Source organism: Pogonomyrmex barbatus, unplaced genomic scaffold (assembly GCF_055798465.1).
Source record: "Pogonomyrmex barbatus isolate J1 unplaced genomic scaffold, ASM5579846v1 scaffold15, whole genome shotgun sequence".
Lineage (NCBI taxonomy): Eukaryota > Metazoa > Arthropoda > Insecta > Hymenoptera > Formicidae > Pogonomyrmex > Pogonomyrmex barbatus.
The window spans coordinates 431,357-503,445 of NW_028297111.1; the positions used below are offsets into that span (position 1 = coordinate 431,357).

Consider the following 72,089-nt stretch of genomic DNA (forward strand, 5'->3'; position numbering starts at 1 on the left):
TTTGATCGTCATTAGCATAACATTTTTTTCATAGACTATACCACTAGCTCTCGAGGGAAGAGATATAGTAGCAATGGCTAGGACAGGTAGCGGAAAGACTGCTTGCTTTTTAATCCCTCTGTTTGAAAAACTCAAAGCAAGGCAAGCAAAGACGGGTGCGCGTGCCTTGATATTATCACCTACGCGCGAGCTAACATTGCAGACGTTAAAGTTTATAAAGGAGTTGGGAAGATTTACAGGATTAAAAGCAGCAGTAATACTGGGTGGCGACAATATGGAGAATCAATTTAGTGCAATACATGGAAACCCTGACATCATCATGGCTACCCCGGGCAGATTTCTGCATATATGTGTAGAAATGGATCTGCAATTGAAAAATGTCGAATACGTTGTCTTCGATGAAGCTGATAGGTAATGGTTTCTTTTTTTCTTTTAGCATATTTTTAGTAATTTACATGAAGTGATAAAAGTGATAAAATTGTATTGCAGATTATTTGAAATGGGTTTTGGGGAACAGATACAAGAAATTGTAAATAGATTACCGGAATCACGTCAAACGTTATTGTTTTCTGCCACTTTGCCCAAGATCCTAGTAGACTTTGCAAAAGCTGGTCTGAATGATCCAATTTTACTTCGTTTAGACGTTGATAGTAAACTACCTGAAGGATTGACATTATCTTTTATTACGTGCCGTTCCGAAGAAAAATTGGCCGTACTTTTGTGTTTATTAAAAAGAATTATCAAGCCCGAATCGCAAACAATTATATTCGCAGAAACTATGCATCATGTAGAATATATTCATCAGGTAATCATACATAATTACTTTTTAAATACATCTTGTAAAATTATTTATTATCAAAGAATCAAAGAGTAACAAAAAGCCTATAAGAGCTATTTTATTAATTTTATGACTAAATTGACTGCATAAATGAGAGAGTATGAGATATGAATAAATTTACAATTACAATTCTATGTAAAATATGTGTACTGAAGAAGAATTAAATCTGGGATTAAAATATTTGCATCATTTATGTAAAATGTAATTGTTTAATGTAGATAATAATTTTGCATCAATAACTGCTTATAGTCTTTTTTTTTATCGTCTTGACTTGTCATTTCAGAGTCTTTATTTATTATTTAATTCGAATAATCAGATATTAAAACTAGAATAAAATTGTATTTTTTTAGATATTGGATAAAGCAGGTATATCCAACACCTTTATTTATTCGAATCTGGATCCTTCGGCGCGTAAAATAAACGCGGCTAAATTTCAAATCGGTAAAGTAAAAGTTCTCATAGTGACGGATGTTGCTGCTAGAGGAATAGATATACCACATCTCGACTACGTGATCAATTTTAATTTTCCCGCAAAATCTAAACTCTTTGTACACAGAGTAGGTATGTTCTTCCGTTTTTAATTGTTGCTTTTAATTATTTCTAATTGTTTTGGTCGAAGATCACGCTTACTCCAATTTTAATCATCTGTTTTCCAGGACGATGTGCTCGAGCTGGACGTGTTGGAATGGCATATAACATCGTGAGCGCAGACGAATATCCTTATCTCTTAGATTTGCACCTCTTTCTCGGTCGACCTTTAACGATAGTGCCAACTGCGGGAACCACTGAAAATATGGAATCCGCTGTGGGAAAAATGCCACAAACTATGATAGAGGAGGAACTGGCCGTGTTAATAAATTGGCACAATACTTCTACAGATCTTGTAAGCATATCGAACTGATGTTCACTTTGTTTGTTTACATATTGGTGTAGCTAAGATTTTTATTTCTTTATAATGTTAAACAAATATTTGTTCTTGCAGACAAATATGCAAAGAGTGTGCAACAATGCCTATCAACAATATGTAAGATCGCGGCCGGGCGCTTCGACGGAAAGTGTTAAAAGAGTTAAGGAACTTCGTATAAACGAAGCTGGAGTTTTACCCCAATATTCTGACGTTTCTCAGACAACTGCTGATATAATATCCAAGATGAAAAATTACAGACCGCAGGGAGTTAGTATGATATTTTATTTATATATATATATATACGTTAGAACATTGTGTGTGTGTGTGTGTGTGTGTGTGTGTGTGTGTGTGTGTGTTTCAATTTTGACATTAAAATATTTTACACTACAGACGATATTTGAGATTGGTACAAAGACAAACTCAACTGACTATCAGGTGATGAAAACAAAACGAGTGTTTCACAAAGAGAACATTCTTAATTTCCATAAAAAAGTGGAGGAACGTAAAATCAATGAAATAAATACTGCATCAGGTGAATATTGTGATAATAAAATGTATTATATATTTATATGAATAATATTCATGATTTGATTTTTTTTCAATTTTTATAGAATTGTCTCAGAAAGTCAATTTGCCATCTAGTAACGCAGAAGAGATTAATGCCGCGTTTAACACGGTGGTAGTTCCAAAAAAAAGAAGTAGTGATGATCTATATAAAATTTCAAAGAAAAAGAAACGTGTAATGAAACGAGATGAAGAATATTACATACCTTATTTCGCACCAGATAAGCATACCGAGGATGGGTAAGAATTACTATTGCATCATATTTCAATTTTTATATCTCTCACATCAAAATTATGAAAATATAAGTAAATATTAACATTATTGTTTTTATATTAAATTTTAAATTAAATTAGTCATTTAATAATTTATGTTTTCAATTTTCGATTATTATTTGTATTCAAATGATAATTTGATGTTATGCCTTTTAGTTTAGCGGTTAACACATTTGCCACCGAAGCTGATAAAGCACAGATGGATTTAACCGCAGACAACGAGGAGAGTCGACATCTCCAAACACAATTAAAGAAGTGGGATAGGAAGAAGAAAAAAATGGTTACCATCGAAAAGGTATATACACTAATTTCATATATAACGCCTTTGTTATGAAGAGTGAATTTATTTTCTATATTGTTTATTTTCCATGCAATAGGATCCGAAAGCGAAAAAAATACGCACGGAATCAGGTGTATGGATACCTGCTACGTATAAAACAAATCGTTACAACATGTGGAAAGAAAAGAGCAAGATCGAAGATAATATCGAAGATGACAGCGAAGAAGAATCTTCGCAGATGAAGAATTGTAAGTTGACTTTATTGATATAGTCGCTTTATTGATGTATTGATATAGTCGCATTCCACAATTTTGAAAAATTTAAATAGTCAATCTAAATGTTTTTAATCTGATTACAACATTTATAAATCTCTCTTTTTTTACAAATCCGTTTAAGTATTCATAAAAATAGTTGGCATGCTTTATTTTGCATTTTAGTGCGCACCACAGCAAATACACATTGGGCACGACACAACCAGAAACTTAAAGATAAAGTTAAAGTAAAGAGCGAACTGAAGAGACCCGAACAAATCTTGAAGGCACGCAAGCTGCTTGATAGAAAACGCCAAAAAAACGGCAGAAGAAATAAGAAAGGTCGAAAGAATAATAAAAGGAAGCATTAAGATATTTTCAATGTCTAGAATGCATTATTATTATAATATACAGTTATATTTTTCCGCATCGATTTCTTTTTGATTCTCTTCACTAATTGTCACTTCTCTTCGCGTATTTTTCCCATTATTCACATTCGCCACATAATCAACGTGGCCGCGTTAAAATGAGAAGGAAACGAGTGAAAGAACGGAAAAGATACTACTAGAAAGTAAAAACAGCTAGTATAATTAAAACTATATTTTATACTTTCCATCAGAGTCGTGATTTGGAATGTCTCCAATATAACAATCTATCTTTTTACAATGAAGCTACGATTACAACAATTTCAAAAAGGTAACGGTTCTTGGAACATGTATGATATAAACTTTAATATATATATATATAGAATAAGAAAATGTGACGTAATAATACACATATTATGCACGACACAAATACGATACGTAGGTTAAAAATAACTCGAACGGATCAATAATAGTCTGTTTAGAGCGCAATGACCTTAAGCAGCTGTTGCGCGATTTAGGACATTTGGCCTTGCATTGTCATCGTCATCACCGTCATAACAACATAGTGACTACATTGCACAACTGTGAGGCCCCTTGTGTGTAAGGCGAGGTATTACGAAGACTCGCTAAGCCTGTCTTTGCACGAAGCCTTAAGAAATTTCCGTGTCATCGCAACTTCTCGATGCTCGATAAAAGCTGCAAAGAAGAAAAGAAAAATTGGATCGTGCGATTGTAAATTTTGTCGAGAATTAACTGTCGGCGAAAATTTAATATCGCGAAAATTACGGGACGGTCACATGATGAGGCGGAAGATCTGTGTGCATATGCAGCTTCTGCGAGAGTTTGGCTGCTTTCCACCCGAGAATATCTTGGGAAAATTTTCAGCGTGACATAGTCCCACGGCACATCATTTCGCAGAGATATTCGTGTTATGAGATGCAAAAATCCGTTACACAGAATAACGATGTAGCAATGTTTATATTGTTATACAGTAAGTGGTACATATATATATTCTCTAAATTCTCTAAATAACGAAACAGGTTGATGCGGTTGATTAGCCTCTGATTATCTGGAATTATCGCGCCAACTTTCTGTCACGTTTCTGCCGCGCCGAGTGTTGTTTTTTTCGGTAACTAAAGATACCAACAAACAACACGAGGTGCCTTTGCTGTCATAAAGAGGTTGCGTTATCTTTCCGAAGATTATATATATATATATATATATATATATATATATAGAGAAAAAAAAAGGAAAAAGAATGCAAGATATAGAATGCAAGTAATTGAGATATCGATCTCTGATATCAGGCGAGTCGCATCGATTATTAACAGCCAATTAACGCCAGGTATGGCTGATTGACTTTCCTATCTGTGTCAAGCCCCTTTTTTTTTCAAACGCCCCGTATGCCCCGTATGCCCCGTCTGTGATCTAGAAAACAACACAGTGTAGTAATTACGCTGCGTAGACACGCAGCGTAATTAGTAAAGCGAGGCCGCAAGCCGGAGCTGCAACCACATCCAGAAGCTAGGAGTCTCGAGTTGCTTCGATTCTAATCTCTCTCAAGATTATTTGACAGGATTTCTTACTCTTTCTCTCTCTCTCTCTCTCTCTCTCTCTCTCTTTCTCCCGACAGTAGATAGCTCGTACATATTTTTTCGCCTCCTAAATACCGTTAGGCTGTCATTCTAGACGTTATCAGAGAGAACGGCTCGGATGTGTTCGCATTGCTTTTTCTATGTGATCACCAGCAATATTCTCTCTCTCTCTCTCTCTCTCTCTCTCTCTCTCTCTCTCCTCTCCATCCATTGATGCAATTTTATTAGGCTTTTAGACGCGTCTAGCTCATCTATTTGCCCATTCGTCTCCTCCGAACGTGACGTTCGGAGCTCGACCTTCCCCTACTCGGCGGCTTTTAGCTCGGCGAACGAGGAGAACATCTGCTGCAACAACCGCCGACGGTTCGCAGCCGACCCTCCGGGCCCGAAATAGAGATTGTTATGATAGAGAGCATCTGCAACGCGCGCGCGCGCGCGCGCGCGCGCATGGATACAGTGACGGGGGAGATGCGGACGCTCCCTTGGCCGAAGTGTGGCCCGGGAGGAAGAGAAGAAAAAGAAGAGGAGGAGTATCCACGTTCGTTTACGCGGGATTGGGCTTCGAGGAGAGCTGTGTATTTTTGTCGCGCCACGCACTTTGTCCGCGTCTCTCTCAATTCTCTCTCGCCACGCGCCCGCAGCGCGGAACGCGGTCGTCATCCATCACGATTATACGCTTCGTCCGAAAACGCGTGGAAATTGGTACAAGGTCTCCTTTGCTCCTTTGCTTTCTCCCTTTCTTTTTTTTTTTTTTTCCCCTTCTACGATATTGGATCTTGGGTAGAGGCCGAGAGGAATTCACCGCGATCCATCTGTCTCTGTCTCAATTATCTTCTCGGCGCATCATTTGCGAATTACATAGGCATCAACCGAGCGGATTACAGTGGGATTTACTCGGGATTTATGTAACAAAGATTTTTCGCACATTCTACGAGTGCGTCTCGAGAAAGAAGAAGAAGAAGAAGAAAAAACTGAAAATGTAGTCTACGTGCAATATTTTTATTTTTTTTTTTTTTTTTTTTTTTTTTTTTTTTTTTTTTTAGTAGATATTTATATACAGGGTAGACACTGAAATAGGTGGCACTTCATTTTGATAGCGTATTCTGATGAGTCCATTATATAAAGAAAAAATATGTAATTGTTTCTCAAAAAGGATACGACGTCACATATCGCAAATCTCCATTTTTTTTTAACAGCAACTATGTTTTTTTTACACTAATGATGAACTATGTGTTTTTTTTTACACTAATGATTTACCTCATTATACATGCATTATGCATGAAGGTATTAAGATATAGTTGTCAAAAAATGAAGTTTACAAGATATTTTATTTTATATCGAATTGTACGTCAAATTCAAGCCTCGTAACTTAGAAACTACTTAATAAAAAAATACTTTGTTAGTATTTTATAGTATTTTGAAAAGAGATCAGTTACAAGATTTTCTATGTAATCAAAATGGGAGTATTCCATTTAAGAAAAATGAAGTTGATCTTTATATGACTTTGACATCCAAGATTAAACTGGTATCACCTTATATTCTCCCTTGAAGTCATAAAAATTTTGTAAGAAACATTTTTTTTTTTCCTCTAAACAGTAGTAGTAAGTAGAGTAGCAAATAATAATAAGAATCGAAAAATGTTTAATGTTCCTCCGAGCCTCCGATTTTGCTTCTCATTTCTTTACAACATTCTTTGGAGATTCGATGCTATATGAGATATTTACACAATCAACAGTCGAGTCTAATGTAAGATTTTATTGAAGCAGTCAACGTCGTGATAATATCACAAGGAATAAGCGCGAGCTGCGATAACAAGAGTCATTTGTCGACTGTATCCTCCCGCGTTCGACCGAACGGAGGCGGCGGCCTCCGAAGAAACAAACACACATATATGTATTGCCTCAACGATGATCACGTTACCACGTGTTAATACATTACGTGCGTGGTGCGTGGGGATAATATCACGTGTCACGTCGGCCACCCGTTATCCGCTCTCTCTCTCTCTCTCCCGACATCGGTATGCGCGACATTAATTCATGCCCAGGCCAATGCATACACGCACGGTGTGCATCTCATTCTTACATCGACGTTCTCCGGCCAGCGGCGACGACTCTCCGTCGACGAAAACAATACTCGTGAGAGTAGAGGGAAGGCGCAACGATAGGAAAGTGGGTGTAGGAGTCCAGGGTCTTTCCCCGCGGGGTCCAGGGACTTCGCAATGCGAGGACTGCAGATTCCAGGATTATGCGTCATTTTAGGTTCGATCGTTGAACTTAGCACTCCTGCAGAGGGCACCCCTAACCCTCTAGGATTTGCTGCGGCTATTTTGAATAACATCAGAAGCGAGGAAATTTTTGCAGAATAAATAAAAAAATAAAATTCTTCGATAAAATAATGTTTTCACTCACGATAGAACCAAACTTGTAAAATATACATACGAAAAAATCTTTCTTTCGCTTAATTAATAAGTATATCTAGAATTAAAATTGCGACTCTCTTCTTGATTGGGCACAGCTTGTTTTTTGCGAGTGTGTGCGAATTGGATGCGTAATTTTATTGAATATCGGAGCAAAAGAAGGAGAGTTTTCTATATATATTTTACAAGTCTATTTTATCGAATGCAAATGTTATTTTATCGAAAAAACATTTTAATGTATTTTGCAAGAATTTCTTCATCACGTGTTTTTTTTCGCTTTTGATATCATAATTCAAGATGCTGCACTGAATCAGCAGAAATCTTAAATACGACGAGAATAAAAGAAATAAAATTATATCTTTCCAATATTTTCATACATCTAATAAAACTTTTTTATGAATCTTTTTTTTTTTTAAAAAAAGAAAAATAGCGTACAATAAAATCGAAATAAAGGCTATTTGCTAAATTGCAAAAAAGATTGATATTTCTAAAAATGTTGAAATTTTCGTCTCTATATGTAGTTTCAAGATCAAGTTCGTCAGATCACTTTTTTGAATCCCTACATAAACGTATATACTTGAAATAATTAAATAATTAATAACCTGATATGAATCCAACCCCAAGGAATTTGAATTCCTTCTTCTTTAAAATTTTCTTTCATCTTTCCTTTTTTTCAGCTTTTCTTTCTCGTTTTCTTTTTCCTTTGCCGTTTTCTTTCTCTTTATCACGTGAACGCCCGCTGTTATTTCGCTCAAGGTTCCGTGATTTATTATTACGTCTCTGGGAGGTAATGTCCTCCGCAATTCACGAGTCGGCTTCGACATTAACGAGCGCAGATTTCAATGAATTCAATCTAATTCTTGAGAGTGGGAGAAGGAAAGACGGAGGGAGAAACGTTGGTAACTGATTTCGTTCTATTTTAATACGTGTTACGCTTTTTGTAGCCTTCCGCTTGAGTCAGAGTAATGACGTATCGCGATAGGAATAAACCCTTTGTACTCTGGAACGTGCTAAAAGTCCCTGAATCCGCGAATTGAGGAACCTTATTAACGATACGTAATATTTCGCTATGCTTTCTGCGAACTTTTAAAAACGCATACAAGAAATTGAATTAAAAATTTTTAAAACATTTTTACATTTTGACATTACTTTTAAATACATTGAAGTATAAAGAATAAATCGCAAGAGATAAAGTGGAAAATTGGGAAAGAAGGATGTAAAAAAAGCGCCGTTGTGTTCGACAAACGGGACGGATATCCGCGAATGGAGGGAAGTTCATTACGTTCATTTCGTTTACGTGCCGTGTCGGTCGATGACGTATCGCTACGTTTACCGAGATATTTAAGCGTGCCGCGCTCGTCGTAGGTAGAAAGCGTGGAGCGCATTCCGGGAAATCGCACCGGCACTCGGCCGGTTCTCGCATCTCTCAGGATTCACGGCCGTTATGCCATCAGATGAAAAACAGCCTTAACGTGTTTCTTTCGCCGTGGTATTGTTCCGAAAACTCGCCGATGACATCATAACTGGTTGGTGTCATTAGAATTCGGGGAAGGACGGCCTAAATGATATCACATTATAATAATAATTTATTGTAAGAGACATTTATTTTTTTGAGGATTTTTTTTGATAGTAAAGATAAAAAAAATAGAATGGTTATTTCTAACTATTCCTATTTTTTTAATTAATACCTTTTTGCATATATTAAAAGTACAATGTTTAAATTTTCTAATGTTTCATCAATTCCCTTTATTTTAATGAAATATAAAAAAAAAAATTAGTCTGATATTAGAAAAAAACAATAAAAAAAAAGATAATTATTCTCTTTAGTTTAATGAAATATTTAAAAAAATTTATAATCTTTGATATAAAAAAAAATATTAATTTAAAAAGTTAGATAAAAAATGACAACTCAAAAAATACATTACAAGGATATTTTATAGGATAAGATGTGGTATTTTTAGAATATTCTTACATTTTTATTGTGTAGAAATTATTTTCTTTATTTTGATAAAATTTTTTAAAAAATTTACAATTTTTAATACCAGAATAACATTAATTTAAAAAGATAAAAATGATAAAAAATGATAATTATTATCTTTATTTTGATGAAATATTAAAAGAAATTAATAGTTTTTATGATATTAAAAAAAATATTAATTTAAAAAGATAGAAATCATTAAAATACGCAATTATAAATAATTCATTAAGCTTCGTTGTATAATCGCATGATTATAATAAACACAAACGCACAATTCTTCTCTACCATTCCCTTTTTCATTCCGAAGATCTTAATATCGAATAATTAACGAATAAGTGATACAATAAATTGTTTGTTACGGAAGATATACTCCAGGTTTTTGAGTTTAATTTAATGTGTGATTTATATGAGGGAAGATAAGTAACAGTGAATAGATAGCAAAAAGCAAGTAACAATCATGAATATATAATTACGTGACATGCACTTGTGGTAGAAAGTAGTTAAGTAGGTAATAGAATAGTTGAAGTAATTGAGAGCAATGGATAGATGCAACGATGTTACAAACGAGAGAAAATAACGAGGAATTAATAATGAAATTAACACTCTTTTATTCTTTTTTTTTTTTTCCTTTCAATTTACTCACAACCAAGAATAAATAGCTGCTGAATAAGACAAAGGACGATTCTTCCACCAATCTACAGACACACAAATGGATACATACGAGCAAAACAACGCGAAACATTTATTTACATTAAATTCAAACGAAAAGTAGGATAAAATTAATTTCGCACGCATTAGACGATCTATTACTACATTACATGAAGGAATACCATAGATTACATTCTTAGAATCAAGACATCTAATACGATATAAAAAATGTAGACAAAATTTATTCATATGTGTGTGTGTGCGTGTGGTGCGTGTGTGTGTGTGTGTGTGTGTGTGTGTGTGTGCGCGCGCGTGTGTGCGTGTGTGCGCACACATATATGTATAAGTATATACATAAATGTATGTATGTAAATTTAGACGTGCATATATATGTATGTAGATGCCTTTGTCGGAATTTGCTCGTTTTCCTCCAGCATCCCCGTCATCATTTCACTTAAATTAAATCTAAACAAACGTATTGCGTTGCTCATACACGTTCACTCGATTGTCATAGATTAGCAAAACAACAATACGTATGTATCCTATTTAAGAATAGTACTACTGGCGAACGACTTATCGCTCTTGACACATGCGAGCGAAGCCGCATGTGTTATGTATCGATTTTAGCGTAATCACGGACAAATGAGTCAGCGTCGAGTCGCGTCGTGAATCCTAACGATCGAAAACTCATTAATTCCGCATGTACACAGTGTACGATGTCCAGTTAGTTGTGCCAGCGATATCGCGCGTGATAGTGTTTACGTCGTCGCGTAGGCATGCGTGACTGTTCCAAACAGTACGCGTCATAATCCGGCGGTGACGTGCGCGTCATACCTCGAGTCGAATTGCATGCCGGCGATTTAAAGTCCATTTCTGCAGTCCATACGGTATGCGATCCAACGAACGGCATTCGGGAAAAGGGAAACGCGAATATGTTCTCTGCAAACGTTCCTCCCAAATTTCATATATATAAATATAAGTAAAAAATAGAATATATATATATATATAATAATTAATAATTTATATATATATATATATATATATATATATATATATAAATGAGTATGTATGTACGCATAAGTAGATTTTTATACATGTGTGTGTGTGTGTGTGTGTGTGTGTGTGTGTGTGTGTGTGTATGTTTGCTGAACCGAGTTATTTTTATTGATGCGTTAATAAGTATAGCTCTGCTATGAGACGATTTGCTTGAAATGCGAAGTCTACAAACAGAATGAATCAATTTACTCTAATTTATGTACGCGTGCGCACGTCTGTGTGCCTGTATGAAAAATAAGTAAAATCGAAGAAGCTAGCATTAGTGTATTTACATTAGTTTATATATGCGTTTGACTGCACAAATGGAGCTTAAACTCTTTTGTAAAAAAAAAAAAAAAAAAAAAAAAAAAACAGCCTGATTAATTTCGGAAGGAAGTTGGCCAATTTTGTCGGGATACTATGAACGCGTTTAATTATCCGTGAAATATGCGTCATATTTTTATTTGAGGAGAAACCAATTCCCCGTCAGCTTGAAAATCTGTTCGAACAATAATTCACACGCATTTGTATATATTTATACACATGTATATCGATATTTTTAATTTGTTATCTTTTATACGCGTTGCAAATTCTTTTGCTAGTTCTCGATAATTCAAAAGTTTCTCGGCATCCGAGATTCGATTGGGTACAAAAGTTTCGTTTGTGTTGTAAAACATCGTATTGAAGCACGAATCAAGTAACGCCGTCGCCCCGAGCCGGCGAAAAGGGTAGCTAAAGGAGAAGAGGAGAGAGAGGGATTGAGAGAAGAAAGCAAAAGGCCGTTGTTGTCTGAAAGGAAAGTAGTATGCGGATCTGTGCAACACACGTAGTTGCATTTGGAGCCGTTGGTAACCCTAATGCCTCCAACTGCTTGGCCTCCGGCCATCCCGCTACGTTCGTACGGCTGTGCGTCGCCGGGTGCAGCTGCACTTACGGCCGTACGACCTTTCCCCCTCCCCCCCACTTCCGTCCGTCCGATGACGCTGCCAACTTAAGCGTGAGGTATTAATGTTTGTTTTTGCACGGGGCCCATGTACCACTTAGGCCCGGCATTGCGAATTGTTACCCTCGATAAAGAAAGAAAGCCAAAAGGCCCGTAGTTCTTTGTAATTGCACTATGCTGTACTTTCTGTACTTATTATTAAAATGAAATGGACCTATAATTGAATGTTGCAAGAGAAAAGGAGGAAAAAAAATGAAAAGCACAACTACAACACAACAGCTAGACCTCAAACTTATATAAATTTTACGAAACAAAAATTAAATGTTCGAAATTTTACCTGAAGATGAAATACAAATTCTTTGGATGTATAAAATGAGAGAAATTTCTTAAAACAAAAAGTAAAACTGAAGAATAAGAAGAAGAAGAAGCATTTTCCAAGTTTAAGTCTGAATAAATTGTACGGGATATTTTATGGAAAAGTTATTCTTCTATAATAAAAATTCTTTCACTAAATAAAACATCAAAAAACTTTCTTTCAAACTTCCATAAACTGAAATAAAATATGAAACAGAGATAAAATACTTCTTAAATCTCTTAAAATTTACACATTTATCCAATATTGGAATGCAATAATAATAATTTAAAAAATTCATTATTTTAATCTGGTCCATATCGTATCAATATCGCTCATCGTATCGTATTTATCTCCGAGTGCGATAAATTTAAGCAATTAAATTCAATGTTTATAAGTATCAGTTTAGACGGTATCATATCTAAGATTATACGAGATGATATCATCATTAATATTATTATTATTCAAACAATAGGATTACAAATGACATTGCTCGCCAGACAAGATTTTAGGTGTCTTACAAATTTTAATTGAATTCATATATATATATATATATATATATATATATATATATATATATATAAATTATTATTATTGTTACATATCAACATTTCCGTCTTTCGCTTTCCGCGATGTTCGTTGTGTTTTTTCATCACAAAGGCAATCGCCAATTAAGCCGTGTCTTTTTAAAAATGCACACGATTGTACTGTATAACTCGACGGCTTTCTTATCTCCGATGCTGTCATCCCGTTCGGTTGATAGTGTCGGCTTACATTTCAGCACTGTCAACATCGAGCTTTTACGCCGAACAATACCAGAGTAAAGTGACAATGGGATGAAACGCTGTCAATATGCCAATGAGTATTGCCAGCGCCATGATATAATGGCCGTCGTCGTGGAATTATGTACGCCTCTCGAGAAGGCGATAAAAGCACTCGTTATTGCGTAAGAGAAGATTTCAATAGAATCGTTATTATGTCTTTCTCCTTCCCTCTCTTTCTCCCTCCAAGTATGATCAGTTAAATTTATGGTTCGATTGGCTTCCGGGTGAAGTTGAACGTTTATACGCGAGCGATATAATTATTAAATTATGAAACTTTGACGCCACATCGCTTCGCGATTTACTAGCGAGGATTTCGACGCGAAAAAAACTTGTGTTTATCGAATGACATGTGAATGTTAACATTCGAGTCGAGTCAAGCGTTTTACACCGAACAAACGAGAATCTATGTTATCAGCGAATTTTGTTTTTAAGGCAAAAGCCGATGACTCATTCGGACTTTATCCGGATAAATTGAATTTAAATATAAGTTCATTCTAAAGTCTTCTTCTTGTGCACATCTATCTGTTTTAAAAAAATTTATCTTAAAAAAAGCGCATTGTCGGGAATAATCGGTACGATATTTATGTTTAGCCCGAAAGCAATCCGGTAATAAGTCAATAAGAGCGACTTATCTGTTTTTATCAGCAAATAATTTTTTAAAATGCCTTATCGTCTTTTCTTTATCTCATCACAAGGTGCACAGCTTAGCTATTGTTTTGTAATACGCCAGACGTAATTCATATCCGCGCATTAACAGAAACGTAGTTTAAACGCGGGGCGTTTCTCGCGATTTCACGAGACAATCGGAAAAATCGCAGAGAACTAAAAACATGGACAAAACTAATTAAATTGCAGTATATTACTACCTAGTTAATATTTAATAATAAAATATATTAAAGTACGTCTGCAAAAAATATATGAATTATCTAACATGTAATTCGTTATAAATTCTATAAATTAGTATTGTGTAATATAAATTCCAATGAAAATAAATGTCATTAATAACAAACATGTATGAAATATTGTTTGTATAGTGTTGCAAGTAAAACTTGAAAAATCTATTAATACATTTCATGCCGATGACCCACATTAGATTTTCAGGCTGTTTAATATTTCAATTGTGAAAAGAAATAGAATCATATAAAATATTTCCTGATATCACTTCTCAATATATAATTATAATTATATAATCATATATAATTATAATTATATAATTATATATAATTATAATTATATAATTATATAATTATATAATTATAATTATGATGAATATTTATTGCAAAATTCATATTCTTAGGTCTTTTTTTATGATAATAATTTTCATAATTTTCTCAGTATGGAAAACAAATTTATATGTGACAAGTTTATGAATATACCATATAGATCACCAATGACTCAGACGGCATAAACAACAAATCACATAAAATCGATGCGGCATGAAAAGTGTTAAAGCAGATAATAGACTATTGTTTAAAGAAAAGAATCAAGTTAGAATTCAAAGACACTTATAATTTTAAGACTTAATGAATAACATTATTATTATTAAAATATATATTATTTCCTAATTAATATTTGTGAAACACAAATGTGTTTTACACATGTGTTGCACAATTTAGGAAAAAGAGAGGATGATGATCTTAAAATTGTCTTTTCATTTTCGTGATGATGTAAAAATAATGATCAATTTTTTTCTGATTAGCTAAGACTATCATTTGCGAGAACTGAAAAGTTTATAAATAAATTAGAATTTTGTATAATTTAAATTTTCTGAGACTGCATCAATTTGATTAGAGACAGAACAAAAATAATTGTTGACAGATCGGTGAAAGTAAAATTTCAATAGATTATCTATTATTATTAAAACTTGTAATAACGTTATCTGTTATATTACTAGCTATTACGTTTAATCCTTATTTGGAATTTTCATTTCTAAAATTTAATATTTATTCCTATTTCTAATATTCCCTTCGTCGTACACAAGGCTTAATAATATATTGCAATATTATTTTTTTTTTGCCAAGTTTTTTTCTTTTTTCCACGCGGTCGTATCTCATGCGGAGACTTCGGATGCTTTTCATTTAGTAATACAAGTCGACACAAACGTCATTCTATCTTTTATACAATGAATAACAAGAGCAAAACGATACTTGTGCCGATATTTGTGCCACTAATCCCCATTTCCATCAACATAGATTAATTTTAATTTTCGGTTTAATTTATTCCCTTTTATTCTCTTCCAATTCATCGAATTATATAAAGATGGAAAGTGAATTTAACCAAGATTAAAATTAATCTATATTGAAGTGGAAATGGAGGTAAATGGGGAAACGTTCTTTAACACGTTCCTGACCGGCGGGCGCAGCGCCGTGATTCAGACCGGCCAGGGTTCACGTCCGCCGCGTTGGCAGCAGTGGCGCCGTCGAGTCAGTGCTCAATGCGTCGTGCGACGGATAACAACGTCGGGGTTTGGTGGACAGCAGCGGTTCGTCGTCTCGCAACCGTCGTTTCGCAGTGTCGATTCGGTACGATCTATATAATCGCTCTGCCCTTCCGCCGGGAGGTAAAGGCGGCGACGGTGTCGCTACGAACGCGTTTTTCCGCCGCGTCTTTCCGCGATCGCTCGTCGTCCCCCGCGACGGATGCATCGCGCGCATCGCGACCCGCGACGGAACCGCGATCGACGCGCGCGTTGTTGGGCGTAGCCGGCGGCAGCGAGAAACGGTAGAAGAACGTGCGTGCGTGAGTGAACGAGTGCGTGCGTCACGCACGTACGTATATATGCATACATATTATATATATATATATATATATACACACACACACACACACACGCGTGCTTGCGTGCGTGTATGACAGCCTGGGACTGCCCTCGGTCGTCATCGCTGCCATTACGAGGTGCGAGCGAGGGGAAGACGAGCGTCGAGCTCCCATCGTGTATACGCGCGTGTATGCGTGCGTGCGTGCGTACGTGCGTGCGTGCGTGCGTGTGTGTATGCTAAACGCCTTGTACCCGGTGCACACGTACTCGTGCTCACGCCGTACTCGTAGAGCAGAAGGAGAGAGAGAGAGAGAGAGAGAGAGAGAGAGAAAGAAAGAAAGAAAGATAGAAAGATAGATAGATAGATACATACGTAAACGACGAAACGACGCGACACGACACTTCCCCCACGCTTTGTGTCCGTCTCTCTCTCTCTCTCTCTCTCGTTTCCATTGCGAACGCATCCCGGCGCGTCGTCGCCGCGAAACTCGGTCCGCCTAGGCGACTGAGATCGAAACGGCGACGGACCGAAGTATGTCCGTCGATAGAGCATCGTAACTCGTAGCGGAAGCTCAGATTCGAGCGCGAGGTGAGTGTCGACGGGCTGATGGCCGACGTTGACGTTTGCGTCGCGTCGCGTCGCGTCGCGTCGCGTCGTGTCGCGTCAGGTCACGTCACGTCACGGCGTGGTGCGGTGCAGCGAGGATAATTGATCCCGCGGCGAAGGACGGCGCGCTACGGCGACCGGCGACGGGGCTTTGAATTTTCCAGCGTCTTCTGTCAATACGCACCGAATTGACAGGAAGCTCGCTCTCGCGCACACGGCACACCCATCTCGCCGCACGAGCGAGCGAGCGAGCGAGCAAGCGAGCGAGCGAGTGAGCGGAGCAAAGCGGCGCGAAGTGGCGATGGTGCCAGGAGACGCTCGCGCGGCGCGGCGAGACGGAGAGGCGGTGCAGCGCATAGATCGAAATCGCGCAAAGATCGACGTCGCGGATTCTGCGTAGCGGGAAAAGAACACACGACGATTATAACTTGTTTAACGATCATCAGCTAGAAATTGCGAGTCAAGTGGATTCAGATTTCGATGCGGCGTGACATGGAAAGCAGTTCCGCGTATGTGCGTGTATGTGTATGTGTACGTGCTAATCCAGCGGGTATTTAGATTTATCTAAATTTATTTAAGTTCAAGACTTCGCTAGATATGTCTTTAAGATAATTATTCTAGGATATCTTTTATTAATGTCATATAATTATTTCAGTGCCACAGATTGAATCTGCACAGTTTTAATTTTACACACACACACACACACACACACACACACATCGTTTAATGTATATAGAGAATTCCAGACTTGTGATATAAAGGATAAAGAGATGATTCTCTATATAAAAATTCTAGGAAAGATAAGTGGAGAACGTCAAAAAGATATTTTGAGAATGTGCGATAAGACAAGATACTTTTGAGGCATTCTCACGGTTATTTTCTTTAAAAAATTAACAAGTTTATAGATATTATCTGTGTCGTGATTGTTAAATGTATTTCATGAATATTGTAGTTTACACTTCATCAGGATCAAGAGCAACCTGATAAAACAAGATATGCTTTGATTGATAATGCTTAACCAGAAATGCGTCTTAAATGAATGCGAACATTCAAACTCTTGCACGTTTTTCTGGAAAACAAAATCTTGTAAAAGTTTTCCTTTTACACTTTTGACTTAGAGCTCAGACGCAGTGAAAGAAACAGGAAATTAAAAATTGGAATTGGGAATAAAAAAAAGAAACATTTACATTTTGATATTGTTACAATAACGACATAGCTAAAGAAATGTTCATTTTTGAGTTGTGTTTGAAAAAAGACGGGTTTCTGGAGTTTTTATTATTAGAACGATGATTCTAAAACTCGCTTCTAAAATTTCTAATTTTGCATCAAAAGTGTCACAAGCAAAAAAGGTTGTTTCTAAGAATTTATGATAGGTAAGAATTTAATACATTGAACGAACAGCTAATGATGCTTTTATTCAAAAAGATTAATATATTTACGAGTATTATTCGTGTTATAATACATTTAAATGTCAATATTTTGAGAATATTACATATTTTCATTTTTCTGTAATTAGTTATTATATTAGAAAATCACATTCGAAAATAATATAAAATTTTAATAATTCGAAACATTCAAATTTATTTTCTAAAACCTTGTTCTTTGAGATTATGTCATTGTAGTAAATGATGTAGAAATCTATATTTCAACACACAATTAAGAAATACCAAAATGTTTTTTCATTAGTCGAAAATAATTTTCTAATTAACTTTCTAATTCTTCATATTTAATTTCTTAGTTTTTATTCCTTCCTCCAGTTCCTATTTATTGTGTCTGATTTCTTATTTCATACAGAATCATTCGCTATTCGTTTGTATCACTAATTCTGGAACGTCTTATATATATATATATATATATATATATATATATATATATATTGAATTTTCATTAGAGCAATCCGAGTTTAGATTTTACATTGCCGATAATTTCTATGTTTACTTGATAATTAGCGTAGCAAGCGAAAACTGAATCTAAATTAATAGGTTTGTTTTTTTTTTTGTTTCTATACTGGATTGCATTAAAACTTTTTATTTCATTTTTGTTAAGTTTCAAACATATCTCTATTTCATTTCAAGTACAAGTGTACTTCTGACAAAAACAGTCCAATTATTGTCAGATTATAATCAATCAGATTTATCTAAGCCGATTTAGCACTGCTTGATAATTACATTCACATGGCCTCATTCAGGACCTTACTCAACGAGAAACAGTGGTCGGCCTTTTAAAATGGCCTTTAGGAAAGCGTGTTTCGAATATGATGAATAGTCAGTGCCACGTGCGCGAGTAAACGGTAGTGACGGCGATAATGAGGAACACCAAATGGCACAGGTAATTCGTACGATTGCTCAACGCATCATTCGATTTTAATGCTCGCCACATTGGAAACGAGAAATTGATGAATTACAGTCGCCGTGAATAGTCGCTACGTCGATATTGGAGAATCGCCGAATCGCGAACGATTCAGAAAAGTTCCTCGCGCCTTCCTTTGCGAGATCTCGCGACGTCGACATTCAAGTTTCGCGGAGGGCGGAAATGTCACGAGGGATTATTTAGTTAAAATGCTCGTCGCGCTTGAGGGAATTTTACCTGTAACACTGAACTTAAGGAGTTGGAAACTGGACAGAGCCAGTGACGTCGCGAGGTATTTGATTAACAATTTCCCCGTGCCTTTCGTTTCAAAGAAGAGGACATGTGTGCATTCAGCAAGTATAATTTGAATCGTTTCAATGCCGAAAGTCCGCGACTGTTGCCCTTTTCAGTTCGAAATCGCACTTTGAACAAATTATATAGAGGGTGTTCCATAATCAGCATTGCACCTCTCGTCGCACAAGTAGAGTGAATTGTATTGAAAAGCTTACTGTGCTTAGATATTTTCCAGTAGGTCATCACTCAAAAGTTTTTATATTTAATTAGCCAATCAGCGATGTGTGCTGTTGGATTTCTATCCCCTTTATGAATGTGTTATGGTTAAATAACGTAATTGTAAATCAAGTCCATTTTCTCAAGTCCGTTGTAAGCTGAAGAGAAATATTCTAAAAGAGTCCACTGATGTTTTAAGATTCTCGCAATAATCAGTGAGAAATTAATTTATAAACATTTCGTGAATGTGCGTTAGCACGAAAGGACAGCTTAGCGTTATGCTTTCTTATGGTTGTTAGAAAGGAGCTCGAGCCATGCCTCGTGCAATCTCTCCTGCTGCGCTCCAGAAGGATTTTTGATATATTTGAAAGAGAGACCATCTCTCTCTGGAGTACCAGTGAGGATTCTAGAATCCTCTAGAATATATGCATATGTGTATATTGTAATATATGTATATGACGTTGTATTGTTTAACGTGTTTCTAAACACATTATTGCGATAAATATATCACTGCTGCCTTGAAATGATAAGATACCTGCCCGATAAACAGGGGATTCAGGTTCGATTCCTAGCCGAGATGATATTTTTCGCAAAAATAATAATTACGAATTTTCACGACTGGTCGAGCCCCCCGCCGTGACGCACATCCTCCCTTCTTACTTCTTACTTTCCTTCACTTCTTACTTGGCGAGATATTAAGAGATCCTGTGAAATCCTGTATAAGCGAAAAATATTCTAAGGCTGCTCAAAGCGTTCATGGAATCATCTTTCATCTTTGTTGTTTGTCAAGTAAAAACAAGCGTTCCAAATAAGTAAGTCGGAATCTAAATTTAAAGAGACGTTTCGTTCGGGGGACGTTTTCGATCGAGTCCTTTTATCGCCTTAACTCGGATTTTTTTTTTATTTATGTTTATAATTATCCAGCTTTGCACTATTCGCCTTCGCAGTTTCGTAAATCGTACACGTGTTTTGCCGGTACCAGGATTCGTGAGATTTCCGCGCTTCTTCCACGATCGTCCTTCGCGGGAAGCTTCGCAAAAAGCCTTTTACTTGCAAAGGGAAATCCTCGAGTCCCGACGTGAGTTTCGACGTGCGTTCGACTTTCTAGCGCGAGTTTCACGCCCACGCGCGCGAAGATGCGCACCAAAAGTCATAAAAGTCGCTCGATCATCGTGGAATATTAGATCATCGAAGTGGTTAGATCATCAGGTTTCGCGTATATTGAACCACTCACGTCCGCCTTTGCATTTTACCATACGAGGATATTGAAAGAAGAAAAAAAAGTATAGTTCCCTTTCATCCAAATGCTATAATATATCGGTATAATATTGATCATGACGATCATAAAAACTGTTGAGATTAAGCAGTATCGATGGCTATCGCATCGTGATGAAGGAAATTGATCTTTCAACCGCGGCAACGTTAAATTTCTCTTTTCATATATCGCCAACAGGTAAATAAAAACGCGCTGCAATTACCGATGTATCGTCTAAAATATTTCTGTATGGATTAGCATAACATGCGAGTAGAAGAGAAAGTCTCAGTTAATCGTTTATTACGAAATACTTGACTTTAACCGATTGTAAAATTTAATATCATTATAAAAACGAACGATATTTATTTTGAGATTCGATGTAATCTGTCCGGTATGGTCAAAGTGAACGGCCGAATGATCCAGATTCAAATATCAACTGAAATGAAAGACATGCGACAACACACACATACACATATACACACATGTCGATATTTTTTGAACGCTGTTATTTTTTTTTTTATTGCATTGATTTTTAGATGCGTTGGGCCTTCGCAGAAAAAAAAAAAACTAGTCTTAAAGACAAGACAAATATTTTCAAGCAAGAACATTGTAATCTTCTTAAAACTTTTAGTTTTGATTTGATTAAATTTGTATCGATGCAAGTATTACTTTTGCTCAAGACTAAAAACCTTCCATATGAATATTTTAATATTTTTGCTTATATATATATATATATATAAGAATATACTTGCATCAATACAAATTCAATCCAATCAGTCTAAAGTCTAAAATTTTTCCAAAAAAGGATCGTAATATTCTCGCTTATACATGTGAAATATATATTCTCGATTTGAGACTAATTTTTTTCTACAATATTTTTAATATATACGGTATTAATTTTTAATAAAATAAAAGTTAGGATAATTCTGCGGTAAATCAACAGGAAGACATTGCTTGCAGTCGGGACTTTGATTAGGCGCTGCCTACGTCACAATTTTGGAACTCGAAGCGAACGTCCGTAACGTCGAGCGTTGTACGCGCCGGCACCGAAGCAGATCGGTGAAAGCACATGGGGGTTACCACGCGTGTCGCGAGTTTCAAGTCGGCGGATTTTGCAACGCGCAACCGATCCATGTGTCGAGATGGAAACCGCGGTTCCGCGGTTCGTGACGGCCGCGCCATAATCTTGGAAAATAACCGCGCACAATCTTTTGTCACGTGGAAAAATAATTTCGTGCTTGCCGCAATTTTAACGCGAGGATGGAAAGAGACTTTTCACTCGACAGGTGACGTTACGAGGCGGATCCTTGGAATGAGAAGAAATGTCGGTTAATTAACGGTTAGCTTCATTAACATGCATGTTTGCGTCATTAGAAGGATTGTTTGAAAGCGTCGGAGTTTAATATTTCAATGCTTTGACTATCGTGAGTCTCATCGGCGACTCTTAAGTTCGTTCCATATGGACTACGAGACTCATTAGCACGGGGGGTCTCAGGGTTTTGCAAATTTTTGCAAATTTCAGAAATGCACATTTACTTGGAAACGTAAATGTTACAATATTAAGAATTTTGAGGATCGGTTGTGAAAGGATTCGTTTGATCGAAAGCGTTTTATAGCTTCGAAGTAACATGCGATATTTACGTTCTGACGCAGAAAAATTTAGAGAATGAGCTAGCTTATTTTTTCGTCATCGTGGCTCTTGTTCCCCACGTAACTTCCTTGTAACGCAGCCAGGGTGTTATTGTACATCGTGTTTTGTACTCGCATTTACCCACGGGATTAGTTGTGCGTAGAGAGCGCGCGCCTCAGGAAGATCCTAGAAAGTGTTCGAATTGATAAAAAGCCGCACTTTCTACATGTCTATATTGTGCTATCGTGTCTTTTTCGATTCGTACCTGTTGCGCAGTGCGTATATTTAGTGCGAATTTTTTTTTTTTTTTTTTCCCAATTGTTGCTCACATGCATCTATTTTTGATTGGTTTGATTGTTAACGATTCGGTTTCTTCTTCGGAAAGAAGATTTATTTTCCGATTTACTTCACATTGGTATTTTAAGATCGACGAGATTGTGGTATCGTAAAGTTACAGAGCTGGTTTCAGCTCTTTCCTCTTTCTTTCCTGAAAAAAAAAATTTCCGAACTTTCGAACAAGTTTGGTCTGTTTTGAAGATGACTACCGGTTTTACGAATCGTTAAAGAATCAAATCATGCTGTTTCTTCGCAAATTCCTGAAAAAAAAAAAAAATTTATATATATTCTAATTTCGCGTTTTTTACCTAGGCGTTAAAACGGCACGATTGACAGATGCGCGATTTCCGGTCGCTCCGGTTTCGCGGCTGCTCCCGCGTAGTTTCTTTTTTTTCGCGATGCGACATCGAGACGTTATATAACCAATTACAATATCGCGGCACTGCGCGCAAAACGAAATTCTCCGTCGTGCATATTAGTTAAGAGACACACGCTCTCTTTCTCTCTCTCTCTCTCTCTGTCTCTCTGTCTCTCTCTCTCCAATCCGAGATACCGATTTCCTTATCGCGATATTTGACAGACGCGGCTGATAACGGGATCGGACGCGCGTTATACAAGCGTGTTCTTCTCGTGCTCGAGCGATCATCGTTGACATTACGATTCGAGTTATTCGTGCCAAGCGCTCGTGATTATGACGCGAAAACTGATATCACTCGCTCGCTATCAGTTACCCCGCCCTCCCAAAAATAATAATGAGTATACCGGAAATACATCTCGTCTCTCGATTTGCGCGACAAACTCGCGCAGCTCACGCGAGCCGTTTAACTTTCCGCCTTGCCATCCGTTTTCCCACATGCCATCTGACACTCGTCGGAGCTAGATTTAACGTTGGTTAGCACTTCTCCATTTATCGCAATACGAGTGTAGTTCCAGTAAGTCGATTCGTCACGATACGATTATCGGGAAATCGGTTTGAATACGTACGTTACGTCATCGCACTACACGAAGCCTGAACAGATCATACGCAAGTACCAAGCAGTCATTTTTGACTTTTTTTTTTTTATTTTTTTATTTTTTTTTATTTTTAATATTTTGTTTGACTCAAAGAATCGGCTATTACTCGGAAACTTAGGATCTTAGGTGCTAAATATTTACTTGTGAAATAAATTCAAATAATTATTTCAATATTTTTAACGTAAACATAATATAAATATAAATTTTTTATATATATATATATATATGTATATGATATAAATATTTTTTCTGATCAAATTAAAAAATAGGATTTTAATATTTTATCAAAATAAAAACGAATAATTAACGAAAAAAACTTCCTGAGAAACCTGAGAATCGTATCTTTAATACGGAAAAAAGATATCAGTTTTCAAAGTAGAAATGATGTGAAAAATGATGGCTCGGTCTACTTCTTGCGTGTTAACCAATCTTTTCCAATTTTTTTCCAGTTTCTCTTTTCATTGCGAGAATGTCACGCGTGCTTTTCCGGTGCTCGCGATCGGAACGAGAGACACAACTGATTTTCTTGCGCTTCGCAGGTGAAGCCCCAGCATGGCCAGCAGATGACTGTTAGCCGAGCCGGTGCTCGTAACTAGACTCTAATATGAGCGAAGTGGTGGCGGTGACGCCGACTGGTGGACCTACGCGCCAGGAAAGCGTGACACACATTAAACGGCACAAACTGGCCGGCTGTAATGTCCCTCTCGTGCACGGTCGGCCGAATCCGTCGATCAGTCCACGCAGCAGACTGACCACGCATCAACGAAACCACAGTTTGGACTTCAGGTATATCCCGAGGGTTTCCCGATATCTCCCGTACGTTTCTCGAGCGAGAAACCACCCTCCGCCGAGCGAGCTATTTGTGACACGCGTCTGGCACGCGTCTCTCCGACGCGTTTCCCGGCACTTGTTGAATAAAAAGCGATCGTTCGAAGCGTCGTTCGCCTCGTCTAAGCCGCGCGATGCCGCTCACGACGCTCGAGAAGTTGAGATGAGAGATTTCGACGTCACGGATATAAATCGGAGAAATATAAGTCAAGTCACATTTGAATTGTTGGCGATGGCGGTGATAATAGCGGCGTGGCAACGTCATCAATATTAATAATAACCGCAACGCGGTAATAATCGCATAATCACGCGCGGTCTCGTCGTCTATCTATTTTCTATCATTGGTCGCGCTTTCGCGCAGTTCGCCAACTGGAAACTGGAGCTGGACGATGTTTTGCGCGCACGATTCTCTCCGGTGAAGATTAAAACGCGGACTCACCGGAGAGTAAAGTTAAATACAAGAACAGTTTAAACGTGTACTTGTAAAAAATAATTTGTGTTCTATAATAACATGGATAGAAATATCAAACCTATAGAACATAAAGTAATGAGGAAAGTACGAGTTTAAAAATAAACGAGAAAAAAAACAGAAATGCAACGAAATAGTAAACAATGCAGGAAAAGCGCACGAGTGATGACGACATTATTCAGAGTATTATTAAATATAGACTCGCAAAATAGAATAGAGTAGACTAACAGGAAGGATATCGATAACTAGTGTGATATATGATATATATATATATATATATATATATATATATATATATATAAAAAACACGTGTGATAAGATAGAGAAGAAATCAAGCAAATATATGTACGAATAGAGAAAATTTTTCGTTATAATTTAGCACAAAATTTACTATAAATTTTATTATATTTGGTGATAAGTTTGAGACAATTTTACACATGCATATTAACATATTAAAACAATTTTTGAAATATAAAAAATATTTCATAAATCAGCAAATTCTAAAAGTGTTTTTGCGGCAAAATTTATACAAATAGTCGTATTAAATATATCTTTTAAAAAAATTATAATTTTGTGCTTTTGTCTACATACTTTATAAGATCTTTGTTGGTTTATTTTATATAACACAATAAAAATCATCATTCTCACGGTAAAATTATAAAAACTTAAATTAAATTGAAAATATGTGATGTTATAAGATTTAGATAAGAGATATTTTATATGTCAACATTTATTCTACTTAAAACAATAAAAAATCGTAAATAGTTTGATATATTAAGAAGTTGAAATTGAAATTTTATTATTTTGAAATTTACAAACATTTTATATTTTATTGCAGATATTAATAAATAAAAAAACGACATATCACATTCTGTTCTATGATTTTTAGAATAAGGATTTTAAGAGAACTATATTTTTACCTTTATAAATTTATTTGCGCTCCTTGCACTTTTGTTTCTCGTTTTTTATTTCTTTGTTCGCGTACATTTATCTCGTTCATTTATCTCGTTTCAGATATTAAAAATTCTAGGGACTGCACAAGCAACACATTTTCTTACATTTTCTTCATATGTGTCTACTAAAAACGTGCATCTGTAAAATAATTTAACAATTTATTAATAATTTAACAATTTATATATAATTCAGGAATATAATCGGATTATAAAATCATTCTCAATAATTGTCCTTAGATCAATGGGTATCTTACTACCGCCGGTGCCTCAGGCGACCGCAACGACGTTGACGCACCACCACAGGAATCGGAGCCTGGATTCCGCTCTGCAACGAATCCCGGAAGTGGACGTTACGCCAAGCCCGGAATGCGAGAACCCCGCGCCTTCATCGGTCTCTAAGACGACGACGGTATCGGCATCGTCCTCGGGACCATGCGGCAAGGGCGCGCGTACCGCACGGGAACGCGAGGACCTGGCCAGTCTCGGCTCCGACGACTCCGGCATCCTGTGCGGTTCCGACAGTGGCTCGAGCGACGCCACGAACGCGCCCGCCACCCGTGAGTCCAGCGTGGATCATCTGCACAGCCGCGAGAGCCTCGATTCGTCCGTGTCGCAGCCGGGCGACGTGTGCTCGGCCGACGTGGTGGACGGTATGGAGAACGGTGCTGGTGTGGTGTCGGTGTCGATGTCGGTGTCGGTGCCTGTGTCGCCCGTGGAACTGTCCACGCGTCTCAGTGACAGTCCAGGATCTCCCGCCTCCCCCGGGAGCGAGGAGACCAACGGTGATCGTTCCCGGTGCGCGAACGATGGTGAACGTCGCTCGCAGGAATTGCGACCGAATGTGAACGCGCGGGAACGTAACACGGAACGTGACGATCAACGTCAGGATTACCAGCACCAGGAATGCGTCGATATCTACCAAGGCGCTATGCAAATGGTGTCGCCGTTGCCCGTGGCCGACACCAGCCAGAGCGAGTTAACCGGAGCGGCCATGACCCTCTGCTGCGGCACAGCCGCGACGCAGCAGCAGGAAGTCGAGACGGTGAAGAAGCAGTCGGATGTCGTCCGCCGGCAGCAACAAGAGACGAAACAGCCGAAACCGTCGGAAGGCTGCCTGCTGCGGCTTTTTGAGAGCCAGATTTTCGACATGTCCATGGCTATATCCTATCTGTTCAATTCCAAAGAACCCGGCGTTCAAAGTTATTTAGGTATAATAATGTGTATCAATATTAAAGAGAAAATTAATTTTCATCGGACATTATTACACACGTTCGAATGAACGTGTTTCTATTTTTATGTTGGATTTTGCAACTGCCGATTCTCGTTGATAGAAATATCGCGAAATGAATATTTTTTTAGTGAATGCGTCCTGTATATTTGATAATACATGTGACATGTGACGTATTGTAGGTAACAAGATGTTCAGTTTTCCGGATAACGATGTGGACTTTTACTTACCGCAGTTAGTTGTGATGTACATACAACTTCACGATGTAACAGAAGTCCTTTATCCATATCTTGTCCATAGGTAAGTATAAAAGTTGTGTATTAAAAGATCACTTGATTGCGCATTTTGTCACTATTGCAATGGTAAGACTTGCACGGATTAAAACGAATCAATCGCCTTGCAGATGTAGACAGTCGGCAGATTTCTCGTTAAAATGTGCCTGGCTGTTAGACGCGTATAGCTCCGATGCTCATTTGCCGTCAAAGAAGAAGTCTCATGGGACCAAATTGAAAAATCTTATCCTGTCAGATGAACTCAGGTAAAATTGATAAAGCAATTGGGAGTTTTCAGCAGATCTACGATACAAATTCATCTCTGAATACAACGTGTTAACGTTTTTCAGGCCAAAGGGAAATGAGAGTCGAAAGCAGCGTGTCGCTGGATTGCAAGTTCCTGCGCCATCACCGTTGCCCTCGACGCAAAATCTTACGTCGCCGAATAAAAAAACCCACCAAAGATCTCAATCCGATGCTACTGGATTATTCCAGACTATACGCCGTAGTCATTCCGGTAATTCAAAACTAATATCTTAAAATGATATAAGTTATATACCATGTAAATTATTTTCGCAATAATAACTGTTCCAACAACAATTATTTCATGGTATTTTTTAAAAGGTATAATAAATAAAGTAAGTCTTGGGGACCTGAGCTCTGGTCGAGCGTTTGACAACGGCTGTACCTGCTTCTATTCCTGCCAAGGTGTGGTGAACGATTTGCGAGGCCAAAAAACCGATTGTTTTTGCAATGTAAGTTATCCAAGTCTCGTTCGGAAAAAGAGTAACAGGTGTTGTATCTGAGTGATACCTTGATGTAAATTGTATGCCACAGGCACCCCGACTCGCGCCAGAACTCGAATTTATTCAAGCTCTAATATCAATTGGTAAATTGCTCGGGACTATCCCAACAAAGGAAAGTAAAACCGTTCAATTAGTGGCGGAGCTCAATACGCTTAACTTGAATCTCCCTGCGAGGGTGTGGCTTCCTCTGCACAGTACGATACCGCATCATATCGTGCGAGTTCCGCCACAATACGCCGCCGTACTCAACAGCAAGGATAAGGTACAGACATTTCGCTTCGCTTTTTTTTTTCCTTCTTCAAAGATTCGAATATGATGTTGATACTATTCTAGGCACCCTATATAATATATGTGGAAGTGTTAGAGGTGGAGGATTTATACACATCACCTGTGCCGACGAAAATAATGGGCAGTTCGTTGAGGCATACCAAGTCCGAAGAAAACTTGACGGGCGGCGAGCAATCCAACATATCGACTTCTGACAGTCAACAAAACTCAGCGGTACGACAGACTCCCGTGAAAAATATCTCACCTTATTCTGTTAGAAATACAGATGTGGCATTTAATTTTCCCGATGACGATCCTAATGATTGTTGGAGCCAGGAGGACGACGAGATTACACAGCAGGTGCGTTTTCTATTTTCGACTAACCGTACATCTCTTCAATTTGAAGTTAAATTTCTAATTTTTCTATTCGTTAGTATTTGCAGCTTCGCAAACCAAAAGATCGAGATACTATATCGCAATTGAGTCAAGAATCGTCCGATAGCAGAGAGCCAATCTTCGTGCCGGGTGATATCAAGAGAAGATTGAGCGAAATGGCAGCTACACCTAGCGCGACTTTTAACCACGATCCCGAAGATCCATCGGCGGCGGTCCTCAAGGAGCCATGGGAGCAGAAGCAACGACGCATAAGAGCTTCCAGTCCGTATGGTCATCTGGCATCTTGGAGATTACTCGCTGTGATTGTGAAATGTGGTGATGATCTCAGACAAGAACTCCTCGCCTCGCAGCTGCTTTCAATGTTGCAAAAAATTTGGCAAGATGAACAAGTGCCCCTTTGGGTGCGGCCATACAAGTAAGTGCGGGTTACCGCCAGAAAGTTTTATCTTGTAAAAAAAAAATTAGTTGTGTGCGCTATTAATTGATATATACAATTTATTAATCTATTCGCAGTGTGACGAAAATGAGATTTCACTACTATATGAAAAAAAAAGTTTCTTAAATTTCGATATGATTTTAGTATTAAAATTTTTGAGGTCATTGAATCTGAATGTAATATCAGAATTTTAAAATGTAAAATGGAGGATCTAAAATAGCGGACTGAAGTTGAAAAAATAAAATAATTTTAAAAATAAAAAAATAAAAACATGCAGTGAAAATTCGCCATGTCGTTTCATAAGTCTATTAGATTCAGTGGAGAGGGATTTATAAACGATTGTTCTATATTGATATTGTTGATAAAGTTCAACTGAATATTAGTTTTAAATGATTCTTTTGAGCAAAATTTGATCTACTATTTAGAATAATAAAATTCTAATTATATATTTTAATTCAACTTCAACAATTTTGGAATATTTATTTTTATAAAAATCCAATTTTCTAAATTTTGATCATATTAGATCTGTCAATTGAAATTTTGAAATTCTGATATTATATTTGGATTCAGCGATCTTAAAAAACTTAATAGGATACCAAGTTTCATACAAATAGCGAAAAGATAAATCGGTTTGTGCATGTATGCCACATGTTTTTTTCCTGTGTTACGTATACTGTGAAGAGATTAATATATTATTAAATTTACTATAAATTTACTATAATAATATTCGATAGTTTGACTTGAATGACAATTTGATTTTGTTTCGCAGGATACTATGTCTGTCCAACGACAGTGGTTTGATCGAGCCGATCTTGAACACCGTCTCGCTCCATCAAGTGAAGAAGCAGTGCCAATTAACGCTTTTCCAATATTTCGAACGAGAGTTCGGACCTTCTACCTCAGATACGTTTCGCGTTGCGCAGAGAAATTTCATTCAGAGTTGCGCGGCATATTGTTTGGTCAGTTATCTCATTCAAGTAAAAGATCGCCATAATGGCAATATTCTGCTGCACAGCGATGGCCATTTGATCCACATAGATTTCGGATTTATCTTGTCGACCTCGCCGCGGAATCTCGGCTTCGAGACCAGTCCGTTTAAACTGACACCGGAATTTGTCGAGGTGATGGGTGGCAATCAGTCCAAACTCTTTGAGGAATTTAAGAGCCTCATTCTTCAAGGCTTAATCGCGGCACGGAAGCATATGGAGAAGATTGTTAACCTCGTTGAGATTATGTTGTCGGGTAAGTAACGAGATCGTACGTTTTTCGCGTGCACTTTCAACTCCCGTATGTCACGAGCTTTATCGATTTTTTTTTTTTTCTCCGCAGGCTCTCAGCTTCCGTGTTTCCGTAGTGGTGGGGCAGCGACTGTTCAAGGTCTTAAGAATAGGTTTCATCTCACGCTAACGGAGGATCAATTGCGTCGGCATGTCGAGGATTTGGTCGAAGGCAGCATTCATTCGTGGTCCACTAAACTCTATGATCGATATCAATATTTCGCAAACGGCACTCTTTAATATCAAGACTAACTTTTCTGTCTATCGCGTTTCGGTTGAAACTCTTTGGCGAGGTGATTAAAAGATGGGATATCAATTCGATACGTGTTGTGGTACTTCTTCCACAATTTTTACATACACTTAATAGCTCTGTTGACCAATCGGCGGTTGTGTGCCGGTCAAAAAGTATATATTCAAACCAGTCTGCCGCGTCAGAAAACCTGTTCCGTATCATAGGTTGGTGATAAAAATGTGGAGAAAGCATAATTTATAGATAATTGGCATTAATTCTTTGGTATTTAAATTGTGTTTTATTTTGAAAAAAAGTTTCTTATCAGTCAATTCAATGTGTACATAAAAGATCATAATTGCATGGCGCGGAAAAAAAAAATAGAAAATTCTTTCTGGGCACTTAAGCTGATTTCGGTTGTGCAACGCTATTTTCAAGCATTCCACAAGCACAAATGACGTTTTAAAGTGGAAAAATCGCTTTCCTGTTAAACATGTAGATAGCCTGATTAGGCTAAGCGTATAGAATTCAGATAGATTGCGATTCTTTGATTTCAATGTTATTCCTTGCTTTTGTGACGGGCAAAAAACGATATGAAATATTTTTAGCGAAATTCAAAGCGATCTCGATAAAATGTTTGATAAATTATTAAGAACCTTTGATAAGTAAATGGAATATATCTTATGAGAACATGACTTGGTTGAAGGGGATGTGAGCGCTTCGTTAAAAGTTAAAAATATTTATCGTCGTTTGAGAAATTAAGTGATGAAAGAAGGAATGATCTATAAAAAAAATTTGGCATCCAGTTGATTACATATATCCACTATATATAACGTTTTTTTGTTCGATACTAAGACTGCTGTTGTTTACGTATGCCTCGATTGACAAATTGCGAATTAGCTGTCGCCGCAGCGCAGACGTGGCGTCATTGACTGAGCGCGTTGGACTGCTAAATCGTGTATAGCTTATATAAACAGCGTAATTTGTTAAAGGTGCCTTATTTGTGTAGAGAAATGTGGCGGAGACGATCAAATCATCAGACAAGTGAAGTGACGTGTTATTATAGCGTGGCAATCTTAGCATGGAGCTGATTAAGCGTGAAGCGGACAATCTGTTCTGTAATTTGTACATATAGCGAAGAAAATGAATGGAGAGACAAGCATTGCATGGACTTTCAGATTAAAATAATTGCGTGGACTTTCAGATAATTCGCGGCAATAAAAAAAAAAAATAAAAAAAAGGTAGAACCTGCTAAGCGATAGGAAACGGAATCGGTGAATCTCCATCCCCGAGAGATTTCCTATGCAATTCTGGCGAGTGCAGGAAGGCTACGTACAAAATGAATGCTCGGATATTAGCGGGGGAGGCGAATACTCAAAATATTTCCTATTTCGTAGATTAGTACTCTTCGATAAATACATCTAATTGTATACACGCGATATAAATTAAGGACTAAGCATTATACTATAGCGAATCTTAAGGATCACATTTGAAAGTTTTTACATGTTCTTATATTACGTAAACATTCATTCCCCCCTTCCTTCCCTCCCTCCCCATAGCCGTGATGAACGCGAGGAGCATAGCCGTGTACGGAGGGTTAATATTATTTAATTGTAATTCCTCGCGTGACGTTTTACGTACATATGTCCGTTTAAGTAAATTATATAGATATATATAGATAAACTATAAAAAGAGATATTGTACATATATAAAATGACAAATTTTATCACCTTATTATACTATATCAGTTATAAGGATCTAATGGATGAATGTTTGAAGCAAAATCAAAGTTACGGCTGGAGCCAGCCCGGAGTACCAGAGAAACCCTGGGTCCTCTGACTTCCAAGTGTCTTATATCTTTCTCTCTTTCTCTCCCCTTCCCGTCCCTCTCTCTCTCTTGTCATAACCGTCTCATAAAATAGACAGGCAGACCAGAAATCAGATATGATTGTCGAATGATTGAGAGAATACGAAATTAATCTATCGATATCTCGACACATTGGTTGTCTTTTATACTTTCGTTTTCGGCGGTTTCTCTCGTAAAAATTGTATAATATATGTGTGATTAATGTGAGGAATTTTAACGTTCTCGTTATTATTGCTGTGTAAAAATGATCGCGGAGGAATAATGATGATAACACGATGGGGTAATAACTCTCTCATCTTGACTGAACGCGCCCGAACTTACTTCCTATTCCGTCGACACGTGAAACGTCAAGATCTCTGATTTGCCTTGATCTTTCACCTCATTGCGAGCTATTGATAATATCAATCATTGAATAAATACGAATGCGATAAAACAAAGAGTTTATTTAGCACCCAACTGTCATTTCGCACGTGAATTGACTGCGTATCAATAGGTGTGATGTAGCGATCTCTTGACAATATATATAATATATAGAGTATATAATATACACACACACATATATATGTAGGACATATCGTATATTATATATAATATATATTATATACATTATATGAATTTATACAACTGTATATAATTACTTCGTATTTTCTACATATATATTAATTATTAATTTATACGTACATTATATATAACGAAGACATTACTGTTTAAAATTTTTATTATTATTATTAATATATTCATCATCGTAGTTTCAATGAACTTAACAGTATAGATAAATACAGTAGTCACTAAAAGATATCACGGTATCAGTCATGACCAAATTGCAAATTGGAACTTTTACATGGTAGAGGCTCTTACAGAGATAAAAGAAATAAAGCAATAAGTACATCGCGAGTATCACAATAAGTCTTAAGTTAATGGAGATCGTATGGAAATACATCTTTATATTCTAGAGAGCTGTTGCAATAAGTTAGAGGGCAAGATAGCCAACTTGTCGAGGAGATAATAAAACGGATGAGAAAACCATGCGAGCATCGAGCGAGCGACTACGCCCATCGTGTCCGGATACTGATGAGTTAGCAGAGCCAAGAGTGCGGTGAACGAACACAGACCAGCTGTGAAGAGGATGAAGAAGGGCAGCTCCTTCTTCGGATAGACGCTGACATCGTGGAACGACGGCAAGAGTTCACGATCGGCGCATTCGGTGCACGTTGGATATGGATAGAAGAGGTGGCCGCGTTCAAGCGGATAAGGTAACATCCTAAACGTACCCTCCCAAGTGCAATGAAGTAAATTCAGGGCACCTTCTATCTGCTTCCAATGTGCCAAGTGGAAGAATGCGTACGCGATCGCCTCAGAGTCACCGCGTTTCAGCACGTGTTCTGGCGGGAGGATGAGCGGCTTCATTTCCAGGAGATATTTGGGTACGTGAGGATTAAATTCCACCGCTCGGTGAATCGCCTCTACTGCCGACATCTCGGCCGTGGTCAGACCGCGTTTGCTAGCGATATCAGGTGAAAATTTGTCGGCCACCAATCGTGCCTTTAATAACGCGGCCGTATAGCAGATGGTCGCCGATTTCGGTAGACTGATATCGTCGTATTTAGCCAACACGGCCTGAACGTCCGCGTACGCCTGCATCTCCAGCAGAGTCTCGATCAGGTTCTCATGAATGTTCAACACATTCATGATCGGTGGTACCTCTTTTGTAAGATCACGAAACATCTTCACCGCTTCCTTAAGCTTTCCCAATTTTCTCGCGCACATCGCTAGTCTTCTCTTGATATAGATCAATACGTTTGTATCCCTTCTATGTATCGCTTCAGCTATGGAACCCTGATGTTGAGTATTTTGCGACTTTCTGTAATTATTCTCCGCAACTTTTAAAGCTTGCTTCAGGATCTTTTCCGCCTCGACAATAGTAGTGGCCTCTTCTTCTGCGAGAAGAATATAAGCTGGTGCACAATCAGGATTACGATCGAGTGCGCTGTGCGCAGCCTGTATTCTTACTACTGGATTGCGCTCTCTCCAAGCTGTTTGCATAATCTCGTATTCCGCTTTACCTGTAAATAAACCATTGATCAGTCCAGTATCTCAATGTCTTGTCTATCTTAAAAATAAAAAAAAAAACAAATTTGATAACTCTAATAGATCCATTTTTCTCTAACCATCTTTATACCTTTTTAATTTACTAATGTTTTAAAGCAAGTAAATTATGAAATTAGCATATCAATGCTAGATAGATTTCAGACTTGTTCTTTATCGCTGCATTGCACTGTACTAAAATTTTCATTTTCATCTTTGCCAAAGTTCAAGCAGATTTATTTCATTTTAAATACAACGAATGTACACTCGTTCAGGTATAAAGAATGAGCTTGTTGTCAAAATAGTCTTTTCGAGAAAAATAAAGGAACGCATCCAGATTGATCCTTCTCATTCTTTACCTGTGTCGCCTTCACAAGTAAAGAACGTCTGATGATCCTGTGCGGACAGATTCATGTCATAATATGTGAGGGGCTCCTTGTTGGTGGCCCAGTAAAATCTCTGATACTCAGCGCCCCTGAAAAGGTTGATTGGGTTGCGCCAAACTTTACATTCGGGTACATTTTGGTGGCTCGAGGAGCCTCCGGAGCCTCCGTTGAGGCTTGCACTGTTGCCATCGTTGGCGTTATCGCCGCCGCCGATCCAGGGCGAGATGTGGTTCAGAGACACCTGCTCGATGAACGAGGTGCCGTACTTTCGAAAGTACCACCACTCGAAGATGAGGATCAAGCCGGAGATGAGGGATGAGGTGCCGGTAAGAGCGACGTAGAATTTTGGGGTTAGGGTGTTCAAGAGCAACGTTGAGTCCCACATGCCATATAGCAGTGCCATTTATATTCGCTCGAGAAAGACGACTCCACGCCCTCGTCTCACGATCCTCGCCTTTCTGTCTTCGTCCTTATTGCCGCCGCCGCCGTCGCAGGATTCCTCTGTTTACCAAAAGACGCGCGACATGCGGAACACGGCGACTAACAGCAAAGCTCTATGCGAATTCCTCCCTCGCACCGCTCCGTATTCGGCCTCGCTGCGAACTTGTGTGCGTGTGTGTGTGTGTGTGTGTGTGTGTGTGTGTGTGATGTGCGTAAAATAAAAAAAAAAACCTGTTGGACGATTCGTCTATCCGATTCGGCGGCACGCGTACATCGCCACGCATTTCCCGGCGCGTAGTAAATATTTTCGACGATGCTAAACACAGTGCTGACAACCTTTTACATGAAGCGAACAAATTACCTCCCCCCCCCCCCCACCTCTCGTCTTCACCCTTTCCGCCACGCCGGCACAGTCCAGTGCTGGATTTAGAAACACTGAATGTATCATTTCATTCTTGTTTTTCATCGAGTGTTAAATAGGGATAAAATGATATCGAGGTGCACTCGGGTGTTATTTCTGAACGCATCTCAGCAGGAGTGCATTCCCCAATTGGAAAATTAACTCGTGACGTCACGTGCCCAATATGGCCGCCTCGATAAGGACACCACCACACTGCGTACTGTCATGATTGTAACAATGATTGTAACCTACAAATTATACTTGATTTTGCTAGATCCCAAATCTAGCTAAAATATTATTTTTTTTTTTTTTTCATAAAAGATAGCAGACGTTTTCGAGACATTCTTCTTTGAGATAGATTTTCTGACTTACCGATTGGTACCGATTGATACAATACACTTCCTGATCTTTTTCTCGAGATGCAGATTCTTTTTGGATACAATTTTTTTTGTCAGCCTTTCTTTGAATCGTTTTAATGTGACAGATATAATTGATCTCGACAAATTTCACAAGTTTCGAATAAGAATTTAGAGGATTTGAATTTTCCGCGTGTTTGATCACTATCAATATGCGTAACTTCTTTTTTCTACGCTACTTTGGAAATTTAACGAATGATTAATTCAACAAATGATGTATGTAAATATATATTTCGGATTTGGGCTGAATTTGACAACGCTAATTACACCGTACAACAAACAAAATTACATTTTTATATATATACATATATGTATGTACGTCCAAATTTTATCGTTTACAATCTTTAACCAAGAAAATAAATAGCATACGCATCTGTTTATAGTACAACAAAAAAAGTAGCTCAAGTGGCACACATTCGGCGACTCTCCCTTACATCTCGTCTGAACAATCGCGGGATTGATAACACAATTAAAAATTCGCTAATTAAATCTCTCGGTTGTTCGGCCGAGTTCGTAATTGCGTGCTGGAAGTTCGCCGCGCGCACGCTTTCGCCGCGATGTATTCCTGTAATCCTCTCTTCTCTCTCTCTCTCTCCCTCTCCCCCCCTTCCCCTCCCCCTTTCTCGCGCGCGCGCGCGCGCACGCGTGTTTCTCGTGTTTCTCGACCACGCCTCCTGTCTACCTGTCTTTGCGTCTCCCTTTTCCGGCGGTTTCCCCAAGCTTGCCAAAGGCGGACGCCAACTTCGCCAAGTTTTGGCGTAACCGTATAACGAGGTATATATGTATGACGTATCGCGCGCCACTCAATCTCCGTATCGCTAACCGTACCGTGTGCACGCGCGCGCGCGCGCGCGCGCGCGTACATGCGAAACGCAGCGATGCTAGACATTTTAATGACACGCCGATAGGTATGTATTTGCATTCAACTCGAGAAGCGTCCCGACAATCCCGCGTCGCGAGCGTGGAAATACCGGGGAGAACCGGAGGAGGAAAAAAACATGGATCGATTTTTCCCAGCGTTACATTAAACCTTTCTCTCAGGGGTGGACACTCATCATTCACGCCGTCCTTCTAATCAAACTTTTCAAACGATTCGATCTAGCATTTCGCGGGTCGTTCGCGGAAGTGAGTTTCGTAACTACGCCAATGTGGCTAATGCAGTGATGAATCGGTGGTTTGAAGGGAGACTTTGTGCTTCCGACGAAAAAAGTACTCGAACCGCGTAGTAATAACTTTGTCGTATTACTTTGTTGTATTTCCCTTTTACTTACACTCTTGGATGCAATATATTAGTTAGTTTCAACAGAGAATTTAACGAGCGATCAAAACGAGACAATTTGGTACCTCAATAATCTTCAGCAAATTTATAATTGTCTTTTCTCCTTATAAAATCCGAATCTCCATTTTTTTTTCTAAAAGCCTAGTAAATAATATCTTGCATGATTTCTACTGTCTTATACATGAAGGAATCGATGTAATAAAGAATGAAACGATTTTGTATGTCTGAGAAGAAATGTGGAATCCATCTTATTTCAATAAAGCTCTTATCAAAAATATCAGGAAATCAAATACTTTTTGCGGCAGCTCCATTGGGTATATATATATATATATATATATATATATATATATATATGTATATATGTATATACTCTTCGGTCTGACCTCTCTTCACGAGTGCAGTTAACATTTCTGTCGTTACATTGACCCAAATAAACGATGCCATCGCTTCCTAAAAACGTACCAACGCGAAAAGAGATGCGTAGGTGAAGTTGGAAAGTTACGCGGATATAACTTTCATTCCTTCATGTCTCGTGCCATCCTTTGTACAATTCTTGAAAAAGAATTTTTAACAAAGAGCATAATACTTGAAAAAAAGAATATTTTTTCTGTTTTACGTAAGACTTTTTTACTTGTTAATTTGGAAATGGATTTCAAATGAAGTCCATAAACAAAAAAACTCGACTTGTATGACTTACATTTTAAATCTTACAAATTATATAAAATTATTCTTATGGTCATTAAATCTTTACATTTTTAAGATAAAAATACAAGAATTTTAAAACATATATTTTTCATCAAATCATTTATTTCATTTTCATTTTATGTTATAAAATTTTTCGTCTTTATTAAATTATGAGTTTATGAAATAATATAAATTATAGAATCAGTATTATAATGGCGAATTCTGGAGGTTAATTAAAGTAATAAATTCTATTACAAAATTATTATATTAAATAATTCGCTTAAAAAGAATAAACATAATGTTAAATCACTTTTAAATAGTTTCTCCTCATTTTAATTCGAAATTAATTATCATCATTTTTTTCAAATTTTTATTTTCTCGCTATTCGAGCGAAGTAAATTATAATATTTTAATAACTGAAGAGAAAAAGTATAATAAATCGCAATAACGATTTTCTAGCTATTTGATTTAATTCTCTTGATTTATTAAAATTATTCACCTACGATTTTCATTCCTCTCAAAATGTCTCAGAATTGAAGAAAACATAATAATAATAATAAAATTAATATATTAATTTATACAATATCTCTAAAAATACAAAGGTGCATTTTATGTTACGTATATGTAAAAGTGAATTTTGTTCTCTCAAATAAGGAAACACACAACATAGCAATAATTTAACATGCAATAATAATCCATTCATCGAAATTAATGTGAGATCCGAAGAAGTGAATATTCAACGTACATTTATTTGAGAGCGCATTAAATATTTTGCAGCGAATTAGCCGGCATATAATGCTCGTCTTTTTTTTTTTACACGTTGTCGTTTACATATACATAAAGTTATCCTCGCTGCTGTTCACACGGTGAGACCAAATAGCGACATTTCATATCCATCATATTATCTTCCGAAATGTGTTTATTTCCTGATAAGTAATTCAGCGCATGCGATTAGTTATTTCCCATGATTAATGACTGGTATGCGGATCGAAGCGACGACTGTTTATTTTCGAGACAGATATTTCGCGCAATTTATTCATTAAAAGCAAAAATGCTAGGTGACGGAAATTATAAACGCCTGTTTCATCGCGATATTTATTTTTTGCCGAGCGATGATTTTTCCTTTTTAACGTTTCGATCCGAATATATCTCCGGTCGGGCTTCGAATTTTACGTCGATTCAGTCGTGATTTGTCCATTATTTTCGGATTGAAATACGTGGAGTGATATACGAATTACTGGGACGAATGATTCAAGTAATGGAAAGCCGCGATATAAATCAGTCGTTTATAAATAATACGCGTGTGTGTTCCGTAGGATTAACGTGTATTTCGAAATGTATTGCGAGAGAGAGTAGTACGTTTAAATATCGATTGTATGATTTGGGATGGTCCGTTGCTTTTTAATTAGCCATTAACTCGACTCGCGTGACGACATCATTGTGCCGTTTTCAAATTTTTCAATCATTAGAAATTTTTTTCAATCATAAAGAAATATTGTACACCACGGATCGTCGTCAAATCGAGTGGAGTCGCGACATTTTTCATTACTAGTAAGAAAAGATCCCCAACTCGAAAATTTAAAAAATTATAAAACTTTGGCGATATATTGAGAGATTACGTGGACATATAATTTGCTACTTTTGTTGGCTGTCAGAATTCATTCTAAAAAAAAATAAAATTAAATCACCACAAATTGGCTCATTTTTCATTTTTCTTTTCTTTTTATTTGTCAACAAATAGAAATAGAAAAGAACCTTACCTTTTTAATAAGAGCTATCGATTAAAAAACTTATCTGTTTAAATTGTTTAGAATATTATAAATATTATAAGATCTTGCAAACCAAAGGAAAAATATATACTTACTCTCAACATATTTATATTTTTTTCAACATTATTTTTTATTATACTTTATAATACATTAATATATATTTTATTTAACTTTTTTTATTTTTATAAAATTCACAGGAATTGATACATCCGCCATATATTACTCTATATAATTATTGATAATTATTTTATTATATGCCTTTCGTAGTGTAAGAATTAAATTTCTTTGTTTTATACATTTTTTTAAGAATTTTGTGGTTACTACAAACAATTAAATTAGTAAAAAATAAATTAAATAAATATTTTAAAAAATATTTTTGTAAATATTTATTATGCATAATGTTCATACTTTTATTTTCTTTACACACACATATATGTATACATATATACTTATTTATATATTATGTGTACTTACAGATTCATGTAATTTTGTATAAATAAATGAAATAAAATATAGATTAATGTATATTACCAAGTAAAGTTATAAAATATTACAAGAAAGTTGTATGTCGAAGAAAATATAAATATATTGAGTATACATGTCTCTCGCTTTTGCTAAAACTTATTATATTCGATAGAAATCTGATCGGTAAGCAACAATTGCAATTGCTTTGCAACAAATATTTTATATTGCCTCAACATAGATAATAATCTTTTAATTTTGACTCATACTTTTATTTATGAAATTCTTTTATAAATGTTTTTATTTTTATACTTATGTATATATTAATTAAAATATGAACGTAAATGTAAATTCAAGATGCGGCGAATTAGCCATTTAGCGATTTTCCAATTCCATTTTCCATTTCGAAATTCTGTTTGTCGCGCGTAATATCGTAACGCGCGTCGAGTCATTCGCACTTCTGTGCAATCATATTGTTTTCGTGTTTTTCTTCCGCCTCGGTCATAATAGAGTGCGTGTCGCATACGATTAACGTCGGAAGTGTCGCATAAATTGTCGCGTGGTTGTTGTATTCCGTTCTTCCCTTTGAGTCATGCGCATGCGATCGTAACCTTGTTTCTGAGAGTATATGTTGTATGAAAGTGCCATAAAGGCACTGAAGCAACTGGGAGGAAACTGACAGGAGGAGGAGGCGTAGGGAACCTGGGGCCATGCCGGCAGGGCGACGACAGAGCAATCCCGGAGTAATTTATTATTTATATACTATTGATTACTTGTAAAGTTAATCTCATTTCTCTGTCTATATGTATCGTTTATTTGACTTGTATAAGATTTATTTGAAATATTTATACATAACATGATTTATGAATATAATTTTTCTATTAGAGAAAAAAAATTTTATTTATACGTTTTTTTTTTTATTAATATCTCAGGAGAAACAAAATAGGTAATATTATTTAGTTTAAAGTAAGTAAATAATAAAGTAGAAAATTCTTGGTAAAAATTATGTAGTTTTTTTTTTTATATATATTAATCATTTATTTGGAAAAAAAATAAATAAAACAAAATTCAATTTGCGTATAATAATTAATTTTTTAAATAATTAAATATTTATGTTATAATTTGAGTATATTTGTATTTTGCAGATCAACGTAGGTGTCGCCATTCTCTCGCTGTAAATACATTGTATCGGTGAATGTTAAATCGTCTTTTGTTCTGAGGTAATGGATCCGTGAATGTTGTGTAGTTAGATAGATACAACATTCATAAGTCCATTGTTTTGAATGGAGTAAGACAGATTGGCGGCGACCTGAATATTTAACTTTGATATATGTATAATTATCCGTCATAGAAAAATGATGCATACAAAACTACTCATGTATAAAATAGAGCTTATTATCGATGCATTATTGGTTTGGCCATTTACTGACATATTTTATTGCTATTTACACACAGGTAATGTTTTCAGAAAACGCGAGTGACAACAATGTGAAAATATGGAATTAATTATTCGTATCGAGTACATTATATTTAATCAAATATGTGAAATTGTTGCGCAGATAAATAGGAAAAATAAGAAAAGAACTAAAAATAAAACTGTATCTAGTAAAGTATTATTGTTTTAAAATACAAAATACTTTTATATAAAATGTTTTATAAAGTTTTCATATGTCACAAATAATAAAGATTAGAACAAGAGATTTTCTATAAATTTTATATAAAAATAGAAATATAATGATATTTATAAAATATCATTAAAACACAGAAGTTTAATTAATATTTTGTTGCGAAATCAAAATTTTGTATATAAATGATTTTAATTATACATTTAATTAATTGTTGCACATTTGCATGAAGAGTCATAATACCTTTTATTCGAATAGGATTAATTTTACAAAGATGAATTTTTTTTTTAACTAAACATCAAAGTAGCTGTCTCATAATATTGTAAAATATTCTTATACTTGGTACTTATATTTGCTTACTATGTGCTGTGATTTTAAACAAAGTAGCAATTGCAAAATGTAATTTAATTCTTGTTGTCATTAAACTTTATTAAACTAATCCGAAGCGATAAAATATAATTCAATACGTTGAATAAGAATGTTATCGCGATTATTATCTCTTTGAGAGATAATTCGACTACGAATTGATATCACTTCGTTTAGAGTTTCAATGTAACCAGTCGCAAAGTCCTTCAAAAGTCGTTTCTTTTTATCACGGGTTTCAAATATCACATTTCGTAAATTTCTGGATTATCGGGAACTCGGATAAAGTTCCAAAAACTGTTTCAAAAAAATAATATTTTAGTTTTGCGGTATATATTACAAAAAAAAAAAAATCTTTAATATACGGCGTAATATACGCGAAAGCCAACTGTATTCGTCGTCTCGTTCATTTTTTAAGATTTCGCAAAAAATTTATCTCCAAATAAAACAGATTCTCTTAACGCAAAATAAAATGCGATAAGGGTGTCAGATACTGGCTGGCTTGTCGCATATTGCATGCCAAATTACAACGCGACGATTGTCATAACTACGATGTGGACGCACGTGAACGCGCGCGCATCGGGTCCCAATATTCACTCCGTCGACCGACAAACTGCATAAAACACGTGCTCCGACCCGTAAATTCATCGCCGGGCTTCGTGCGGTAGTTTGCCGTCGTAGTAATTGATATCGCAGTTTGATATCGGCTGACGTTGTGTCGAGAGGGAGGCTGAGGGGTCTCGGGCATGGAATAGGGGGCTGCATAGGACGAGGAGAGAGAAGCGGCGAGAAGGAGAGGGGGGGGGGAGAGCGACGAGGGGTGTAAAGGGATGTCGGTGGCGCGTAACGGTTGCTGGGGATGGGAGAAAGAGGGTGAGGAACAGCGAGGATGGGGAAGGTGGATATGGAGGCGGAGGACGGCCACAGCAGGTGGAAAAGAGAGAGAGAGAGAGAGAGAGAGAGAGAGGGGGGAGAGGAAGAGGAAGGGCGAGAGGTAGAAAGGGAGGCTATGGGGGATGGCGCTAGGGGAGGATGGACGCGGTCACTATGGCAACCATGGCTGGGTTTCAGAGCTCCGCGTTGGCAAGATGGTTTGGGTAATGTTCTAACGCGCCTTGGAATGGATTTCTCTCGCTTTGCTACCAAACGGGGTTAGTCAGTGCTAAGCGCATGTTCATTTTCTTCGCGCCTTTTCTCTCTCCCTTCCTTACACTCTGCAACTGTTTCAATGCTTTTTGAATATCTACTAAACACACACATGGAGAAATAAGTTTTGAAAAATAACTTGTTAGTTGTCACCCGTTACTCACTGTATAAAAAGCACTGTATAAAAAGCAACTTACCATTATCACTTTTGAAAAAGTAATTAGTCGTACTATTTTCGTTGCTTTTTTCCAAATTTGGAAAGTGAGGATTTTTTATCACTTTTTTAGAAACTCACTTTGTGCCCGTTCATATATATATGTATGGAACGTAATTATATCTATGCAGATTAATGATAAAAGTTATAATTATATTTGTTACTATTAACTAAAAGATGTAACGTTACTAATAAAAAAATATAATGTTATTATCAATCCATTACTGAAAAAGTAAGAGAAAATTTGTAACATCGTTACCGGTGTTACAAATAATATATTTCCCAATCCTAGTTAAACATAAGAATCTTGGATATTTGGAAATTATTATTTAGTGCATCTTAATAATTATAACAAAAAAGCAATCTTTTTTATTTAATTTATTAGGTCAGAAAAAATATAATTGTCATAATGTGATTAAAATTTTCTTATTCACAATAATAAAAAGACACAAGTTTATATTAAAGTTTATGATCTAATCTTTCTCTTAGTAATATTTTTATTTTATCTTTATCTCATTAGGATATATTACAACATAATTATAAGAAACATATTATAATTTTAAATATGGAAAAGTGTTGTAATTTTATAAAAAAAATATTTGTTAAATGTGTGTGAATTTATCTACGACTAAATAAATTTATTTAATTTATTTATAATTTCAAAAAATATCAAAAAAACAAAATCGCTTGAAATCACAATATGAAATTTAATCTATATGTTTTCTAAAAAAAAAAAAAAAAAAAAAAATTAAATTCGTCACTGCGAATTCATAAGAATTTCAAGCTAAATTATTAATAATCTCTTTCTCTCTCTCTCTCTCTCTCTCTCTCTCTCTCTTGTCTCACCTCGGTTTCGTCGTTGCAAAAAACCTGATAACCAGGATCTTACAACACACATTGTGACGGACGAAAAATCGCAAGCTTATTGCGCCTCGTACGTTATCCCTCGTGTAACGTGTCCACTACGACGCGATCTCACACCATAAGAATGATGACAGAGGAAGGAAGGAAGGACGGGGACATGGTGGCTAGATGAGAAAGTGGTTAGATCTCAGGGTTGCGAAAGCCGAAAATGGAAAAGAGAGAATTGAATATAATATTGAGAGAAGTAATATTACGTGTAATATTACGAATATTTATTACGCGTTTCATGACGCGCATCTACTTAGAGAGAGGACTTTAATTAGTACAAAAAATTATTTGTCCTGTGGAACAGTTTATGATTCAATATAGACCGAAAAAACTGGAAATTGGAGATTAGGAAACAAGATATTATGGAAAAGAGGAAAGAAAACAAGCGAATTAATTGGAATTGTAAGTGTAAATCAATCTTCTATTACATTATATTATTTAATATAAATATTTAATATATTGCATGATTTACTTGTATTGTATTATTTATATATAAAATTCTCTAGAAAAGTTTTCTTTTTCAAACAATTATTGATAATTTTTTATATTACTTCGATTATGCTTGTGAAGTTTATATTATTTTTCGATTTAATTCGGGGTTTATAATTAATTAAAAATAAAAGAAATAGATATGAGTTAAAAAAGTTAAAAAAGTTCAAAACTCAATCGAAACTTTAAATTTCTACGTTTCAGTTATAAGTTCAAACAAGAAAAAAGAATTTGAATTGAATGCGTTCTTAAGCTTTATTCATAATAGTTGATCTCTTTTGTCGAAAGAAAATATACATCTTTATATTTGGCAATTTGACTTCGTCACCTTTGTTTCATTATTTATTATTTATTAAATCTTTTTTCAGCTTGCCGATAGATAAAAATAGAATAGATTTTCCTTTCGAAGAAAAAGAGACGTCATATTTCTATTGTTGTATAATTGTCGATTATTCAATCAATCTTTTCTTTGCATTAATAATCATTCCATATTGCATGACACAGCTTTGTAGGGTTCTGTTTTTTTTTCCGCGCAAAAAGACAAATAAAAATATATCCAGTAGTAATTACTGTTTCTAGTAAAACACTTTTTTCCTCAAATTTATCGAAATCATAACTATATCTTCTGGTAATAAAATATATCCAACAGTAATTATTTCTATCAAATGAGAAAGATAAAACGTAAAAACGTTCGTTCCCTCGAATTTGTATCGAAGTTGTATCTTTCGATGTGTGTATAGTAAAATATGATTTATATTGAAAAACTGTAGGAGATGAAAAATAAAAAAATTCATTGTAGATTAAATTGTACAAATGTTCTCTGACTTATCTCTATTAGTGCATATTTTTAAATTTCTCTAAAATTGTACAACAATTTTTCCAATTTTCAATTAACGTAGATCGTATAAATTTATTTTCTGTGCGAATCATAACTGCATACACCATTCAGTTTCATACGTTTGTTTACTATCGATATGCGAACATCGCGTATTTACCTAACAAATATGAAATTACATATATTACACATATTAGATCTGCATCTATTTAACGAAATAAGATCACTTAAATTGTTGATAGAAATACGAACAATTTAATAAGTGAAAAATGAATAAATCCTGTCTTAAATAATAAGTTTCAAATGCTTTTTTATTTAAATAAATCTCTTTAAATTCACATCTCAATAACAATACTAATAATAATAATATCATATAAATATTCAATTGCTAATTTGTAAATATTTGTATAAATTAGCAATTGAATATTTATATGGTATTATTATTATTATTATTATTATTATTGTTGTTGTTATTGTTATTGAGATGTGAATCTAAAGAGATTTATTTAAATAAAAAAGCATTTGAAACATATTATTTAAGACAGGATTTATTCATTTTTCACTTATTAAATTGTTCATATTTCTATTCAACAATTTAAGTGATCTTATTTCGTTAAATATTTGATAAAAAGCCACGAATCATTCTTTCGTCAGAGTTTACGAACTTTATACAGAGAGCGGCAAACATATTACTCGTTAAGCGCTTAGTGAACGCCCGAAAAGATGAACGTTTCATACGACGTGTGAATGAGTTGCGTTATTTATGCAAAACGCTTAAAAGTTTCTCGTCGGCACGATGAAAAGACGGCCGAGGAGGCAGACTCATAGCAGAGGGAAAAAGAAGGAAGGAGGTGGCGAAAGTATGAAGATGTCGGTATCGAGGTCAAACGCCCTGCAAAGTAGACGAGCCGCTCGTTTGCATTCGTCTCCTCGTATTTTAGCATATCGGGACTTGCTGAGCTGCTCACAATCTGGACGACCAGCCGATCGATATTTGCGCCTGTATTATTTCGACAAACCGTGGAGCAGCATGGTTTGACCCATTAACGACGTGTGTCACAAATTGTTACGTGATTATGAGGGCCTCTATCCCTTCGATACTCGAGGGAATTTATAATACGCCCCCTACAGCACTAACGTTCAAAAAACATCCTAGAGATGTCCCAGAGATATTTGAAACGTCTATAGAATGTTTCTTGAACATTTGTGCCGTATGGATTGTTGTGTGTCTAATCCGATCGTTGGGAAAATTCTTTCTAAGGATAAGTCTATTGCAAGTTACATTTGAATTTGTCCTTGTCAAATTAGAAAATTTCGATCGATTATGGACACGCCATAAGAAACTTATATACATAGATTGTATTCGCTTGCAGTGTCTTAATTTTATCGATCGAGAAATCACGATTGCATTGGCGTAATTATTGTAATTCAATTAAGGACCATGTCGAGTCATTAATGAAATGAAGTGCCTGAATATATTATGTGATTACAGATTAAACTGCTATTACAGAATCATAATTACGATGTAGTATGCGTTCCATTTCAAGAGATATCGATTAACATTTCGCGCCCGTTAAACAGACGCGTCGGTTACCTCATCGTCAATCACGCGCATAATCATGACGTACTATCGTCTATTCGTACGTTTATTTACACGTCTGAGAAATTATGCGTTTCCGCGAACATAGATATTTTTAGCAGAAATCAGTTTGTCCTCATGGGACGATTTTAATTTTAATTTTACATAATGTAATATGTCGGTAACAAGAAATTAATGATTTCTCTGCTTTTGTGTTATATAAAAGCGATAACAGTAACTGAATTTGTATTTTTAATACATATAATTGGCGAAATTATAGTTTCTAAAGTATTTTATAATTAGTGTAAGTAATTAGCGTTCAAAAAACAACTATCATAAAATAAGAAGATCGTTTTACCTTATTTTAGTATAAAAAAATATAAATGTATTAAACAAAATACAATATAAATATAATAATAACATTTTTAATGTAAATTTAAAATTTCGTTTATTTTTAAAAAATACAACTTGTTATTTTTGCAATTTTGACATAATACATAATACATAAATTTGGAAAGATTTCTTTTCTATAAATCTATAAATCTATTTAAAATATTTCACTCCATTCCAAAGTTAAAATAAACATTTTTTTCGTAAATTAGCGTTTGATTAATTAAATTTTATTAAATAACATAATAATTAAGCAATATGTTTCACTGAAAATATAATTTAATGAAAACAAATAATATAACTAAAATAAATAACAAATTTTGTAATAATCTGAATAAGTAATTTTCAGAAAACGCAATTTTTAGAAAATCCATAGATGATAAACTGTGAAGGTTTATCGAAGGTAATTATATTATAAATTTTATAAAATTTAAATCTTTTGTTATAAATTATTATATATTTAATATATTTTGAATAACGTAATGCGCATGTAAAAATGAAATTTGCAATTCGAATTAACACAAACATCGAGATAAAGAAAACATAAAAACTCATATTTCACTCATGTTGTTATATTAATTGTAATCTATATTTAAATATAAGCAAAAATTTTAAAGATTTTAAAGTGAAAGATTTATTTCAAATAAATTGAAAAATAAAAGAAAAAGAAATTGTTATAGAGTGATTCGTGCAATTCAGATAATTTAGAATTTTAATGAATTATGGTTTTTGAAAAGGTTATTTACATAAATCATATATCTTCTGTAATATCTTATCTGTCGTTTCATGCATTTGTTCGGTAATTATCTAATCTAGAAATTTTATCTAGACAATAATCTAGTCGCTTTCCCTTTTAGAAATGTAAATAAAACCTATTTGAGGAAAAGTCTATAATATAAATTTAATTACCACTATAAAGCTGCTGTAAAGAAATACGTAGGATTTATAGAAAGATTTTTTTTTTTAAGATTTACTCGCGATAAAGGAAATTTCCTCGTCCTTTAATAAATATATATAGTTATAAATTTCTAAAAGATACATTCATAAAAATCAAAAGGTCTATCTTTCATAGTTCGTCTGATTAGGATTTAAAATTCTTTCGAGACACGTTTATTTTCGTTATTTCGTTCGTTCGAACTAAGATGTTTAGAAATGAATGGATTGCGATACGTGCGTAAAAGTCCTGCAGGAAAATACGAAGATGCGACTTCACGACACCCTTACTTCAATCCAGGCGAGTTCAAGAATCTCGATGGAATTTTGTAACGTTTCTCGGTAGACCGATGAATTTCGGGAATAGCAGGTAGGTGAATTCGGTCGAATGAAGCCGCTGGAGTCGAGTCGCAGGGAAATTCGAGATATCTATGCCTCAGTCCATCGCACAAACGATCCCGTCTACGTATACACGATAGCGATGCGGTCGATCGGATACACCTGGTGGTCATTCAACTTTGCTGAATGGACAAAATTTCACTTTAGATTAATTACAATTCACAAGTAATTATGACTGAAAGAAATGTGAATTTTTCTGACGACGGTTAATTCAAAGTTGCTGAAATATAAATATCAAATTAAAAAAAAAATATATATATATATATATATATACACACATACGCAAGATAAGGTGCATAAACAGTGATATGTAAATATTTTCAGGACTATTAAAGATAAAAGAAAAGTATTATTAGATAAAGTTGAAGTATTTTATAACTCACACTTTTCAAACAAATTTACCTTCTCTGTATGGATGTCAAGAAAATTTCAAAATTATCTAGTTTTTTTTCTTTTTTTTTAAATAAAATTGCATATTTAAATATACATAACTGTAGTTCACATCGAAATAAATTCAATGACTATGCTTATTTAAAGTCATTTAAAGTTAATCAAGTTTATAGATAAAAAAAAATAGATTATTGTTTCTATTCTTGTATTATCTATCTTGTATACACACACACACACACACACACACACACACACACACACACACACACACACATCATAATTAAAATAAGAAAAATAAGGATATGTCACAGATTATAAGTAATCCATTTCTTCAGACATCAAAAATTATAAAGAATTTATATCAAATTATACTCTCTATTCACTCTATATTTCTATCTAACATTTTAGATATGATCCAAGTTTAAAAGATCCGGTAATAGTTTCGGTAATTTCCAGAAAACCAAAATATCATCGTTTGATGATTCAGATAGACTTTTGTAATTGAAAATTAAAAAAAAATTTTTTTCAATTTCCGACCTATTTCCAAGAAAAAACAGCGATACGTATATGTCTGTATATATTCAGTTCTTGTGTAAACATATCAAATAAATAAAAGATTATTTATCTTTAGATCTTTTAATCTGTGGTATCTTTGGTATAAATATAAAATATCTTATTTAAACAAAATTTTAATTTAAGACCAAGATCAATATTGAAAATCGAAAAATTATGAAAAACGTTATCTCCGCCTTTTCCGTAATTGATGACATTAACTGAAGAAGAATTTCACTCAAAACGCATATTTTAATTCAAGATGTAATTAGACCAAGATGTTGAAAATTGAAATATTGCAAAAGATAATTAATCATAGCGTAATCTGGAGAGATAAGATTGATTAAAGAAATTTATTCATTGGATATGGATTTCAGGTAAGGACACCCTGTATATGTGCCAGGTGCACACGAAGTCCCGATTGTGATGCCCCGTTGAGGGGGCACGAATGCATTGCCGACGCGTTACTGACCTATCCTCACCGAGTGCCGCGCAAGTAGGGTTCATTTGCGGTGGCCACGTGCAGTGTCGTGGATCTTGTTATGAGAGTAGCTTAAGTATGACGAATGCCTAATTAATAACTATACTGATTGTTAAGCCAACTTACCGATATAACGATGAAATAAAAATTACTCTATATTTAATGCAGAGTTCAGCTATTATTATAAAAATATAATATTGTTAATCTTGTGTGTGTGTAAAAATAGATTATTTATTCATAGAAAAGTTATTTTTATCATATTAGAAAATTAGCTCCTTCAAAATAATTATAGTATATAAATTACATGGCACATGGTTTTTCGTAAAATATATTCAGTAAGAATATTCTAAAATGTTGTGACGTGAAACATTCAATACGGTAATCCAACGTGTCAATTGGCGTGCGTGAATTTCCACTTTGTACATTTGTTAATGGAAAGTCCATTGTAGCGTGGTATTTTTTCAGTATGACGTATGGGCTACTTGTTGCGCATTTATCTGCGATATCCTATTAGCTTAATGATTTCTCGATTAATTGTTCAATCGGTAGCGGATTCTTCTACTTCGTAGAAAATGTTTACCGCTCAGAAGATCGTAATTTACTATTTCCGCTTAATCTGAGATAATTCAGGAGTTCGGCCAATTAATTACGAACGATATATACACTCTAAATGCAGAATCAGCATGCAATCGGATACCGGCACGAGCAATACCGCGCGCGCCAATATCAGGAAAATGCATTATCTTACTCGATGTATGTACTCGATTCGCATTCGTTGCCGAGGACAAGGGAAGGTATACCCGCGTATTTGATGTGGGCGCTTTATTGCGAGAAACGATAAACGTCCATCGCGATTCGGAACTGATATGTTGGGTGCGCTATTATGGAGTAACCGCATCATTGCGCGCGTCAAACTTGCACACGCCGATAGCCAACGGAGAGAAAACGGCTTAATGGAAGAAACAAAGCGCGGTTCGCCGTTATAGGAAGTTATTATACTTCCTCTTCTTCGCTCTCCCATCCTTTCACTCTCTCCTTCTCATGCATTCTCCTCTCCCTCCATATATATATATATATATATATATATATTTAGCATGGCCAACTGGCGCAATCCAGACCGTTGGCGACACACTCGATTTGGCATCCAGCCACTATTCCCACGCGCCTTGCGCGATGACGTCGCAAGGCTGCGTTATCTAACGCAATGCCGTCCGTGCCGCGTGCCTACCTTTTGTTCCTGTTTCATCGCGCTTCACGTTACGTTCAACATTGTTCGCTGAACGACCCGAGGCATCATACGTCAACGGAGAGTGGTAGTAGCGTGGTACTTCAGCAGTTCGTAACTGTCGATCGCAACGACAGATCCGAACTGCATCGCGGTGTTTTCTTGCGATATTAGACTTGACTAACGGATTTACACAGTGCATTGTGTAAAACCGATGGGAAGTAATCAATTCAATCAATATTAGTAAAATAATCAACGCTTGATAAAAAATTAACCCATTCGCAGTGTGATGAAAATGAGATTTTCGTGCTACCCGTGCTAAACTGTGTAACAGAGAAGAAATTTCTTAGATTTCGATTTTAATATCAAGGTTTTCGAGATCGCCGAATCCTACATTAGAATTTCAAAATTCAAAGTAACGAATTTAATATGGCAGATCGAAATTTGGAAAAATAATTGGATTTTTATAAAAATGATTATCCTAAGGTTTTCAAAATTGTTGAATATGATTAGAATTTCAAAATTCAAAATTCACTGAAAAAGAGTCGAAATTGAAAAAGAGTCGAAATTGACATTTTAGGGATTCCAAGTTTGCTAAATCAAAATATTATGCCAGAATATCAAAAGTTAAATCAGCTCAAATAAACAGATAAAATTTTTTCAAACCATCATTCAGCAAAGTTTGATCTATCATTTAGACTAACAAAATTCTGGTATATTTTGTTGCAGCAACTTCAACAGATCTGGAGTATTCACTTTATAACAATCCAACTATTTTTTCAAACTTTTATCCGCCATTGGATTCACCATTTTGAATTTAGAAAATCAAATATCACATTTGGATTCAACACTCTCAAAAAGTATCAAGTTTCATAAAAATCACAAAAAGTTAAGTCAGTTTTTTTTTTTTTTAGATGTACATATATTGCTATATATATTGTGGAGGGTTAAAGGCAACACGGATTGACACGATATTACATTCTTTTAAGAACAACAAGTATCTTTCCTCGGTATATTTCTCTCAGAGCGACAGACATACTGTTGTCTCGACTGCATTAATCTTTCAGGGTAAAACAAAGGAGAATATTTGTAAAACAAAAGGGACAATGATAGAGCAAAAGAAAGGAGAAGAACTTGCGATTTCGAGAAATTCGGGTAATGGGTAAGCGTGCGCGCGAATTTTTCCACAAGAGGACAGCGATGGAGAATCGCGCGCTTCCGCGGGAAAGCGGTTGCTGATCGTGTAGTTTGGCAACAACGCGCTCCGCGATCTCGCCCCTGCGCCCAGGCAACGTTGCAACGTTGCCCGTTTGTCGCACTAATGCACGGTGCACGCGTGGATCGTTGCGTGCGCGTGTACGCGAACGTGTCGTCGCGCCGTCACAGGATTCCGCGGAGTGGTGGGAAAGGAAGGAGAACGACGAAGGGTGGAGGGAAGGGGGGGGGGAGGGGAACGGGAGACACCGAAGGGTGGGAGGAAGGTCGGAGGTGGGAGGAGAAAAGGGGAAAACGTCTGCGAACGCATGTAGCGGAATGAGTGAGACTAGATCCTTATGCACGACGACCGCTCGCAGCTCGCAGGGATGAAAGGACGATCTCTCCCTTCCCTTCCCTCCCTCGTCTAGCTCGCTAGTTGCGAATCAGGTGCTCTCGTGCCGCCGTCAAGGCTACCCGGCTGCCGGCCGAGAAACTCCTCGCGGCGTTTTCGATCCGGGAAACTTGCCGAGCGCACGTGCTCTCAGTCCAATCAGTTGTCGCCTCTGGTTTTTCCTTGGCGCGGCGCGCGATTTTTTTTCCAGCAACGATCGACGATCTACTCGACGGCTGTTTTACGGGCATTATTAGCGATTGGTGATTTGATACCAATCAATGTAGCAATAGCTTCCGGCGTTTGCAAATTAAAACTGCACTCCCTCGCCAATACTAAATAGGAAAATGAGGTTCATTTATTTCAATCATATGTAGGTATTATATTGGCTTATTTAATCAATTAACATGCCAAAGTTTGAAAGTAATATTTAATATGAAGATTCAGGAAAGATTTTATCATTCATTTCGTTTAAAATGTGTGTTCTAATCGGATGTTATTCTTAGAACAATATCTAATTATTCTTTGAGGAAATGTGAAGGAAGATGATAATATTTTTTGTGATTTTTCATTTCTTTTAACAAGTTATCAATTTGTGTAAATAATCTTAAACTCACCCATTAGGAGATAAATATCTCCTTATCGCATATTTCAACGATTGTCGTTTAAAGAAACGATAGAAAACGTTAATTGATGAGATATTTATTCAAATGTAACACTGATCACACAAATATTTAATTAGTATGCTATAAGGAATTTAGAAATATAGTGTTTGAGACTTCTTTATTACTGGGTGTTAAAAACTATTTTATTAAAACATCATTAAAGAGATAAAAATATTCAAATATGTTTCTCGATAATGTATGCAAAAATAAGTAAGAATCGCTTTCAAATCTGTTCTTTACTTAAATTCTTCATTTTTTTATTTTCAAACGCGACGCTCATCAAATTAGATGTATATTTTGTTACATTTCTACTTTGAGATGATTAGGATTAATGGTAAAAGAATTTGTTCACTTACCACACAACAGTTCTTTTTAACTGAAAGTTCCTCCTTGAAACTCGTCGAAACACTTTCGCGAATTGCGAAAGACTCGAATAGAGGCCGGAGAATGCGATTTGGGTCATGACCTACATTATGTACTCCTTCTCTATCTATCTTGCCTCCACTCTATCTCTCTTTATCTTTATCTCGATCTATCTGTCTTCGTTTAACTCTTCATTTATAACGTCTGTTCACGTTAATCCGACGTCATATGTCATAGCGATGGCGCACAAGTATCTTACGTACGTGCCGTACTTAACGACCGTCACACATACCGGAATGTAAATGATCATTAATTCGATTTACGACGTTTATCTTTAGTTGTTATCAACTTGTAGTCGAATAAGTACCCTCTTGTAATATCTTGGCATGATACGAAAATTCACGGAGCGATATGACCCCTAGAAACTTGAAAACCGTGCCATTATAGCGCTTGAATTATTGGTTTATATATATATATATATATATATATATATATATATATATATATATATATATATAGGTATAAACGATTATTCTGAAATGCGAGACACGACTTATTTTCTTACGTTTTAAAGAATAACATGTTACATCTTTTTTATCTTATTTTTAATTTTAATTTCATTTAACAAAGATCATTATGCAATTAAATTTTTGGCATCAAATATATATAAAACTAATTTCTTTACAATACAATAATGTAATCCCTAAATACAGGAAAGAACATCTTATTTTTTTAATATTTGAAATTATTTTTCCCTTCAAGTAAACTTTTATAATTCGCGTAACACTTATTGTGCAAAATAACGATTGTACGTGTATCGTTCCATGCATTGTTTTGTCTATCCAATTGAGAGAAATATAGTGCTTAAGACTTCTTTATTACTAGATGTAATTAAAAATTATTTTATTATTTAAAATATCATTAAACGGATAAAAATATTCAAGTGCGTTTCTTCGTGATATATGCAAAGACAAATAAAAATTTTAAATTGTTTTTAATGGATTTGTAACAGAGATATGTAACAACGTCGAATGTACGTTACATCACACATTAAGAAGTGCGTTCCGTCGAACTTTTTTTGGAGATGATTTTATTGCAAGAGGAGCATCGCAAAATATCGAGTATCGCTGATATGTCGCAAATTACGTTTCTCTACGGCAGTCAACGGACGTTTGTCATCTTCACGGAGAATCAATTTCAGAGCGGAAAAATAAGTTTACCGTGCGAGGAGTACCCGAGAAAAAGCGGACATTATCGTGTCGCTCTTGCGTGAGCGAGAGATGCCACGAACCAGCGCGACGGCTGGTATTTTATTCCGTTCTCTTACACATCGCCGTCTCTACGACTATCGTATATCGTCTTGGAAACGGCGCCGTGAAAATCTCGAAATTGCTCACTTCCCTTCCCGCCCCATCTCTCCGGCGCGCGCGAGACGGTCGCTTTAAAATTATAAACCGTCATAAGTAAAGTTTCCGCTATCACGCTTCGATGGATGTTGACATTGCGTTACATCGTGGAGCAAAAATGTTGCGATACAACGATGGCCATCCATTTCGAGTTGTGAGTTCTGCGGTGAGTTCAACAGGGTTCCCTTCCTTTCCTCTGACTTTTTTAAGGTATAATTAGCACGTAATTCTTCGTGTCTTTCTTCAAAGATTGTTAGAGTCGCTGATTATAAATCTGCGGCAAAATTTCCAAAATTTAAAATGGCGTATCTGACATGGTGGATCCAAATAATTATAATTACTAATCTCAAAAATCTATATATATATATATACCAACTTACATGTGAATACAACAAAATTTAACATTTTTTTTGGAATTAAATACTAATTTTTTTTCATATAGTCTTTACGTTGACTTTCAAAAGTTGAGCCCAAAAAAAGCTTGTTATTGTCTTAATTTTTGTCGAAGACTGTGTATTTTTCACTTTCATGAATATTTGACGAGGAATGCAGATCAAAGGAAATTCACAAGAGTGTTGATTTTTTTATGAAGAGTTCTATCCTTCATCTTTAAAATGAGCCCTATGAAACAAGTCGCTATTTTTATTTTTGTGGAAGAATGAATTTTTGAAGGACCGGGACATATATATCCCACCTGACGCGAAGAGATTAACTCGACAGTTGATGACATCGTGAGATTGCACACTTTATCGAATCTGATCAGTCATTTTCGATAATGATATTACATCGTGATACAAATATGATAGAATTGATGGTTCACGATTGATTGATCAAAGGACAAGATTAAGGACAACACAAATCTAATCTTTCTTCGTTCTAATTAAAGCAGCGAGATACTTGTGCACGCTAAATATTTAAATGGAAAACTTAAAAGATGAAATAAGTGGATGGTTGCATCAGCGAACACTAATTATCTAAATCAGGGATGACCAATTTTTTTTTGTCTGACGTGCCATTACGAATGTTCGAAATCTTTAGCGCGACAGACTTTTGCTGCGGAATTAAGTAAAAAAAGCCGTAAAAAAAAGAAACCGTAATTTTACTTATACTATCTTCTCTTGCAGTGAAAGCGAAAAAACACTTCTTTTTTTTTTATCATTTCTGATTTTTTAAAATTTTTTTTTAACAGCGTGTGTCACTTCTTCAAGCCACTAAGAAAACAGAATTCTTGCAGACTTTATTCTTTCATATTCTAACACACAAAATTATAAAGACTATAAGAAGATTGACGTACGTTTAATTTTTTAGAGAAAGTAAAAAAGAAAAAAAGAAAAGGAAAAAAAGAAATAAAAGGAAAATAAAAAAACTTGCGTTCACGTGCCACTAGTGTGGCACGTATGCTGCGGGGGGATTGGGGCTATCCTGACAGATCTAGATTCTCTTGATACTTCGAGATGAGGTACCTAAAGCCCTCATTTCTTTTTTTATTTTCTCTTTGTTCTTATTCTTTCCTTTGTTTATTTATTTATTTTTTTTCTAAAAGATTAAACGTACGTCGGCTCTCTTATAGCTTTTATGATCTCATGTGTTGTAGCATGCAAGAGCAAAGTCTGCGAGAATTCTGTTTTCTTTGTGAGATCACGCGATGAATAGATTATCGAAATTATTCGCTTTCGTACGACGTGATCGTTTTGGCATCCCGCTACTCTCTTGTTACAGCAAAGTTTCGATGTAGCGTATGCAGATTTGACGGTAATAGGTAAATACTGATAACTTAAGAATACATCAGAAACTTTCTCGCGACGGAGAGCGGCCAAGCGTCAGTGGTAAAGAGGAAGGAGGAGGAGGAGGAGAAGGAGGAGGAAGAGGGCGGGGGAGGAAGAAGGAAGATTCGCAACGCAAGCGGGGATAGAGCGCGGGAGGTCGAGCGCAACATTGTGTACAGGGCTGAGTGGGCTGAGAGGGGAGGAAGCGGCGCAGAGGGGCCGATGGTAAAAAGATGGCAGGGTGGGGGGAGAATGTGCTATCGGCCGCAATCAGCAGCTCGGCGGCGCTCAGTTTGTGTCGGATCTCCGTCGCGGTCGTTTCGGTAATACGATTTTAGTCGCGCTGCGCTCCGTTTTCATTCTCTCTTTTTCTCTCTCTCTCTCTCTCTCCACCTTTCTCCATTTCTCCCCCCGGTCCCTCCCCCTTTCTCCTCCCGTCGTAGTCCGTTCGCCATTCGCTCACCTCCCCATCCCTCCCCTCTCCCCGTCAACGACACCGAGTTCCGCCCAGCGGGAAGCAACCGCGAATTTCTTCGAACGAGGCGCGTCCTCGATTTTCGTCGGCGTCTCGTTTCTATGTGTGCACAGTGTACAGTTCAAGGATCAAAAGGCGCTAGCGAAATCACAGAAGAATCTCAAACGTGCGTGTCTTCCTTTCCTCGCATCGTCGTTTATGCGTGTGATGCATCGTCGTTTCATCGTCGCGCGAAAGGACGAAATCACGAGAACGCAAGAGGGGAGGGCAAAACGGCTTGTTTTTTTTTTTTTTCACGACGTTGCCTCTGTCCAGACGCGATAAATATATTCGATCTAATAATACTTTCGAGACGGTTACTTTCTTCAAAAAAATTAATACATTTCTCTGGATATTATCTGTGTGTCATTATATATTGTTAAATGTCAACGTTTTTCGAGCATTGCAGTTTACTTTACACCCTTTCAAGGCGAGGAAGAACTTTGAATATACATCTGTTCTTTGTTTTTATTTTTTTTATAGCTAAATTAATGTACACTCGTCGTACACTTAAAATGAGGTAGATATATATTTGAAGTTTGACAAAAGTGAGATAGAAAGTTTTAATGCAGCCCAATGCGGGAATAGAAAACGGACCTATTGTCGCGATACGAAAATCCCGCGAATTAACTTTTTATGCCGGTTTATGCCTTTTTATGCCGCTTGACGCTCGTTTTCTGCGTCGAAATGGGTCATGTGATCACTTAAACTTTGCGTCAACTTTGATGACACGTGACCTATTTTGACGCGAAAATAAATTAGCAGTGTTAGCCGAGCGTTAGCAAAAAAGGCTTAATCACTCGCGAACGCAGGTGCTGGTCGTCGACGAATTCGCGATTCGCGCTAAAACAAATCCGTCACACATTCGAGAGATTTTTCTCCGAGAGATTGAGATTAGCGGTTTATCGTGACTCGGCTTGTTCGAAAACGAGCAAAATTTCGGCTCACACTTCCGTTGATACTCGCATCTTGGCATCTTTTCCTCGCGCGTCGTCCGAGACGTCTTTACGTCGAGTGTTATCTCGATGAATCACCGACGGACTTGAATTTCCCTAGGGTGCGATGCGCCTGTCAACACGCGAGTTATTCGAATCAACTGATTCACCATGACGAGATTAAGGATTATCCCGACCGCGTTTTCCCAAAGAGGCTACCTGGATGTTACATTCCACCGCGTTTGAATCATCGATCTCCGGCAAGGTCACTCGCGTCGTCTCGAACCGAAAGCTTGATTAAATCCAAATTTATCGCATTCCATTCTCGAGATACGCGTGACGTTTCTTGAATAAACGACAATCTCTTAGTGACGAACAATAGTTAACATTAATTTCATTCGCTTTGAACAGCGGCGGGGCGGCGCGTGACTCAATCCCTAAAGCGACCGACTCGTAATCGATAACAAGATTCAAATCTAGCCCTCGCCCTGCGATTTTATCTCGCAATTTTTGAGAGTTTCACGTAGAAGCTTAGCATTCAGTGTTTAATTGCACCAAGATTAAAAGGAGAAAAAGAATTACATCCTGTGATATTAGAACTTGTCATGTAACCTGAAAAAGATTGACGGCACGGTAAAGGTCTTCAACCGGTGGTATTTGGCAAAATAAAAAACAAAAAAAAAAAGACAGAACAGAAGTGGATTCTCGCGTCAACTATCGCGACGACGAGCAATAAAGATCGCGGATCGAGTCCCGTGGGCCGCCGACGAATCGCGGAGGAAACATGAACTGTTTTTTCGGCGACGAATGAATCGAGAACGGGATTCGGACGACGCACACTTGTTTTACGTAATGAAAGCGCGTTCGCGTCAGGGCAGAGCCGAGCGCATTCGTCTGTCCGTTCGCTCGCTCGCTCGCTCGCTACTCGCGCGCGTGCGCCGCGTGTAATCTATCCGTCGTCGAGTCCCTCGTCGCTTCTCCGCGCGCTCTCGGTCGGTGGGGGGGGGGGGCGTCGGTTGGCGGAAGGGAGGCGTGGTAGAGGGGGAACTCTTCGATCATCGGCATTACTGGACTCCCTCGTGCGTTCTCGTGTTTCCTCGGAACGGCGAGCGGTGGCGATCGGCTGGCTTCGTGCGCCGTCGTCAGTCTCGCAGCAGCTCGCGCGCGTTACGGGTCTACGTTGCGCCTCCGACCTCGGCCTTCTCTGGCGGAAACTTAACGGAATATCACGGTAGCGCGCGGAACGCGGACGGGGGGATTTTCACTCTCGTCCACCTATCTAATCTGTCGCGATCTGCCTGTGTCTTTCCAGCGTGTGAGGTGAGGAGTTCGCGTCGTCGCCGCGCGACCACTGTTGTTTTTCTCTCGTCGTCGTCATCGTCGTCGTCGTCGTCGTCGTCGTATGGTGGTCGACGTACGTCGCGTTGAAGCACTTCTTCTCCGTCATCCTCGTCGTCATCGTCATCGTTGATAAGTGTGCGCGCTCCTTGGATACGCGTGCTCGCATGGACAAGGCAACGGCGACGCGGCACTGCCCAATGATGGCCGTGCCGGGCATTACCGTTGACGTAGTGATGTATTATTAGTGGTGCGGGAAAGTGCTTGTGTGCTCGCTCGCTCGCGCTCTCTTCTTCTCTCGTTCTGTCTTTCTCTCTCCGTCTCACCGCTCACTTCAGCCGTATCACCGATAATAGCGCGGAGTGTGCTCCTCCTCATCATCGTCGTCGTCGTCATCGTCGTCGTCGTCATCGTCATCGTCGTTGTCGTCGTCGTCGTCGTCGTCGTCGTCGTCGTCGTCATCGTCATCGTCGTCGTCGGAAATCAGTGATCGCGGCAAAGGGAAGGCACGATACGTACGCGTTTCACACGTATTTCGCCCGCCCGCCCGTCCGCCTACAAGTTCGCGCAGTGAGAGTTCGTATTCAGTGCACGACAGAGAATCGTTTTGTGTCTGTGGATTATCATATTTTTGGATATACTCGTATTGTCGTATTGGATATATTGCGACCCCCTCCCCCCTGGCGCGGCCCACGTCCAGCCTGTCCCGTCGGCCAGGCCACGGCCCGAGATCCTGATTCTGCCCGGTGAGTTCCGCCTATCTACATTGTCCATCGTATTGTGCGCGTTCATCCTCCTTCTCTCCCTTTCGGCCGTCGGGATCGATGCGCGATCCCGAAACGCGTGACGGCACGTCGCGCGCCGTCGCGCTTATCGCTCTCGATCGGCTGCCATCTTGTTGTTTCTAGCCGTCGCGTACGCGCCGCTTCGCGCGCGAGCGTGTTCGCGCCCGCGGAATCGCTTAAATGTCCCGAGGTCACGCGGCGAAAATTCGCTCCACGATAATAAAAATCCGCTCCGAATGTCGTTATCTCTTTTCTTTTCCCCTCGACTTCTCTTTCGTCGTGCGAATCGAACGATTTCGTCACGGGAGGAAATCTATTGATAATCGCTCCGATAAGACGTTTCGGAGTAGTGAACGCGATTAAATGTTTGAATGTAATGCCTTTTGCTTGGTTTACGATAATTCCAGAACGGGCCGGACACGAGACGTTCCGTTTTTTTTTTTTTTTTTCCTCAATTCATTTTCGCTCTTCGCGAGCGAGATGAAAGCTCGGCGGAAACATAGCCGTGTAAATACTTGGTCGCGAAAGTGCCGAGCCCCAGGATACGAGCGGAGCATCGCGCAGCTCTTTTAACGACGTTTTACGCGGAATTACATCTTGTTAACGCGACGATTCCGCGATCAAACTGCGCGCAATTTCGCGGTTTCGTTATCATCATCCCGTCGGTAATATTATTTAATTAACAAATTGAGCTCGATATATGCAAACGCAGAGAAGGAGGAGAACAATGGCTAAAAAATGTTACTGCACAGGAAAAAAATTAGTCCTATTGTTAGACCAAGACAAATATTCTTATATGTAAGCAAGAATATTATAATGTTCAAAATTTTAGTTTTAATTGAATTTGTATTGATGCGTTATTTTTATTCAACTCGAGATTAAAAATCTTCTATGAATATTTATTATAACATTTTTTGCCTATATATATATGAAAATATATAATTTGATTTTTTTCTGTGCGACAACTACAAATTGGCGCTCTAGTTTTTGATGTCATTTTTTTATGTAATTTAATTTTAGTACTATTTTACACAAAATGTTTTATATCTTTAGACACGGGTACAATAATTATTTTAAACTTTATTGACAATTACAAATAGACGCTAGTTTTCAATATCAAATCTTTTGTGTAATTTAATTTCATTAAAATTTTATCAAAATATTTTATATTTTTAGATACAAATACAAGAAGGAAAATAATAATCAAAATTATAAGTCAATTAAAAGATTAAAGAATTAACTATATTCATAAAAGTATTAAAAATGTTAATAAAATATATGTAGAAACGTCTCAGTTATATTTAATCTTTCTCAATGTTTTTATGCAAATAAAAATGTCGCTTTCTACGTGTCACTTAATAATGCCGCTTAATTAACAATGTTGGAAACTAGCGATGAGTTTGTAATCGTAATCTTTGTTTTTATCTGTGCGCGACAAGTTGACTTTTTTTTTTCGGCTATTAAAAGACATTCGCGTGAATCTTGCTCTCGACCATTGTGTGACATGTTTCGTTAAGATCACGGAGATGAATTATTTTTTAAAAAAAGCACACTAAATTGCAGTGCAATCTCTTGTCTTGTAAAACTGTCGGCAATTATGCGATACGCGAGATTACGAAAATATAGACGGCAATCGCACTCGCGTCGCGAGAAATATTTGCGTTTGCCCCTCCCCCCTTTTCCTCCCCTGAATTAAGTTTTATCTGAGAACGACAAAAGCGAAAGTTAACGATACGTTACGCGGAATTTTATTCCGTCCTTTTTTCGGCGAATTTGCGTAATGTGCGTATTTGGCACGACTGATTGATCGAGTATTGATGTCGCAAGTCAATCTTCTTAATCTCTTGTTGTGTCATGTCGAGCTGGACTCGGCACAATGTTTTGCCTTTCGTAAAGTCCGACTACACCCAATAGTCGAGTTGGTGTATGAGTGTGATCGATAAACTATATTTGTGGAACCTTCATTGAATTTCAAATGTCAACCATTTTCCAATTTACATTAGACTCGCCGATTAAATTAAAGATAAAATACTTGATTTTTTTTTTGTTCAATTAAACCGTAAAGGATTAATATCCCTAATGCGAATTGATGAGAATAGTTAATTTGCGATCGGAGTTCCTGAACATTATTATTATGCAATTTTTAGACAGTTATCACAAAAATTTATATGATAAATTTACTAATACAGCTTTTTAATTTTTCAAAAAGCGTATAGAGATTTCTAGGTGCGGGAAGTTTTCTATTATGTAACAATTCGTTATTTTCCATGTAAAAACCATGCAAATGTATCTATATATATATATATATATATATATATATATATATATAAACGTGTTCGAAGGATTTATCAGGGCCAGTCATTAATTACAGCTTTACATTATATTCTAGAATTAGAAGAATTGCAGGAAACGGTAAACAAGATTTCTCAAGTCTTCTTAATTGAGGAAGAAACTAGTGGCATCATGAATATAACGTTACAGTTCCGAAAAGAGGGGCACCGTAATCGTAATTTTCAAACGTGATCCGTGACTATCTCCGGCGGACTCTTCCCCCTGAATTATTCACGAGCCCGTGTCGTAAAAACCGGCAAATCGGCGACGGATGCAATCCGGCGAAGTCGAGAGCCGCGTATTTCACCACGCGAGAAAAACGGAGTAATCCGCGGAATCGTATTTCCACGAAAGCGCGCGCGCACACGTGTGTGTGTATGTCGTGGAAATGGGAATATTTCAGACGCGTCCGAGGAGAAAGCGATTCGAAGCCGGGGACGGCTCGCTCGATCACGGAGTTCGCGTTCTCCTCTCGTCGCCGACGATATTATTTCTGGCACGGCACCAACGCCGCCGATCGATCTCGAACGCGGACGATCGCGACTATCGGCGTCATCGTGTTACGCGCACGTGTATTACGCGTGTGCATGAACGCACGTGCGTGCATGCGTATATGCGCGTGCGTATGTGCGCGCGAATCGCGAGCGAGCGCGTATTCGCTGTTTTTTTTCGGCGGGGGAAGGCGAGTGCGAGACAAGTTTACCGAGACTCCGGAAATAATTATCGCTAAGCAGACCCGAGTTGTCGGGCAAATTGAATTGGCCGACTTCGAGTGCCGACACATGTAGACTCTCTTTCTCTCTCTTATTCTCTCTCTCTCTCTCTCTCTCTCTCTCTCTCTCTCTCTCTCTCGTTCTTGGCAACCAACGGCCGGTCTTGAATACATCCGAGAGACGATCTCGCCGTAAATTTTCTGCCCGCAGCTCGCTCCGATTCGCCAATGTTTGCAAACAAACTCGCGTGGTCCGCGTCGCATCGCGTTTCGCGATTTTATCACTCGTCCCAACGCCTCGCTTCCGATTTATCAAATTTCGGCTTATCCTCGCGAATCTCGTTCACAACGCATCTTTTCCCGAATTTTCGTGTGACAAGAAACGACACGTGGAGTCGCGAAATTAGACCTCGATATATATGCGTAGTCTAAATATGAAGTGTCAAAAGCCTTTTGACGAAATCTTTGAATCCGTTGGATTGAAAACCAAATTTTATGTGTTTCTTTAAATGCTTAACAACGTGTATAATTTTATTTCATGATATTTTTTTTACGTCACACACACACACACACACACACACACACACACACACAATGATTATTTATATATTATAAATAATATATATAGTATATCTTCTCTTTTATTGCAACACAAATGGTAATTGCAATTAAAATCATTAGCGTGTGTATATGTGTAAAACAATTGGTACGCAAAGGGATATATGAATAATAACGCTCATTAAATCACTGGTACCGTTTTAATAACAATCGCAAATGAGAGAAATACACCGCATAAGCGCATATAATGGAGTAAATAAGTCACATACGCATATATGCAATAACAAGATGAATATTTAATTAACGAAAAACAGTCTCTGAAAATGAAATAATAACGAATTGCGGTCGCGGGGGGGAGAGAAAAGGAGGGGGAGGGGGAGGAACGGACGACGTTGGTGGAACTTATTTCCGGTGATATACCTCGTCGTCATTTGGATATATTCCGCGACTGCGTAGCGTACTAACCCCAAGTGGCTCGATTAGTATCAAGTAATTTATGCAAAGCAGCTCGCTAAACGAAGCGAATAGCGAACTTTTCGACGGCAGAATTATTTCTCCCCTTTCAAAGAGCGTTTTATTGCACGGCGGGCCGTCCCGGCGCGTCGACGACATCTTCGGAACTTTGCCGAGTTGTTCGGCAAAACTTTTTCCCGGTCTGTCAGAATTATTATCTCGAGAATTATCTTTATCTTCTGAAAAACGCGCTTTCATCGCACGCACACTTCTTCGCTGCAGCTTATCGGGGTTATATTAGCCGATTTGATAAAAAATTGAGCGAATCAAAGGTTGCGAGCATGTATCTATTGTTACTGTATCACTTGCTACTTGCTGCGCCTGTTAATATTGATATTACACAATCGATTAAATATGCAGAGTATCATTTATGTATCATTTTTTCTATTACTCAAATAGCTTCAGCTCTCCTCCGTGTAAAAGGCCTAATCACACCAGCGATTGTCGTTTGGATTGCGATTTTGATTTATCGCGAGAGAATAAGTTACGGGATTGTTATTATTGTTTTCGGAATATCCTAACACTGGTTCCATCCTGGTTAGAACACCTTGAGGTTTCGTGTCCGCTTCACGTGAAAGCTGCATTCGCGCTCTCGTCCGGCGCACGTGCGCGATTTCTCTCTTGCTACTGCACGCACATTCTTTCACGATCCATCTGCGTGAACGCGTCCATTGGCTGATGTCCAGTTTTTTTTTTCGGCTGGTGTCTCACCGATATCACGATCGCGAATTCTCGCACAATCTAGAAGTTCTTTTTTATATGAGAGAGGGAGGGAGGGGGGGGCAAGAGAACTGAACTGCTAAAAATAAAAAGTCAGAGGATCTAAAATTAAACGACGCATTTTTATTATTTATTTATTTATTTAATTTTTTTTTTCTTAATAAATCGCATCGACAGAGAAAGATATAAGAAAGGGAAGAGGGGGAGTTTCTTGGCGCAATATACAATATCGTGCCGGCATAGTGACTTTTTCATCTCTCTATGTATGTTTCCAATAAATTTTATGATCCAACCTGTTCCTGACCGCGACTTTCTGGTCTTGCTCGCGGTGAGCACGCGGTGCCGGGCCGAAAATTTCTCCGGTTCGGTGTTTTTTTACGGTGCTCGCCGGTCCGTTAGGTGCGTTAAATGAGATACGCGGAGGATAAGCCGCGACCTAGATAGACAGCGTGTGACTTCGAGCGAGGGGAAAGTCGTCGGTCGTTTAACTCGCGATCGATCGTAAGGTAAGAACCCGATTATCAGCAGCTATTGTCCTAGGGATATGAAGCTAGGGATAATTCGCGATGCGCGAATATCGTGCGCGATTAAGAGATGAAGGGTTCATAAAAGCACACGCTGATAAAATGTAAACGGAATAACATGAATATAATATGGAACAATATGGTAAATGCATATTATATCATCTCTCTATGGATTAATGTGATTTTTCAAGTTGCATATATCGTATTAGGGTCAACGAGATTAGATAGATAATCTGCCGCTGTGACATTGATATAATATGGACGGCGCAATATTAATTCTATCATTGAAGAATATATTGTTCTGAAAATTTTATTGCACAAAATTACCGATAATCTTTATCGGTAATTTTGTGCAAAGATACTTTGTAATCAAGATTCAATTTTTATTTTTGTCTAATTGAAGTCTTGCAAATTTGTTAACAAGATCAATTTTGTTCTCTAATGATGTTGCACATCAAAATCTTTCCGGTGCCGGTGAAATGATTGAAACCTTTAACCTTCTTTTTCTTTTTTCTCCGTAGCCTTGAATAGTCGACATCTCGATGGTTATTGAATCGATTCGGTGTAAATGAATTCGCATTAATCTAAGGCCTAGATTTAATATAAGGCGCTTAATTTGACGATCAGCATTAAAAAAAATATTCATTTTTAATGTCAGATTATATTGCTGAAATTCATTTTAACATTTCTATATATAATAAACGATATAAATATTTTTGAAAACGTTCATATCGATTTCGAATTTATCTTTTCGAAAATATAAAACTGTTCAATTTTCAGCGTGATATTTTATGAATTTCAAAAGTATTTTGAAAAATCTAATCACGGATGAAATAAAAATATGTTAAAAGTTTAAATGTTAGGGGTAAAAGGGATAGCGTAATTTTGTGAAAACAGTTGATTCATAGGTTGATTGATAGGTTTCCGACTTTTACAAAGATAAAATTAAAATACTTACGTGGTGCGTCTGCTTCGAATTGTTATCTGATATTTTATAAGATATTTGTAAATTTGAAAAATCTATTGTGTATTGTATATTTTATCCATGATTGGACCTATAAGAAATTTAAAATAAGATATAAAAGAATGATATTATTTTAAAAAACCCTTGACGGATCTAAATTATGTATAAATTGAAATTTTTTTTTATTCTACTTTTTAATTTTTTTTTATTCTACTTAATTTCAAAAGAATACTATGTTTCAAGAATAGTAATTGCTGTGAGATTAAACAATGGAATGCATATAAATTCACAGAAAATATAATTAGGGGCGAGTAAGAAATTTCGCCCGAATTATTAAAAATAATATATACACTTATATAGTTGTACCTGTATTACTCGTCAATCAATATTTATTTATAAGACTTAAAATATTGAAATATCTTGAAAGCAAGAAGAATATACGTCTTATTATTATAAAAATAGAATTTATAACTATGTTGAATAAAAACACTGATTTGGATAATAAGTTTCGCAATAGAGTCAATGGCGTTGCTGTTAAAAGCTGGATTTACAACGCGATTCGTTTCGTTCCCAGTTTCTCGTTTCCGATTATTACGTGAGAAAGTCGGGCAAGAAAAGTCCTACTTGCTTTGCGGAGATCTCATAAGAGAGACGAAAGGAGGGAGGGAGAGAGAAAGAGAGAAGAGAGAAGCGGATTCACCTCTTAGTGAATGGATTCAGTTCAGAAATTGCCCCGTGTGTCGCGCACAAATCTCGAAATGTTTTTAACTCGTTAACGAATTAATCCTGAAAACTTGAAATAATTGACGCGTTATATCCAGATTACATACCACGTCAAAATAGCCCGATGCGATTGTGCTTGCACCAGGAAAGCATGTAGTTTTTTTTTGAAAAACACACAATATGCAAAATACATATGATCTGTTTTATCAATTTTTTTATTTTCTTTTCATTTTGGATCTGTTTAGAGATGAGTATTCTCGATACAATCTTTCACGAAAATTGTAATTCTTTCCGATACTCTGTCGCTCTATATCAAGATAAATTGTACAAACGTTTCCATTTAATTTAAGATCTATCCGTCTAAATTTTCAACTTCAAGTGCCTTTTTATGGTGTTTGATGTGTGTTTTTTTTTTTTTTTTTTTTTTTGGTTTTGATGTAAAACGCGCGATAATTTACGAGTTGACGGACAGATATACGTCGCGGTTCAATTTCACAGTCGCTCGAAAGCGATGGAAGTTCGGATTACCGTTGTTGTGATGGTTATATCGTATGAAACGCGATCCAACTTGTAGGCAGCAGAACCAGGCACGCTCCATTCGCTCCTAAAATACCGGCGGCTTTGTCACGGCAGCATTCTTCAAAGTATTCTTGCGGAGAGACCGAGAAATATTTTAGCGAAGTAGCGCGCGATTAATTCGATTTCGCAGATGTTGTCGCAGATGCAGCTCGCTTGGTTATATCCAGGCGAGAGGATCCGCCGTATTGGATTCACACCCGGTATATGACAGCGATATTGACGCCGTGCAATATTTTCAGACTTCGCCCGTGCGCAAAACTGGCGCTAGACGATAAATTCTCGGAAACGGAAACGGGTATCGATGTAATGCGTGACAACGTGTAACGATCGCGCGTTACAGGATAATAAAATCTGTCACGTAGGTTCGCTCGATCTTTCGTTACTCGTGGCTTTTATTTCATTTATTTCGGCACATCGATGGACTCCTCACTTTTTTTGGATGTACATGCAAAAGGAGATTATTTGGAGATTTGATTAAATGAGATGAGGAAAAGGGGGAAGGTCGTTTCCGCGAGATATTCCCGTGAGATATTTTTCGTAACAATCTCGTGTCATATTTGTGTGGATCGATGTTGGAAAGCAACGCAGATCGGGACGGCAATTCCAAATGATGTCAAGAAAATAGCGGAATAAGACGCGGAGATCTCGAGCGATTCTCGAGATGGAGATGGAGATGAGATGAAGAATGAGATTTATCATGCATGCGGATACGCGCACGTGCCACGTATATACGTGTATACGTATATACGCGAATTTAACGTATCTTGCGCTTCTCGGATCCATCCTGATATTTGACATTGAACAATGCTCTCGGTTAGAAGCCACTGTGATATAGTTCGCAGTCTCCTCCTCTTGCTGAAGGATGACGCTGGAGAATTTTTCTACAGAGCATTTTATCGCGAGCGAAGAATGAGATGGTTGAAAAGTGAAAAAAATATAGTTTGATTTATATACTATGCTATATATACAGGGTGATTCATTTTAATCCGTCCAGTCGAATATCTTGAAAATTGAGACCGGCAGACATAAATGTTTCAGACAAAAGTTGTATGATTTGAAGGAGACGGTTGACCTTGAATAGCCGTTTGAAGATCACACGAAGTGAATCTTCAATTTCTTAAATGGAAACTCCGATTGTTCATTACATACTCTTGTAACTTTACAAAATACTATAATGAAGTTGTTTTTTTATTAAATATTTTCCAAGTTATGAGGTTTGAATTTGATGTGCACTTTGACACAAAGTAAAATATCTCGTAAACTATTGATTTTTTGGCAACCAAGTATACATATATATATAGTATGACTACATTTTTAAATATATACATATTTTTATTTTATAATCGTGAGACTTATTACACATGCATTCCTAGCATTATTAGGTCATCTTTGTTTTGTGATACGATGAATCATTGTTTTTATACAGCATGAATAGAAACGTTCTCTTCAAAAAAATCGGATTGTGATAATTATGCTCGTATTATTAGATTTGTTGATTATTATTATTGAACGCATATCTTTAGTTTCTGCGACGTAGATTTCCTTCTATCCCGAGCGAGGTAGGATTATGAATGCTAATAGAATGCAATATCTCGGAACATTTTTTCATTATTGTAAATGCGAATTCTACGAGAGACGTAGTACTCTGTGACTTTTTTGCACTCGACAATGTCTTCGTGGTAACGCTAAGATTGGAAAGTAGGTAACGTCGTTTCAAGGCAAACCGTTTTTACGGACGCGCCAGTACGAGCGAGATGTATTCTTATCAGGCTTATGCTATCGTTATCGAAAGCTATGCCGCTACGCGGGTGATTAGAAATAGAAACAAGGCATTTGGGCAAGGTATTTCCGGCGCGTGTAATCCCACGTTTTGGACGACTGGTACCTGCCCACGTCGGCTTGAACGTCAACGGCAGGTTGGTGTCGAGGGGGGCGACGGGTAGGAGGGCCGTCGTAATAAAGGATCCGACGACCCCGAATAATCTCCTCCTCGTCGCGTCGAAAAAGGATCCCATATCGAGCAGGGATGTAACACGGCGTTTTTGCTAGTCGTCTTTGAGGTTTTGAAGAGAAAAATTTGAGAAAGCGACAAAAATGCCCGAAGAAAAGTCACTTTGCAATTCCAATTCCAGGACTTTTTCGTAATTATTACTCGGAGTTTATGAACGTTTAGAATTATTTAAATGCTTAATTTTACTTTTCGATAACCGAAGCCCCTAAAATATTCAAATGATAGATTTGATTTCGGTGCAATTATCTCGTACCTTTAAAAAGATATGAAATTTAAATGACAGGTCTCGCTGTCAGTTATAATATATACTGTGTGATGTTTGAAATATTTGAATAATATTATCTCGCACTCTGACATTGTAGTATATATATATATATATATATATGATTTGTACGAGATGCAAAGATTAAAAAAAAAAAGATGTTAAATATCGCAGGAAAGGTTATTGTGCTTTACGGTATATGACCGAAGCGGTATCATTGCTACGCGCGGTCGTGAATATGAATGCGCGACTATTCTTGGCCACGCATGGCGACGCCTTTGGCTTCGAGTTATTTCTAGTCGTTCGGTGACGCGAAACGCGCTCTCTTCCACGGCGGCGAGAGCGAGGCGGTTGCGTCGTGACCGCTTTACGAATTTTGTAACACGGATTCTCAAACGGACCTCACGCGAATGAATGTCACCTTCGACAAGTATCGACGGACAAGCTTTTGTGCCCACGATGAAAGTTTCATGCGATCTTTCTCCCGATCGACCCAGGCAATTTTTCCCAACGATCATTTACGGATCGTCGTGCCGTTATTTAATACATATTACTCCGAGACCGAAACAAAACAAAGAAACTTCCCTTTTACTTCGTGTGTCGAAATCAATCGGCAAGTGC

The 72,089-nt window shown here is 37.0% G+C and overlaps 4 protein-coding genes and 1 long non-coding RNA gene across 13 annotated transcripts in view; 3 read left to right on the forward strand and 2 right to left on the reverse strand.

Moving 5' to 3' along the window:
- The window catches only part of LOC105433429 (ATP-dependent RNA helicase DDX54), a 5,271-nt gene extending 1,725 nt beyond the window's left edge, over positions 1–3,546 (forward strand). The window contains exons 3-12 of the mRNA XM_089073794.1: positions 35–411; positions 490–805; positions 1,189–1,399; positions 1,495–1,721; positions 1,821–2,012; positions 2,136–2,277; positions 2,357–2,549; positions 2,739–2,877; positions 2,960–3,110; positions 3,300–3,546. Of these exons, the coding sequence (XP_088929920.1) occupies positions 35–411; positions 490–805; positions 1,189–1,399; positions 1,495–1,721; positions 1,821–2,012; positions 2,136–2,277; positions 2,357–2,549; positions 2,739–2,877; positions 2,960–3,110; positions 3,300–3,484 (2,133 nt within the window). The 3' untranslated portion in view covers positions 3,485–3,546. The remainder of the gene's footprint in view (positions 1–34; positions 412–489; positions 806–1,188; positions 1,400–1,494; positions 1,722–1,820; positions 2,013–2,135; positions 2,278–2,356; positions 2,550–2,738; positions 2,878–2,959; positions 3,111–3,299) is intronic.
- Positions 3,547–15,635: 12,089 nt separating this feature from the next.
- On the forward strand, positions 15,636–33,193 carry fwd (phosphatidylinositol 4-kinase beta fwd). 6 transcript variants are annotated; one of them, XM_089073789.1, is made up of 12 exons: positions 15,636–15,791; positions 24,268–24,514; positions 26,216–27,186; positions 27,389–27,506; positions 27,610–27,744; positions 27,829–27,995; positions 28,103–28,233; positions 28,316–28,546; positions 28,618–28,911; positions 28,986–29,362; positions 30,153–30,625; positions 30,713–33,193. In XM_089073789.1, exons 2-12 carry the CDS (start codon positions 24,333–24,335, stop codon positions 30,898–30,900), a joined length of 3,267 nt encoding a protein of 1,088 aa, XP_088929915.1. In that variant the 5' UTR covers positions 15,636–15,791; positions 24,268–24,332; the 3' UTR covers positions 30,901–33,193. The 6 variants fall into 6 exon arrangements, with proteins under 6 accessions (XP_088929915.1, XP_088929919.1, XP_088929917.1 ...); XM_089073791.1 differs by lacking the exon at positions 15,636–15,791 and adding an exon at positions 15,798–16,037; XM_025217813.2 differs by lacking the exon at positions 15,636–15,791 and adding an exon at positions 16,472–16,616.
- On the reverse strand, positions 22,429–23,766 carry LOC148937214 (uncharacterized). The gene is made up of 3 exons (XR_016138591.1): positions 23,023–23,766; positions 22,644–22,865; positions 22,429–22,564 (listed from the first exon to the last, which is right to left on the reverse strand). It is a non-coding gene; the product is annotated as an uncharacterized LOC148937214 (long non-coding RNA).
- LOC105425273 (protein ST7 homolog) lies at positions 33,180–36,022 on the reverse strand. Its single transcript, XM_011635965.3, has 2 exons — positions 35,201–36,022; positions 33,180–34,819 (listed from the first exon to the last, which is right to left on the reverse strand). The coding sequence occupies exons 1-2, from the start codon at positions 35,628–35,630 to the stop codon at positions 33,699–33,701; spliced, it is 1,551 nt and encodes a 516-aa protein (XP_011634267.1). The 5' UTR covers positions 35,631–36,022; the 3' UTR covers positions 33,180–33,698.
- Positions 36,023–58,302: 22,280 nt separating this feature from the next.
- The window catches only part of LOC105425275 (uncharacterized), a 198,616-nt gene continuing 184,829 nt past the window's right edge, over positions 58,303–72,089 (forward strand). For 2 of the 4 annotated variants that reach the window (XM_089073500.1, XM_089073504.1), the window contains exon 1: positions 60,511–61,532. The gene's annotated coding sequence lies outside the window, so the exon portion shown is untranslated. Of the gene's footprint in view, positions 58,641–60,510; positions 61,533–72,089 lie in introns of those variants that run through there. The other 2 variants (XM_089073501.1, XM_089073503.1) reach the window with 2 other exon arrangements.

Coding starts and splice junctions, on each gene's coding strand:
- fwd (XM_089073789.1), top strand. CDS start 24,333: ATGAGCGAAGTGGTGGCGGTGACGCCGACTGGTGGACCTACGCGCCAG. Junction 27,996..28,102: donor TATACGCCGTAGTCATTCCG/GTAATTCAAAAC, acceptor ATTTTTTAAAAG/GTATAATAAATAAAGTAAGT. Junction 30,626..30,712: donor CGTTGAGATTATGTTGTCGG/GTAAGTAACGAG, acceptor TTTTCTCCGCAG/GCTCTCAGCTTCCGTGTTTC.
- LOC105425273 (XM_011635965.3), bottom strand. CDS start 35,630: ATGGCACTGCTATATGGCATGTGGGACTCAACGTTGCTCTTGAACACC. Junction 34,820..35,200: donor TACTTGTGAAGGCGACACAG/GTAAAGAATGAG, acceptor GTTTATTTACAG/GTAAAGCGGAATACGAGATT.